This window comes from Capsicum annuum, chromosome 1 (genome assembly GCF_002878395.1).
Source record: "Capsicum annuum cultivar UCD-10X-F1 chromosome 1, UCD10Xv1.1, whole genome shotgun sequence".
NCBI lineage: Eukaryota > Viridiplantae > Streptophyta > Magnoliopsida > Solanales > Solanaceae > Capsicum > Capsicum annuum.
The window spans coordinates 203,352,533-203,424,621 of NC_061111.1; the positions used below are offsets into that span (position 1 = coordinate 203,352,533).

General features: G+C 32.6%; 3 protein-coding genes across 5 annotated transcripts in view; 1 reads left to right on the forward strand and 2 right to left on the reverse strand.

Annotated features, from left to right (window-relative positions):
- LOC107874265 overlaps window positions 1–7,232 on the forward strand; it is a 9,352-nt gene extending 2,120 nt beyond the window's left edge. For both annotated transcript variants that reach the window (XM_016721100.2, XM_047400405.1), the window contains one exon: window positions 6,466–7,232. In XM_016721100.2, coding sequence (XP_016576586.2) covers window positions 6,466–6,788 — 323 coding nt within the window. In that variant the 3' untranslated portion in view covers window positions 6,789–7,232. The remainder of the gene's footprint in view (window positions 1–6,465) is intronic.
- Window positions 7,233–14,870: 7,638 nt separating this feature from the next.
- Window positions 14,871–21,551, reverse strand: LOC107874254 (protein adenylyltransferase SelO). The gene is made up of 8 exons (XM_016721088.2): window positions 21,097–21,551; window positions 18,686–18,795; window positions 18,548–18,604; window positions 18,169–18,468; window positions 17,609–17,856; window positions 16,450–16,756; window positions 16,077–16,350; window positions 14,871–15,315 (listed from the first exon to the last, which is right to left on the reverse strand). Exons 1-8 carry the CDS (start codon window positions 21,436–21,438, stop codon window positions 15,061–15,063), a joined length of 1,893 nt encoding a protein of 630 aa, XP_016576574.2. The 5' UTR covers window positions 21,439–21,551; the 3' UTR covers window positions 14,871–15,060.
- An 8,828-nt stretch (window positions 21,552–30,379) lies between these two features.
- Window positions 30,380–36,028, reverse strand: LOC107874246 (pentatricopeptide repeat-containing protein At5g48730, chloroplastic). 2 transcript variants are annotated; one of them, XR_007047952.1, is made up of 4 exons: window positions 35,564–36,028; window positions 32,683–33,089; window positions 31,200–32,083; window positions 30,380–30,808 (listed from the first exon to the last, which is right to left on the reverse strand). XR_007047952.1 is itself a non-coding variant. In XM_047400410.1 (3 exons), exons 1-3 carry the CDS (start codon window positions 35,897–35,899, stop codon window positions 31,393–31,395), a joined length of 1,434 nt encoding a protein of 477 aa, XP_047256366.1. In that variant the 5' UTR covers window positions 35,900–35,964; the 3' UTR covers window positions 30,380–31,392. The 2 variants fall into 2 exon arrangements, 1 of the variants encoding a protein (XP_047256366.1); XM_047400410.1 differs by having other exon boundaries at window positions 30,380–32,083; window positions 35,564–35,964.
- Between the last annotated feature and the right edge of the window lie 36,061 nt (window positions 36,029–72,089).

The window sequence follows — 72,089 nt, forward strand, 5'->3', positions numbered from 1 at the left end:
AAATGGACTTGTGAATATCTTTCTGTCAACAAGATTACTTTGTGGGTTCTTCTGCAGGTTGTTTTTCTTTTCTTGCACTTTTTTGGGGGTTTCCTAAATTAAGCCTGTTTGATGTTGACGTAATGGCCCTGATATAGTACTCATCAATTTAGAGTGATTTTCTTGTTTTTCTGGTAATGAGGTGTGAGAGTTTGGCCGTCGAGGGGTGATTAGTTACGACATGGTGCAACTTCAGTTCACCGAGGATATGACCCTTGATAGGAGTGTGTGGAGATCGAGAATTAGGATAGTAGGTCAGTGGGTTTGCAAGAAAAGGGTATAAAGTTGTAAGCTTTGATATGAGAGTTATGGGGAGATCAAATTGGAAGCATTCGATTAATGGGTTTAAGGAAATTAAGGATGCAGTGGACGTTTGTATATGGGCTTGTGAAAATCTGTCTGTCAACAAGATTTTATTGGTGGGTTCTTCTGCCGTTAGTATTTCTTTTCTTTCACTTTTGTTGTTTGATATTTGTTTTTTGTCTTTTAAGTATTATGGGATTGTCTCCGAATTAGGCCTATTTGATGTTGATTCAATGGCCTATATATGTATATAAAGTTGTGGAGGACATGGATTGGGGACCCCAGTTTGGGGTAGAAGTGTGTTATCTTGTTGTCTTAGTAGGTAGCAGTGTGTTATCTTGTTGTCTGTCCATACTAATAGCTGTAGTATTATTCCCCTCGATCTGGTTCGTCGATTTCTATTAGTAGTTATTCTCATATTATGTTATTGTAATTACTATCCTGTTATTATTTGCTATTTTTGTCACTATCTGCTATTTCTTGTATGTCTATGACGTCTCCTTCTGGACTGCTTTGGACTACTTTTCCTTGAACTGAGGGTTTCTAGGAAACAACCTCTCTACGTTTGAGGTAGGTGTAAGGTGGTCTGAGACTTACATTCTACTTCCCCAGATCCAGCTTTGTGAGATTTACTGGGTATGTTGTTAAGTTTACAAGGATTCTCCAAATTTTCAGTGTTATTCCAATTAAGTACTGCATTGGGTCAGCTCATTTAATGGTTAAATTACACTTATAGTCTGACACTTTTTTGTATTTTTAGCGTCTATGGATGTTTTTCTGGTTATTTGGAATTATAGTGTTGTCTCTAAATTAAGCCTGTTTGATGAATATGTTTGATTCAATGGCCCTGATATATAGTCTTGTCACAGTTTAGAAGGATTCTCCAAATTTTCTGTGTCTTCTTTGTGTCTTTCCAAATAAAGAGTGCACTGTGTCAGTTCATTTAATTTTAAGAGAATTACTGTCTGTTTTCTTGTTTCTTTAATTGATAGCTAAAACTTCTAGTTTAGTGTAGTAGCATATAAACAGCTTGACGCGTTGAGTCTGTTGGATTACAATGATATATAAGTTGATTCCTATCATATAAGGTAGTTCTTGAGTTGCATTTGATAGGAAACTGCCGCATGGTTTCAGTAGGGAAGGTAAATTTTTATCCTTTTCCTAGTGGCTCTAAGATTAAAGATATTGTATCCTTTAGAGGCGGAACCAGGATTTGAAGATTATGTATTCCAAACTTTGCCACCGAACCCATATGTCGTTTTAGGAAAAGGAAGTGGAAGACGCAGTAGGAGAAGAAGGAAGCAAAGAGAACTCATGCATTTCTAAATTTTTTATTTTTCTCAATGAGTTTATGTTATGTACACTGATAACACTATTAGGTTAAGTTGACCTATAATAATATCTAACTCTGTGTATCAAGCCTGATATGGTATTCTTAAAATAGAGTTATAACCTGCTATTACTGGTTAAATTGCCTTGACAGCTATGTTGCTCACACACTCCCGAAATGTTGTCGTGCCCATGTCAGCCTCCAAAAATGCACTACTTTTGGAGGTTCGACCACACCGTAGCCATTTTGAAGAGTCCAAGAAACATTGACTAATGATGTAAATATTTTTGTATTGTCGGTGTATATAGATGGTCTTTGGTTCTTATGAATTATGGGGCTTGCTTCTAAATTAGACCTGTTTTATTAGATGTTTGATGTTGATTCAGATAGTGTATTCTGCAGTACAGAAGGAATTTCCAAATATTTCATTGTGATTTCTCTATTGTTCCAAATAAAGATTGCAAAAGGTTGGTTCACTTCTTTGTTAGTTGCATTTCCTAATGAGAATAATGATATTATTCTCGTAGCTTTAAATGTTAGTTAAATCCTCTTGTTTACTGTAGTTTCATATGAAGAACTAGATGCGTTGAATTTGTTGGTTTACAAGGATATGCAAGTAGTTTTTTATTTTTTTAAGAAAGTTCCCGGTTATATGCGAGTTGATTTTTGTAGGTTGGATGTATAGATATGCTGGTTCTTGAGCCATATTTGATAGGAAACTGCTTCATGGTTTCAGTAGTGGAGACAAATTTGCATCCTTTGCCCGAAGATTAAAGATATTGTAGCCTTTCATTTGTTCGTGTCTTTTTGTCTATGAAAGGAGTCCTATCTTCATTTTCAATATGTATGTCGCTTGTTGCTAATCCACCATTCAACTGAAGAGACCTGAAGGTAACATTTTGAAATTTAGAGATCGCACCTTCCTGATATAGTTTCATATGCGTGTGAAACAGTTTTTTGGTAGGAAAGTTCCGAAATAAAATACCTCTAATTAATGCAATGGTGGCGAAGCAGCCCATGACATCAATAAATAATGGAGCTAATCAAGATATTAAGGGTTTGAGTAGGTGTGGTTAGCTTGAGAATCTAAACAAATTTAATAGCGCTAAATTGGTAAGTACTCAAATATTAATGTCTTATATTTACATGGATAAATGGGAGTTGAAGAAAAGAATGCCACTGAAAGTCAGTAACCAGTTAACTGCCTAAATTTTATGACTCTGGTCCCCTCCACACCGTAGCTACAGTCAAGGGTCTGTATTTACACCGTATAGTGGCGCTGATGCGCCAGTGCGGAGGTGTGAGACACTGGCTATGGATGATTTTAGGCGGGGGAGAGGTAGGCCGAAGAAATATTGGAGGGAGGTGATTAGACATGATATGGAGCAGTTACAGCTTACGGAGGACATGACCCTTGATAGGAAGGTATGGAGGATGCGGATTAGGGTAGAGGGTTAGGGGGTGGGAGGGTGTCGGGTGTTTTGTGTGTGTCTGAAGTTTCTTGGTAGTAGGTTTTGAGTGTTGTTTATGGTTTCAGATGTGTAGTTTGAGTACTATCTTGTGGCTAGCGTTGTTAGTATATTTTGCATACTGTACAAGTCTATACTGCATTTATGTATTGTGTTTGTTATATGATGATTGATTCTAAGCCGGGGGTCTATCGGAAACAGCCTCTCTACTTCACCTGAGGTAGTGGTATGGACTGCGTACACTCTACCCTTCCCAGACCCCATTAGGTGGGAATACACTGGGTGTGTTGTTGTTGTCGTTGTTGTAGTGGCTGAAAACTTCGACTTGTTCAGCAAGATTCAGGTTTAGCTTAGGCAAACTCCAAGCACGCCCGTCCAGTGTGCTGCTTTCACGACATGCTACAGTCCTGGGTGTCTTCTAGCGGTCTTCTAGGGTTGCTGTTTCCATTCTTGTCATATATATATAATTTGAAGACCCCAATGGATCTATGATAGGATCGTTTATTTACAACGGAATGGTATACAAAGTCAACAGATCTCAATGAATACAATAGGATTTATGGCTACACAAACTGTTGAGAACAATTTCTAAATCTTGTCCAAGACGAACTGTAGTAGGAGATTTGTTAAAACCATTGAATTCGAAGTATGGTAAAGTAGCTCCTGGGTGGGGGACTACTCCTTTGATGGGTGTCGCAATGGCCTTATTTGCGGCATTTCTATCTATTATGTTGGAGATTTATAATTTTTCTGTTTTATTGGATGGAATTTCAATGAATTAGATCTATAAGAACCGCAATTAAAACCTCTTTCAAAGAACTTCAACCAATGTATTTAGACAAAATGGTTCAATGGATCCTTGTACTATGTCGGTTTTGTAAGTTGGACACTTCTACTTACATATTTGTCAGCTGGACCCCTAAACCCATTAAAAAGCAATATTTTGCATCCTTCGACCGTTGACCGAGCCTACGTGGCATTGCAATTGCTGAGTAGGATGAAGTGCGTGAAGGCACTCGCCTAAGGTGCGAGTGAGGATCAATTTTTAGTCAATTTTATATTAAAATAATTAAAAAAAAATTAAAAAGGCCACGCAACTGTTTTTCAATTTTTTTAATTTAAACATATTTTTAAAAATTAAAAAATAATAAATTTAGAAAAAAGAAAAAAACCCTTCCCCAACCCTCTCCCCCGTCCAGCCATCCCCCTCCCCCATCGACCCCCTCTCCCCCACCCCCTGTCCACCACCACCCTTAACGCCCCCCACCTCCACCAATTCTCATACACCGAAACACAATCACACAGCATATTCACTCAACACACCCACACAAAACCTCTTTTATTTATGGATTAGCAACTACACAACAACAATTCTCCACCCGTCATCATCAATATACGATACACTCGCCATCTTGCTTTGTTCCGCAACTTATACACACAAACGCACCCTTACTGAAAAAGACACACACACACGGAGAGAGAGATCAAGGGAGAAATTGAGAGTAAGAAAACGATGAAGGAAAGGGCAAGAACGGGAGAGATCGAGAGAAGCGGAGAGAGCGTGATCGAATTCCGACGAGGTGCGAAGATAACCCATTAAAATCGGTGACCAAGCTCTTCACAGGAATCGACCATATCCACCGAAAAACGACTCAGAACTTGCCATCGTAGGAAAACCCGTCACCAGCGATCGAAATCACCCGCGAAATACCATCACCGGTGAGCTACGAGTGAGCCGCCAACATAATCCATTTCATTTGAGTTGTCCAGTTGGTTTGAGAATTTGTCCCATTTGCATTTTTGTTATCAAATGACTGTTCGTTTGGTCGTTTCCTCAGCTCTCACGCCCCCTCTACTTCATTCTCTCTCTCGTTGTTCAGCTCTCTCTCTTGCTCAATCTTTCTCAGATTTGTGTGTGTGCATGATATCAGTGAAGAGTGTGTGGTGTGTGTGTTTTTCTCGGTAGCTGGGTGTGTTTGTATTGTTTACTCTATATCAGGAAGCCATAGATCTCTATGTGTGTATGCGTTTTTATTGTGTGGGTGTAAAATCTGTGGAAAATGATTGTTGGAAGCTCATTGTGAGTGTGTGTGATGGTGTGTATTGAGAGTGACCATGAAAAAAGTTCTTTTGTAAGAAAAAGAAAAGAAGAAATGAAGAAAGAAAAACAGCAAAAAGAAAGAAATGGGGAAAGGGAATGGAGAAAGATGAACAACAAATGGAAAGAAATGAGGTAAGAGAGAGGAAGGGGGGGGGGGGGGTTTCTTTCTGTTCTTTTTATTTATTTATTTATTTTAATATGTAATATTTTTTATATATAAAAATGATGTGGCACACGTGGCAGCTGACGTGGGAGAGTGTGTTACACTCACCCAAAAAGTGTTTAAAATGTTGTTTTTTAGTGAATTCAGGGGTCTAAATGACAAACATGTAAGTAGAAGTGTCTAACTTAAAAAACCGACACAGTACAGTGGTCCACAAGGTCATTTTGCCATGTATTTACCACATCTTCAAGACATTCCTAATTCCAAGGGAATTCATCCACGTTATTGCTCAAGAAGGTTGAGAGCTCCATGTTGTAGTTACTTGGTGTCTTTAACGTTCAGCTTTATACAAACATGAATTGCTGCTACTCAAGTTCCATAGTTACTATTTTCGTTTGCTGCTACTTTTGATGGCATAGGTGTTCGATGTTTCACTCTTTCTCTTGCTTTTCCAAGAAAATTGAGGAGGTGCTAAAGTAGTACACATTTAATCATGTTAGAAGGAAGTGACAACGTAAGAACACACTGTATGAGATTGAAGTTGTCTTTTTAACCAACGGAAAACAAGAATGCAGGAGTGAGTAAGATCATTTTTTCAGGTGAGCGTTTAAAATGATAATTCATTCAGCTCTATTTATGAGTTCTCTGAAATGTATATCCCTTTGTCGTTAATTTGTACACCTTCTCAATGGACTGTGTGACTCATCTGAGTACTCGCTGCATTGCTTTGGTAAGCAATAAAATCACATCCCTCTATCATATTCTCCAATATTTTGCCTAATTAGGGAAACGGTTTTGGTTTATTAGGAGTGTGTGACCATTTGTTTACTTTTGTCTCACAGTCTTTTGCTGTATTACCATTTGTTATAACGATGGACTCCATATGACTAACAACAACTACATATCCAATGTAATCCCACAAGTGGGGTCGGGAGGGTAATCCCACACGTTTGAATTTTGAGTTTTAACTCTTCTTATGCTATATTCACCTGATTACAGAGTACGTTGGTGTAACCATTTTCGATCAATGTTCTGATTATCGATATACATTTTTTAACAGGTGCACCAATAGCAGGCTCAGCAGTAGATCAGGTTGAACAGATTGTGGGATATGTAAGTATTGGTTACCCTTTTGGTTTATTGGCATCGGTCCTCTTTGGGCGACATCACAAAAACATATTGAAGTCGCCTAAACCAAAGCTCTTCATCATGGGGACACAAGACGGATTCACTACCGTTAAACAGCTGAATAACAAGCTTAGATCTGCAGCAGGACGTGTCGAGACTCATCTTATTGAAGGTATTGGCCACTTTGAGTTGGAAGGACCTGCCTATGATTCTCAGATGGTAATTTTCATTGCAGAATTCCTCAGCACTTTGTAGTCCTCAAGATGCTCGCCCTGCACGGGAAGAATTTGCGACATAATGTGGTTGTCTATGAGCGACACCCAAGCGTTCTACACACGGTGTTGCACCGTCAGTGTTAGGCAATATCGTAAAATGACGCTTTCTAGCTGGTCTCCAAATGACAAACTTCCTATGTATGTGTTGAGAAATTCACTAAATATGACAACTTTCCATCACCTGATTCTTGGAAGAGAAAAATGGAGTTGGGATTGATTTTGTGGGGTGGGGGTGGGGGTGGGAGTGGGGGTGGGGGTGTTGATGGAGATCATATGGTACGGGTTTGGTAAAACTCAATAGTTTTGGCTTAAATTTTGTGTTGAGAAATCCGCTAAATATGTATATATAATAAACTTTGAACCTAGTGACATGGAAAGGATCGTCAGAACCTATAAATTTCAAATCTTGATTGTGTATGAGCAATGATAGCGTATGTGCGACATGGTAAATACTTATTTGCATCGAGTGTCTTTTTTCGACACCGAGTATTTGGGTGTAAAATTTTACCTCTGGAATAAAAATCTTAGCTCCATTATCATGCTGACATACTAACGTTCATCCTTTATTGTTTGACATGTTATGATGCTCGGACTCAAGTGGAGGTATTTGATAGATAAATTTTAAGATTTTGGAGTACGAATACAACTGGTTAGATGCCATCAATAAATATATAATATGACACACAAAGCATATATTTCAATTAAAGTTATTAAATTTAAACAAATAAATTATACAGTAATTCTTCATAAATATCTAATATTTTACTAATTATAAGATATTTTGTGCAATGGCATACTTTTATGTTAGAAAGCAGTAATTGAGAATTTGAATGAGATGACATGTTCATCCTCAATGTTATTTTTGAATGTCTCATGCTCATGTGCATGCTCTTTTTATTCCTTTCTTGTTTTTTTCTTCTTTTGCTCTATTGGTTTTCATTTTTTAAATATAATCATTCACGAGAGCTTTGCTCTGTTGGTTTTCCTTTTTTATATAATCATTCACCAGAGCCTCGGAGTAACGGATAAAGTTGTTGTCATGTGATCAGGAGATCACGGGTTTAAGCCTTGAAAATAGCCTCTGGTAGAAATGCAAGTTAAGACTGCGTACAATACATCCTTATTGTGGGATCCTTCTTTGGACCCTGCACATAGCGAAAGCTTTAATGCATTGAGTTGTGTGGAACTCATTAATGGGGTGGAGAAATCTCATCAATTTAACTCCCACTCTTTGATGGTCTTATTGGAGTTAATTGCATCTCAGATAGATCTAGAGGATCGATTACGAGTTCACATGAAAAGTGCTTAAAAATTATTTTGAAACTTAAAAGCACTTAAAATAAGTCAATTCAAACGGGTCTTAAGTTATGATATACAATTCGCGCATTGCATGGATATTATACTAGTTGGAGTTAATTGCATCTCACATAGATATCTTGAGTGGATGTATCGTAGAGCTAATTATGTATCTCAATAGGCCCAAAATCGAAAAAATATATCGGGTAGCTAATTATGTATCTTTACAAGGAAAAAAATCTCTTCGTTGAATGTATCGGGAGCTAATTATGTATCTCAACAGACTCAAAATCGAAATTTTTCATAATTATGCAAAATATTGAGATTTTCTATAACTAAGCTCCAAACTATTGAAATTTATGTTGTTTGCGCTAAATTAAATAGGCAACATTTCATGTCGAGGACTTATTGACTTTATTGATTGAATTAATTTAGATTCGCTCCGCAAAGATTCAAAATGGAGAAATGCTCCTTATCAGGAGCTTCTCCATTAACAAAACTCGAATCTGAAATTTCTGATTAAACATAAGAATATATTACTTATATTATATGTTTTGTATAACAAAATTTTACTTTTTTCTCCAAATTGTACCATAGGACCTCCTCCTATAGGGTAAAAATACTAACAATATATCTTTTCACTTCATCACAATTTAGAAAAACAAGAAAATAATAGAAGGAACTCAATAACTCTAAAATATACACTTGCATATACATTAATGTTATACAATAATAAAAATAAAATCAATCTAGTCATTCCTAGTTTCCTACACTAATCAATTGATCCACAAATTTCAATTTTCTGAAAACTAATAAGAATAGATGAATAGAGCACTCATACAAGAATATCAACTTGTGATTATACGGAAGAAGTTACCGTTCAAGTCCATGATACGTATTGTCCGCTTCAGATCTTATGAAATTTGTTAATTGGATTACGTCATCATGGAGCTCATCCAAAAACAGACATACATGTTCCTCAGCTAGCTAAGTTAGACGTTTGTCAGTCCTTCTCTTAATGCACCCTCCATCATGGCCGTCACAATAGAAAAAAAAATATACATGAACACTATATAAAACAAAAGTAACTACAACAAAATATTTTTTTTGACAGAGAACAAAAATGTTAAATTCTCTTTCTTCATTGTATCCTGAATTGTTAAAAGAATGAAAATGAAAAAAATCAAGAACAATTTTTCTTTTTTTTTTGATATCAATGATGTACTTTATTTTGAATTGGATTTGGAGAACTTTTTGGCTTTTCCCTTAAAATATTTTCCAATTCTTTTTTCTCATGTTCTAAAATTGCTTCATTTACTTTGCCAATATTTGTAGAAATTGAATTGGAATAAACCATTAATCTTCTTGAATATTGGAATTTTATTCCTTGAGAAACTATGAATAAATGAGATAAAAATAAGAATAGAGTCAGAAGAACTAATGTTCTATGATAATTATTTTCCATAGAAAGAAAGTGATAAAGATGTTCATAAAAATAAAAATAAAACTTTGGTTTATAAGAATGGAAATAGGTTGATATATAAAGCTATGGAGCTTGTGACTAAATCTGACAAAACATGTGTAAATGAATTAAATATAAGAAAAATAATACTAGTAATATTTAAAGGCTAGTCCATAGTTTTTAAGTCAAAATTAAGTGGCTTCCATACTGTACACTCAACTATTGTAAATTCTGATACATAGCTATAGTTTTAAAAAATTACTAACCATAGTTATATTTTGAATTTTATAACAAATACAAAATACATACGCATATAATATAAGTTGATATAGTTCTTTTATTTCAGCTGATACAATATGTCTTGATACAATTATTATTCATTTGATATAAATATCTGCCTAATATAATCGATTTCTTTCACCTGAATATAATTTTTCTTGTTAATATGACAATTATAGCTACGTCATGTAAATATAATAAGCATGTTATTAGAGTTATCCAAAAGTGTGTTAAAATGTGTAGAAATAACGTATATTGGTCACTTTTGAGATAAGCATTCAGTACCTCTTGAATTACGGTCAAAGTTGTTACGACACACTCCAACTTCACAGGGATCCTATTACTTTCGAACTCAATTTTAGTGTATTTTTGTCACCCTTTTATGCTGACGTGATACCTTTATTACATAAAAATGAGGTCAACGTCAAAGTGCCACGTCAACTAAAAGGTTATAAAAATATGCTAAAATTTAGTTCAAGAAGAATAATAGAATTTTCGTAAAGTTGGAGTGATCGTAACAAATTTAGTCATAGTTCAGGAGGTATTAGATACTTTTACTTCTAAAGCTATATATAAATTTGGTAAATCCTTTTTCTATAGTATAAGTGAAAGTCCTTGGTGTTACTAATTTGTCTTATTCTCTTTCTTCAATTTTTTTTTTACTATTAGTATTACTACTATTGTTTCTATTTCTATTCTATTCTATTTATATAAATATTATTATATTATTTTTACTACTAATTCGTCTTATTCTTTTTTTTTTCATTTTTTTTTAATTATTATTACTACTATTATTTCTATTTCTATTTTATTTATTTATTTATTATTATTATTATATTTTTTTTACTGTTATATGTTAGTGAAGGTCGGAGTGACTACCAAGGGTATTTCGATAATTTTAGTCACCCCAACCTTCACTTATATATAGTAGTAAATAAAATGATTATACATGCATTTGTTTTTTCCTTATATTTATTAGTTTAGTCCTCATTTTTATAGTACAATAAAATGGTTGCACATGCATATTATTTTTTTCTTATATTTATTGGTTTTGTCCTCATGTATTATTTTAATAATATTTTTATTTAGACCTTTGTAATTGAATTATACATTGTAGTTTTTTTGATAAATATCTTTTAGTTCCTTTTTAGGGTGACTAGCAAGGGTACTTTCGTAATTTATGTACTATTTCAATAATATTTTTATTTAGACTCTTGTAATTGAATTATAAATGGTAGTATTTTTTTATAAATATCTTTTTGTTCCTTACTAAATGACTACCAAGGGTGTTTCGATAATTTTATGGTATAATAAGTGAAGGTTGGAGTAACTACCAAGGGTATTTGGGTAAATTTAGTCACCCCATCATTCACTTATATGTAGTAATAATATCTTTTTGTTCCTTATTAAATGACTATCAAGAGTATTTCGATAATTTAATGGTGCAATAAGTGAAGGTTGGGGTGACTACCATGGATATTTCGATAATTTTTGTCACCCCAACCTTCAATTATATAAAGTAGTAAATACAATCATATGATTTTTTCTTTAGATTTATTAATCTTGTCCTCATTTTTATGATGCTATAAAATGGTTACACATGCATATTATTTTTTCTTATATTTATTAGTTCTGTCCTTATGTATTATTTTAATAATATTTTTATTTAGACCTTTGTAATTGAATTATACATGGTCGTATTTTTTTTGTAAATATCTTTTTGTTCCTTATTAAATGACTACCAAGGGTCTTTTCTTATATTTATTAATTTTGTCCTTATGTATTATTTTAATAATATTTTATTTAGACCTTTGTAATTGAATTATACATGATAGTATTTTTTTATAAATATCTTTCTGTTCCTTATTAAATGACTATCAAGGATATTTTGATAATTTTATGGTGCAATAAAATGTTTACACATGCATATTACTTTTTTCTTATATTTATTATTTTTGTCCTCATTTTTGGTGCAATAAAATGGTTACACATGCATATTGCTTTTTTCTTATATTTATTAGTTTTGTCCTCATTTATTATTTTAATAATATTTTATTTAGACCTTTGTAATTGAATTATAATGGTAGTAATTTTTTATAAATGTCTTTTTGTTCCTTATTAAATTACTTATTTTTTATATCCCAAAAATATTTCGGTAATTTTATTGTGCAATAAAATGATTACACATGCATGTTGCCTTTTTCTTATATTTATTAGTTTTATCCTCATTTTTACGGTGTAGTAAAATGGTTACACATACATATTATTTTTTTCTTATATTTATTAGTTTTATCCCCATGTATTATTTTAATAATTTTTTTGGTTAGACCTTTGTAATTGAATTATACATGGTAGTAATTTTTTATAAACATCTTTATGTTCCTTATTAAATGACTACCAAGGATATTTCGGTAATTTTATGATTCAATAAATATATTGAAATTGATGTATGTGTCCTCAACTTATATATTTGAAACTTTCAAATGAGACGTGCATCATGTACTTTTTCAGGAATGTCCAAACAAAAGACGTGTCGTCAACTGTAGTTGCAACAATCTAGCTAGATTTTTATCCACTTATATAATCACTTTTGTATTGGTTGAACCAATCTAGCAAAGCTCAATTTTGTTTCACACTGAATGTATATATTATGTTAACATCGATTTATTGTTCTACATTTTTTTTTACTCCTATATAAAATAATTAAAATAAGTAGGAAATAATCTTCCCCAAAATTGAATCTCCTTTGCATATTACTGTTGCCAAAATACCGTGCCTTACACGGACACGGATATTTAGTTTGTTAATATTGAGAAAACTTTGGCTTAAAAGGAAAATCAAATTATCTTCTTAATTATTTTTCATGGTACTTTAATCTTGTTACTCCTTCTGTTTTAAAAGAAATGATATACTTTGATTTGACAGAAAATTTAAGAAAATAAAGAAGACTTTTAAATTTTGTGATCTTAAATTAAAATTGTATCAAATGTACTAAAATATCCTTTAATCGAAAGGAATCATTTTATTTAAACGAACTAAAAACAAAGTAATTCATGTTTTTTTAAAAACAAGGAGGTACTATTTAATAGGGACAGAGACTTGGAAACAGCAAAACATGTGAGACCTGATTTGACTAATAATAAGTAGATCTCATTGATTCAAATTTCAAAGAAATTAATTTTTCTAATTTATAAAACTATATAGAGTAATATATAAAGAACATGACCATGTGACTTTTTGACAATGAACCACATTAGTCCATTTTCTTTTGTGTACTTTTACTTGTATTATATTTTAAACATTTGAATCACAGGTGGATTTTTTTTTTTGGAAATGATAATGTTTCAATCAGAAGTTTTTCACTGATTAATATAATCTCTTATGATCATTTTTATATTTATGTTATCTGTTAAAAGTTTAATTTATTTATATCATTATCATCACAAAACATGTTCATTCATGTAGTTATATTTTAATGGTGATTTTGCAAAATAAGAGGATGATTTAAAAACTGATGACATGGCATTGCAAAACCACCGTAAAAACAATGGCACAAATGAACATGTTTCGTAACGACAATGACATAGATGAACCAAACTTTAAATGAATTATATAAAGTATAAATAACATAAATACCAACCTTCTAAAGTAATTACACTCTCTCCCACTTTTTTAATTACTTTATTCTCTCTTCCTATTAATATACATAATATAGCCGACATATACATAACATTCTATGTATATGTGGAATTTTTGTAATATGTTTAGGGAGTTGAGATTTTTTGTAATATTAAAAACATAAGTTGTGTATTTGTATAATTTTTTGAGTCATTTCTAATAGTTCTATCACATATTTGAACCTCATCTCTTTTCAAAAATCCATTTCACTTTTTAAACAACAAATACTTTTTAAAAATTTCTGCCTTCTTTTCAAAAATCCATTTCACTTTAAAAACAACAAATACTTTTTTAAAATTCCACAATTTTCATGATAGTATTCCTCCTCTTGTGGCAATTGGTTCATTCATACTACCAAAATCCTTTTTAACCTAGTAAATTAGATGGTAGAATTTTAAACTTGAACTCATAACGTTCAAATCATGAATTTACATTTGAGTTAAATGTAAACTTGAACTCATAACGTTCAAATCATGACTTTACATTTGAGTTAAATGCGCGTAGGGTGCCAAAGCTCAACTCCTGTTACATATCATTACGAAGAAACTCAAAACTAACAAAGGAGATCCGCAACTTGAATAAGACACGAGAATCGAGACCATCTCTGTTCCTTTCTACATTCGTAAAGTCACAATCGCAGTGGCCTATGTACTTTAGAAACTCAAAACTAATGAAGGAGAACATCTCTACTCCTTTCTACATTCGTTAAGTCATAATCGCGGCGGCCTATGTACTTTAGAAACTCAAAACTAGTGAAGGAGATCCGTAACTTGAATAAGACACGAGAATCGAGACCATCTTTGCTCCTTTCTACATTCGTAAAGTCACAATCGCGGCGGCCTATGTACTTTAGAAATTCAAATCTAATGAAGGAGATCCGCAACTTGAATAAGACACGATAACCGAGATCATCTCATCTCTACTTTCTACATTCGTAAAGTCACAATTCGCGGCAGCTCATGTACTTTAGAAACTCAAAACTAATGAAGGAGATCTGCAACTTGAATAAGACACGAAAATCGAGATTATTTCTACTCCCTACATTTGTAAAGTCACAATCGCGGTGGCCTATGTACTTTAGAAACTCAAAACTAATGAAGGAGATCCGCAACTTGAATAAGACACGAGAATCGAGACCATCTCTAAAGTCACAATCGCAGCGGCCTATGTACTTTCTCAACGAGTTCAAATCTACCTTCGTAGAAAAATAAACCAAGGACCTAAAAGTAGATCATCAAGTTTGTGGTTATATCGCCCTGCCTTTTAATCGATACACAGTTGAAGAGGCCGATCACATGGTTTGGTTTCTTACTCGACGCCTCTCAAGAGGAAATGGTTGATCAATGCTCAAAACAAACAAGGTATTCGTATCTTTATTGGTATGTAACTCGCAAAAAACTGCATTCTCTAACACAAAAAAATCCAAAAAACAAAAAAGGGAATAGCTACACCTTTTACACACTACAATAACAAAAGTAAGCTAAAATTTCTATTGCATATACAAGTTAACATCTTGTATCACATAAGTAGAGAGGGTTTATGAGGAACAAGAAAGCATGCCTACACCGGGACGATAAGCCCAAGCTGGAGGCAGGCGCGCGTATTTCTCCATGCCAGGTTGTTCGTCAAATGGACGTTGCATAACTTCCAGTAGTCGTCGGACCTCACCAAAATCACCTTGTTCAGCTGCATCTATTGCACTTTGGCATAGATAGTTTCTAAGGATGTACTTTGGATTTACAGAATTCATCGATGCCTTTCTCTCATCGTCAGATACACCACTAGTAGAGAGCTGTAGAGTTGAATAGTGATCAGTTTATAGAGGAGAAATGTATGAACAAATTGAAAAAATAACAAATTCAACCGAGATGGTGTCACGCTAGTATCATACATAAACACGCACTCAAACTTGGCCCCAACTGACAAGTAAGCACTCTGACTTTGAGAGTGCACATTTAGACACCTCAACTTAGTCTCCACTGGCAACTAAACAATCCAACTTGTCCCCACCGTGTCTCGTGGAAACACGACACTGATGTGGCACATAAATTTCGGAGGAGTCAAGATGATCATTTGTACGTTGGAGTGTTCAACTGTCACAATGGAGACAAGTTAAGGTGTCTAGATGTGCATACTCAAAGTTGGTGTACGTACTTACCAGTTGAAGCCAAGTTTGACCATTTGTTTATGTATTATGTCTTAAAAGTACAATCACAGTCTGCAGATGAAATAGGTTATCTTCCTGGAGAGTAATTATCCGGCCTTTCGACCAACAGCAGCCTGTATCTAAGGGGAACAGTGCAGGTGAGGCAAATAGCTGTTCCACACAAATGAGAGCAATACGAAAATAGTCTAAAAGCAAGGGCCTTAATAGTGCTACATCATGCTTATGTCGCTTGACCCTTAGTTATTACTATTAGTGAACAAGTTGAGCAATGGGATTTAACTTACAAAGATGACGTTGACTTTGTCTACATGATTTATAAAGCACTACGACTGAGCTCAGGAAGAAGAAAACACCTAAGTCAAAGAAAGGAAATTAATTATACATACCTCCTGTATGTAGGATTTTACCCAACTTGTCCAAGCTTCCTTGCGCTCCATACCAATATCCAACAGAGCAGCTTTCAGAGGAATCAGTAACTGGTTATCTGGAATTGTAGCATCAGCTTTGATATTCGATAGTAATCGGAAGAAGTTCGTGTAATCAACTTTATCAACAGCCATATGCTTAAGTAGGTCACCAATCATTTGTTTATTGTACTTGACCAAACCAAGCTTTTTGGTCATGATAGCTTGATAATCATCCATAAATCTGATGCCATACCTAAAAAGAGTCGATAGATGAAATGTCACTCAACAGTACAAAGATGAAGACCAGTAACGGAAAGACCACATTCAAGGAAATGGTAGTATTTTTCGTCACCTCTCCATGGCATAATTTGCCTCCTTCTCATTTAGCAACTTTGCAGTAGATAGAGTTGTAGCAAACTGAGCAACATTCCATAAACCTATATCTGGCTGATTCGCGAAGCAGTATCTCCTGCCAGGTAGATCAGTGGTATTTGGTGTGTAACTGGGATCAAACGCATCTAAAAATCCAAACGGGCCATAATCTATGGTGAGGCCTAATACACTCATGTTATCAGTATTCATCACTCCGTGTGTGAACCCAACACCTTGCCACCTTGCAATCATGGAAGCAGTCCGCTCGGCAACTTCCACTGCCCATGCTGAAAAAATATACCCATAAATTAATGTATGCGAGAACAGTAACTTGTTTCTTCTGTTCCATAATAAAAATGCACAATAACTAGCACAGAATATAACGAAATGAAGTTAGAACTATGTTCCAAGAACACATTGTGAACTCCAAGTCCATTTTTTTTGGTGTCGGATGAACTGAAAATACTTACAGAAACTAAACATATGGACTTTGGTCTTATAAGACCAAAGGAAGAATCTTTTTATGACAATAAGGCACTTCCTTTCCTCAATAAAAATATTTGGCGTCTCGAACTAGGAGTTTGCTTGGTACTATATTAATCTGGACAGTAAAGCTCTAGTAGATCATCAAAGAGATCATACAAATAACCAATAAAAGATTGTATTATCCTTCTTCACGTAGACGTGGGAGGATGAAGAAATCCACGGGAAGAAACAGGTAAAATTGAGACCCTATGTCCACTTCATATCACCACATTGTATGGAGACCAAAAAGTAGCATCTTTTAATGACAACAAAGTGCTTCGTTTTCTCGATAGTAAGTGCTTTAGGTTCTGAAAATAGAAGTTCACCTTAAACTAATCACCAGCTGGATGTTAGAAGCCTAACAGATCATTACCAAGCCCGTACAAATGGCTAGCAAAACTCAGTGCATTTCACCTTCCACTTAGACATCGGAGGACATTAAGGAACATTGGCAGGGGCATATAAATATAAACGTTAGAGAGTTTTGGTGGCAACCGGAAAGTTGAGACAAGAATACTCGTCAAGAGACAATTACCATTAAAAAGGAGAACAGATTTAGAACAGGGACAAACAAACAACCCCTATGTCCACTTAAAGAAAACCAATATATTTACCTGCATATTTGTTTGAAGTTAAATCCACAGTCGAATCATCTTCCTCGCCGGTGCTGAATGATATGCTTTCACTCTTGCTCATGTTCTCTAGATGGGGGAAGTGATGTCGAATTGTGTAATCTGCTAAAGTTCGCACAACCTCAAGGTCCTCGTTACCCCTAGAAGCATGTAGTTGGTAAGAACCAAAGCGCAAAAAGGATTGAGCAACTCTGCAGACAATGGCACCAGGTTCATCCTTCGGATTCCCACTGCATGAAAAAGAACAGAGTCATGCATAGCAAGAACAAAAGACTGACTTGAATGGATCAAAAAACGACTGCGAGCATAATTGCTATAACATGGCTCCGTATTCATACTCCAAGTCTACAGTGAAAATACTATATTGGTGGTTACGTGGTTCTCACCAATTTTAGCGAATAAACTGCAAGCATATCATTCTCCCAAGGCATTTCAAAACAAAAATGATAAACATATCGTACAAATAACTACATAGAGAAGAGATTGAAGTCTCAACGTTTCCTTGCTGATTAAATGGCATAAAACTGTAAAGAGTAACATACTCATAAAACATGTCCCTGGTGACATCTTGTCCCGTCATTACAAGACAGAGTGCTCTTGTAGTTGGAATTCCAAGACTATGCATTGCTTCACTACAGAGGAACTCCCGGATACTACTCCGAAGCACTGCAAGACCATCAGCAAAACGGCTATATGGGGTCTTCCCAGCACCCTTTAGCTGCAGTTCCCATCTTTCAGACTTTGAATTCAAAACCTCTCCAAGAGTTATTGCTCGACCGTCACCTAGCTGACCAGCCCACATCCCAAACTGATGTCCTCCATAGTTCTGGGCATAAGGCACACTGCAGAAGCAAATTCCACCTAACATGCTGTCAGAATATTAAAAATTAAGAAGATTCAAACTAGAGAAGTGACACTTACGCTCCGACTAAAGGTGATGCCCCCGAGAACAGAAGTGGAAAATCAGGCCTCTCAAATCTGAAAGGTTAAAAGAACTCAGCGTCACTTCCATCACAATACATTAGAAAGGACAATCTTCAGCAAACATTAAAACCTCACTCTTTAGGATTCAACTCAAGTAACTCAGCAACTGACTCTGACCACACAACGAGCTGAGGATTCTCCACCTCAACAGAAGGCAACACTTTCGTATAGCACGCATGCAATACCTACATAAGCACAATATTTGGCTTCAATAAATAACTTGAAACATAATTCTCACCTCAATGCAACAACATCAATGTCATCTCATCATCATCAAAGTCAAAGGGGACTGCAGCACTTACTACATATGGAAACCAGGATTTCAACTTTCTCGATATGCAGACACTACTAGCAGAAGATTAACCTTCCTCACTTAGCTCGGAGCCATGAAACAAGTCTTTTTTTTTTTCAGAAAGGTTATGAAATTGAATTCACAGAACTTACCTAGTACCTGAACTATGGGAGTTGAAGAAAGGGAACCATTGAAACTAATTTCAATGCCAGCTCTATAAGGACAGCTGGTGGAAACACAATTTCTACAAACATGAATAACTAGCAACGAAAGTTACCCATCTCCCAAATCAAAAAAAAAAATTTCTTCACATTAAAATTTAAAGGGACTGCAGCACTTATTACTTTTACAACATCAAGATGTCAACTTTTTTGACCTTTCTACGGTAAGAGCATTAGAAGTCCCAACTTGAAGTCTGACTCAACAACATCGGTGAAGATTTCATGAAATTTCAACTATTCAATTCGAATAAAGATCACAAATTCAATTAAAACTCAATGTTAGCACAACACCAAAAAACACAAATATTAACAAGGTAAAAAAAAACTAATCCTCGACCTCCATATTTTCTATCTAGGATTATGTCCTCAATAAGCTGTAGGGGTATATCCCTCGTCTTGTCCACCATGGAGGTCACACCTTGTCCCAACTAGAAATCACACTCTCCTATATCACTGAAGAACTCATGAAATTCAAACTACTTAATTAAAAACTACCAATTAGATAAAGATCACAACTTCAATTAAAACCCAACGTCGATACAACACAAAAAAAAAGATATTAACAAGAAAAAACGAAAAAAACTAATCTTCGACCTCCATATCTTCCTCGGTGACCTACAGTAGTGTCATGTCCTGCCTAATCATGTATCTCTAAGACTTTTGACAGCCAACCTCTACCTCCCCTTATACTAGCTCCCACTACAGCCAAACTTTCACGCCTCCCTCATTTTATACATCACAGAGACCACTTCCACCTTATCCCAATTTGAAATCACACACCACAATATGAGTAAAGAGTTCATGATATTCCAACTATTCAATTCAAACCAAGAAAATTCAATAAAGATGACAAATTCAATCAAACCTCAGTCTTAAAACAACACAAAAACACAAATATCAACCAAAAAAATATTTTTTTGAAAAAAAAGGCCTCTCTTGGAAGTGTATCTTGTTCTAACTATCCAGGGTCATCTTCTCCATAAGATGCAGGAGTGTCATGTTTGGTGAAGAATTCATGAAATTCCAACTATTCAACTCAAAACAACAATTCCAATAAAGATCACAAATTCAATCAAAACCTAATCTTAACAACACAAACATTAACAAGCCATATCTTCTTATCTAGGGTCAAGGGCCATGTCCTCGGTTAGCTCAGGAGTATCATTCTTAAGTGACGAATTCATGAAATTCCAACTATTCAATTCAAATAAATATCACAAATTCAATCAAAACCCAATCTTAAAACAACACAAAAAAACACAAATATCAACAAGAAAAAAACTAATCCTCAACATCTATATCTTCCTATTCTAGGGGCATGTCCTCGATAAGTTGCCCTTGATAACACTTCTTCGGCCTACCTCTACCTCCCCTTATACTCAATATGGACAACCTCTCACGCCTCCTATCTTCTATGCATCTTCACTCTCACATGCCGGAATCATCTCAACCTCCCCTCCCATCACCTTGTCCCAACTTGAAATCACACTCAACAACATCAGTGCAGAATTCATGAAATTCCAAACTATTCAATTCTATAAAGATCACAAATTCAATCAAACCCAATCTTTAAACAACACAAAAGAACACAAATATCAACAAGAAAAAAACTAATCCTCAATATCTATATCTTCCTATCTAGGGGCATGTCCTCGATAAGCAGCCCTTGCATGAAATTCCAACTATTCAATTCCATAATGATCACACATTCAATCAAAACCAAATATTTAAACAACACAAAAAACACAAATATCAACAAGAAAAAAACTAATCCTCAACATCTATATCTTCCTATCTAGGAGCATGTCCTCTATAAGCTACCCTTGCATGAAATACCAACTATTCAATTCTATAAAGATCACAAATTCAATCAAAATCCAATCTTTAAACAACAATAAAAACACAAACATCAACAAAAAAAATTAATATAAAAATATATATGTATAAAAATTAAAAAAAATAAAATAAAAAACCTCTCTTGGAAGTGTATCAGTTCTTGGATCAGCAGGCAGTTCACGAACAAAAGAATGATCCCAATTAAGTTCATCAAGTTTCAACAAACGTTTATTACTATTACTGTTACTATTACTTCCATCATTTTCAAGACTCTGATTCTTGAATTTGTCAGCAACTGAATCAACCGAGTCCATCGAAGAAAACAAAGCACCAAAACGATTATGGTGAATTGGGTATGACGAAAAGGGGTTCTTTAGGTGAAAAGGGAAATTGGGTCGAAAAGATTTGGAGAAGAGAAGAGCGGTGGATGATGAAGAAGTATGAAGGAGTGAAGGTGAAATCTTGGAAAGTATTTGCATAGTTGTTTGTACGTTTTGATTTTAATGGGACTAAAATGAAATATATGAAATATATTTTTGAAATATATTAGTAGTAAATAGAGTTTTGGTAAGTCGTTATATTTATCAGGTGGATGATATTTTATGGTCAAACGTGTTTAGAAATGTTTATATATAAATATTTGGTTTAGTTAAGTTTCAACAAACATTTACTGTTATTTTCATCGATTTTCAAACTCTGATTCTTGAATTTGTCAGCAACTGTACCAATTGACTCCATAAAAAAAACCAAAGCATTAAAGCGATTGTGGTGAATTGAGTAATGATGAAAAGGGGTTCTTCAGGTGAAAAGGGAAATTGAATCGAAAAGATTTGGAGAGGAGAATGGAAGAAGGGAGGTGGAGAAGAGCGGTGGATGATGATGAAATTTTGTGAAGTATTTGCATACTTGTTTGTATGTTTTGATTTTATTTTTGGACTGAAATGAAATATAGTAATAAGTAGAATTTTGAGAAGTCGTTATATTTATCAGGTGAACGATATTTTATGGTTAAATGCATCTAGAAGCGTTTGTATATAAATCTTTTGTCTAATCAAGTATCAACAAACATTTACTGTTACTTTCATTATTTTTCAAAACTTTGATTCTTGAATTTGTCAGCAATTGAATCAGCTGAGTCCATAAAAAAAAAATAAAGCATGAAAACGATTGTGGTTAATTGTGTATGATGAAAAAGGATTCTTTAGGTGAAAAGGAAAATTAGGTCGAAGAGATTTGGAGAAGAGAAACTGGTGGATGATGAAGAAGTGTGGAGGAGTGAAGGTGAAATCTTGAAAAGTATTTGCATACTTATTTGTATGTTTTGATTTGAAAGGGGACTCAAATGAAATTTACGAGTTAATAGAGTTTTGAAAAGTCGTTATATTTATTAGGTGGATGATATTTTATGACTTAACACACCTAGAAACGTTCGCATATAAATATTTACTCTAGTCAAATTTCAACAAACGTTTACTGTTACTTTCATCATTTTCAAGACTCCGATTCTTAAATTTGTCAGCAACTGAATCCATCCCATCAAAAAAAAATAAGGCATCAAAACTATTATGGTGAATTGGGTATGATGAAAAGAGGTTCTTCAGGTGAAAAGGAAAATTGGGTCGAAGAGATTTGGAGAAGAGAAGAGCGGTGAATGATGAAGAAGTATGAAGGAGTGAAGGTGAAATCTTGAAAAGTATTTGCATATTTGTGTGTATGTTTTTTATTTTAATGGGGACTGGAATGAAATATAGTAATAAATAGAATTTTAGAAAGTCGTTATATTTATCAGGTGGACAATATTTTATGGCCAAACACAGTTAAAAATGTTTGTACATAAACATTTGATCTAGTCAAGTTTCAACAAACTTTACTGTTATTTTCATTATTTCTCAAACTCTGATTTTTGAACTGAATCAACTGAGTCCTCAATGAAAACAAAACACTAAAGCGATTGTGGTGAATTGAGTAATGATGAAAAGGGGTTCTTTAGGTGAAAAGGGAAATTGGATCGAAGAGATTTGGAGAGGAGAAGGGAAGAAGGGAGGTGTAGAAGAGCAGTGGATGGTGATGAAATTTTAGAAAGTACTTTCATACTTGTTTGTATATTTCGATTTTATTTTGGACTGAAATGAAATATAATACAATAATAAGTAAAATTTTGAATAGTCGTTATATTTGTCAGGTGGACGATATTTTATGGTTAAATGCATTTTGAAGCATTTGTATATAAATATTTTGTCTAGTCAAGTATCAAAAAACGTTTTCTATTACTTTCATTATTTTTCAAAACTTCAATTCTTGAATTTGTCAGCAACTGAATCAACTGAGTCCATAAAAAAAAAATAAAGCATCAAAACGATTGTGGTGAATTGTGTATGATGAAAAAGGGTTCTTTAGGTGAAAAGGAAAATTAGGTCGAAGAAATTTAGAGAAGAGAAGACTGGTGGATGATGAAGAAGTGTGAAGGAATAGAGGTGAAATGTTGAAAAGTATTTGCATACTTGTTTGTATGTTTTGATTTGAATGGGGACTCAAATGAAATATTGTTGGGTTAAATATGAAAAGTGTGAATGAAAAATGGAGGGAACTAAGTGGAGAGAAAAATTGAGAAAACTCTAATATGGAAAGTGTACTCTAAAATTGGAACGTCTACTAATTCTCCCACATTGGTGGGAGAATGTGACTTTTAATTGCTTATATTAAGAAATACTTACTCCACATGATAAGTGAGGCAAGAACCAAGAGGTGCCTCGCACCGTCACCGTCGTTGCTCGCTCGGATTCGGACTCGGACTCGGACTCTGATCAATCGATGAGATCTATCTTTTTAGACAAAATTTATTTGACAGAAATTTAATCCAAAAAACCAAAGGGAAAAATGAGACAGAAACTTTTGTGTGTTTTAATCTCCATTAACGTGCATGCATGCAGTAACACTGTGCAGAATGCGAAATGCTGTTTCGGAAGGGATGCAACCCTTCGACGAAAAGACACTAGTTCGTGAAATGGTGTGCCCGTTTGGATAGTTGTGACTGTTCGAAAAAGACACACTCTTTGGAATGAACAAACATGATTTTTCAGAAGGATACACTTTTTCAGTAAACCATTGCCACCTTTCGGAAGGGGCACCTGATGGCTATATAGACCTATTTTTACCCACAGATTTACATACTAAATTTTCTGAATATACAAACACTTCTTGTCTTCAAAAATATTTCGTGTGATCATCTAATCGTTGAATGAGTTCGAAGATATTTCAATTGTTTGAGGTACCGCTACAGTTGTTTGTTTGGCCATTTTATCCTGGGAGAAAAATTAAAGACACTCCGTGAATTCGAAGGACTTGGACAATTCTGTTTCATCTTATTTTTCTGAAAAAAAATATACTTCTTAGAAAGATCACTTTGATCTTGTATTGAGGGTGTTGTTGTACTTCATAGTGTTCTTGTTTTATACTTGAAACTAGTGTTGAAATTATCTTGTCGAATTACAGATTCTGTGTACCCAAAAATATTGAATAAATAACAAATATAAGGGTAAGTAGAGTTTTGAAAAGTCGTTATATTTATTAGGTGAATGATATTTTATGGATTAACGCGCCTAGAAACGTTTGTATAAATATTTAGTCTTGTCAAATTTCAACAAACGTTTTTATCATTTTCAAGACTCTGATTCTTGAATTTGTCAGCAACTGAATCAACTGAGTTTTTCGAAGAAAACAAAGCAACAAAGTGATGTGGTGAATTGGGTATGATGAGAAGGGCCCCTTTAGATGAGAAGGGGTTCTTTAGATGAAAAGGTAGTTGGGTCGAAGAGATTTGGAAAAAAGAAGGGAAGAATGGGAGGCAGAGAAGAGCGATGGATGATGAGGAAATTTTGAAAAGTATTTGCATACTTTTTTTATCTATTTTGATTTTTACAGGGATCGAAATGAAATATAACAATAAGGTGTAGAATTTTTTAAAGTCGTTCAATTTATCAGGTGGAAGATTATTTTATGGCAAAACACATCTAGAAGCATTTGTATATAATATTTGGTCTAGTTAATGTTAGGTGTATTTTGTTAACCGCTACAAAAGTAACATCTACTATTACTTTCATCATTTTCTAAATTCTAATTCTTAAATTTGTCAACAATAGAATTAATTGAGTCCATCAAAAAAATAAAGCATCAAAATGATTATGGTGAATTAGGTATGATAAAAAGGGATTTCTAGGTGAAAAGATAAAATGGGTCGAAGAGATTTGGAGTGAAGAAGAGCGGTAGATGATGAAGAAGTATAGGTGAAATCTTGAAAAGTATTTGCATACTTGTTTGTATGTTTAGATTTTAATGGGGACTCAAATGAAATATAGTAGTAAGTAGAGTTTTGAAAAGTCGGTATATTTGTTAAGTGAACGATATTTTATGGCCAAACGCGTCTAAAAACGTTTGTATATAAACATTTGGTTTAGTCAAGTTTTAACAAACTTTTGGTGTTACTTTCATCATTTCCCAAATTCTGATTCTTGAATTTGTCAGCAATTGAGTCAATTGAGTCCATCGAGAAAATGAAGCACCAAAACTATTTTGGTGAATTGAGTATGATGAAAAGGGGTTCTTTGGGTGAAAAGAGAAATTGGGTCGAAGAGATTTGGAGAGGGGAAGGGAAGAAGCGAGGTGGAGAAGAGCGATGGATGAAGATAAAATTTTGAAAAGTATTTACATACTTATTTGTATTTTTGATTATAATGGGGACATAAATGAAATATAATAATAAGTAAAATTTTGAACAGTTGTTATATTTGTTAGGTGGACGATATTTTATAGCCAAAACGTGCCTAGATGCATTTGTATACAAATATTTGATCTAGTAGTCAAGTTTTAACAAACATTTACTATTACTTCCATTATTTCCCAAACTCTAATTCTTGAATTTCTCATCAACTGAATTAATCGAAGAAATAAAGCACCAGAACGATTATGGTGAATTGGATATGATGAAAAGGAATTCTTTAGGTGGAAAGAGAAAATGGATCGAAGAGATTTGAAGAGGAGAAGAGAAGAAAGGAGGTGAAGAAGAGCGGTAGATGAAGATAAAATTTTGAAAAGTATTTGCATACTTGTTTGTGGGTTTTGATCTTAATGGGGGTTGAAATGAAACAAAGTAGTAAGTATAGAATTTTGGAAAGCAATGATTATATATGTCAGGTCGACGAATATTTTATGACTAAATACATTTAGATTCATTTGTTAGATGCACATTTGATCTACTCAGCATCTAGGTTTGTTGTGCTAATTATTGAATGATAGATTCAACATGTGTCTACTATTACTTTCCTCATTTTAAAGACTCTGGTTTTTGAATTTGTTAAAATAAAGCATCAAAACAATTGTGGTGAACTAGATATGAACAAAAGGAATTCTTTTGGTGGAAATGGAACATGGGTCGAAGAGATTCGGAGAGAAGAAGGGAAGAAGGGGGTGGAGAAGACTGCGGTGGATGATGATGAAATTTTGAAAAGTATTTGCATACTTGTTTGTATGTTTTGATTTTAATGGGGGCTGAAATGAAATATAGTATTAAGTATAGAATTTTGGAAAGCAGGTGACGTATATGTCAGGTGGAAGAATATTTTATGACTAAATGTGTCTAGATTCATTTGTTAGATACGCATTTGATCTAGTCAACATCTAGATTTGTTTCGCTAATTATTGAGTGATAGTTTCAACATGTGTCTACTATTACTCCCTCATTTCCAAAATTCTGATTCTTAAATTTGGCAGTAACTGAATCAACTGAATTCATCGAAAAAATAAACCACCAAAGCGATTGTAATGAATGAGAATGATGAAAAGGGGTTCTTTACATGGAAAGAAAAATTAAGTCGAAGAGATTTGGAAAGGATAAGGAAAGGAGGGATATGGATAAGAGCAGTGGATGGAGATGAAATTTTAAAAAGTAAATGCATACTTTTTGTATGTTTTTTATTTTAATGGGTCTGAAATGAAATATACTACTAATTAGAGTTTTAAAAAGTCGTTATATTTGTGGATAATATTTTATTACCAAATGCGCCTAGAAACATTTGTATACAAATATTTGATCTAGTCAAGTTTCAACAAACATATATTATTTTTCTATAATTTTCTAAACTCTGATTCTTGAATTTATTAGTAACTGAATCAACTGAGTCCAACCAAAAAATAAAGTACGATGAAAATTGTGGTGAATTGGGGACGATGAAAATGAGTTTTTTGGGGGTGAAAAGGGAAAATGGGTTGACGAGATTTGGAGAAGAGAAGGAAAGAAGGGATGTAGAAAAGAGCGGTGGATGATGATGAAATTTTAGAAAGTATTTGCAAACTTGTTTTTATGTATTGATTTTAATTTTGGGGGAGGGTGAAATGAAATATAATAATAAGTACAGAATTTTGAGAAATATTTGCATACTTGTTTATACAATTGTTATGCGTATTTGAGTTAGTTATATAATATAATTGCAAATATTTATTTATAAAAGAAAATCATAATATATAAATGTGTCTTTTAACTCGGTCTCAATTGATATTTGTATCCTTCAATTTTAAGTATATACAAGTAGACACTTACACTATTATAAAGTTGAACCAGTAGAATGATGCATCTTACTTGGCAAATCCGTGTGATTTGACACGTAGGATATATACATTTCACATGATCAAGTGTTAAAAGAAGGCATAGTACATAAACATAATTTATGATAGTTTTAATGGACGCATTTATGAAGATATGCAAGTTATTAATGTGACGCATTAGAATATTTTGTTACTTTATTTATAAATTATACTTTGCTCATATGGTAAGATTGTATAAGAGTTCGATTCTTGAATTTGTTAGTAATTTAATTAACTGAGTCTATCGAAAAATATAAAAAATAAAATAATTGGTAAATTGTATATATGATGAGAAGGGGTTCTTTATGTGAAAAAGGAAGATGGATCAAAGAGATTTGGAGAAGAGAAGAGCGGTAGATGAAGAAAATTTTTTGAAATGTATTTGTATACTTGTTTGTGTGTTTTGATTTTAATGGGAACTGAAATGAAATAAATTTTAGTTGAATTTAGGAAAGTCGTCATTGAAATAGGTCTAGCTTTGTTTGTAGATAAATATTTGGTCTAGTCAATATCTAGGATTATTTGCTAATTATTGAGTGATATTTAGATAGGAACTCAATAGTTCCGGCATGGAAATCAAAAGATTTGGACAATTTAGGCGTGTTTTGGCCCGTAACTCCTTGTTTGTGTGTTTCAATTGTACCAACAAATCTTGTAAAATTATGTGCATCTAAAAATTTGTTATATCATGTAATTACAAATGTTTATTTATAAAAAAACTGTGCAGATGTGCAAATTATTAATCTTACATTTTAGAATATTTCGTGACCTTATTTATGAATCATGATTTGCTCATTTGGTAAGATTATACAAGAGTTGAAATTTTTTGAATAGTTTTCACAAATTATGAAATTTTCATGTAGAAAAGATACAACTTAAAAAATTCAATTGGCATGTTCAAACAAAATTTCAATTTCGAATCATGTCCAAATAGGCCCCTAATCACCTAAGAATATGGTGATCTGCCTTCTTCTCTTCACATGTTCAAACCATCTCAGTCTTATTTTTCTCTTCTTATCCACCACAGAAACCAGTCCATTCTTGTCCCATATAATCTACTTTCTACTTTTATCTCTCCAAATATGCCATAATCCATAATAATAATAATCTTATCTCTGTTACCTTCATCTTCTGAACACAAGCATTCTTAACTAGCCCCATGTGTAACAAAATAATTTTAACCATCATATTATAGAACTTACCTCGAAGCATTGATGACATTTTTATCACAAATATCCTGGATGCAAGCATTCATTCATCCACGTGCTCCAATACCATGTGTGATGTCATCATTAATCTCCTATTTTCTTGGATTAGACTCAAGATACTTGAAACTTTCTTTCTTGAACATAAGTTGTGTATCAATCTTTACTTTCGCCTCCGCTTCATGCGTTATGTCGCTGAACTTGCACTCCAAATACTTTATTTTTGTCTCGCCTGACCAGAAACTTTTAGATTCTAAGATTTGTCTCCAAACTTTAGTCAATCATTAGTTTCACTTGTCACGTCATTGATATTATGTCATCTACAATTGACATAAACTATAACACTCCCCTTTTAATATGTAACATCAATTTATTCATCATTATTAAGACAAATAGAAACATGCTAAGGCTTGATTCCTGATGTAATCTCATCCTAAAAGTTAATTTAATAGAAAAGTTAATCAATCAGAATTTGTATAGTCAATCCTAACTTATTTGGTATTGAAGCTTAAACTAGAAAACAAATACTACGTGAAGTAAAGGTGCCAAAATTATAAAATGAGGACTAAAATTAGAAATTTATCTATGTGTGAGGAGCCAAAATTGCAATTTACTCTTATGTTTCTTTGAAATTTAGTTTTGTTAGGACTTGGGTCATAGTAAGTGTTTTAATGATTTTCTTTTGTGTTTGAAACTTTGACTTTTCGTTTTTTGTCTTTGTCCTACCTCTTTTCTTGGCAATACTAATTTTGGAATTTGAAAATATGATTTTGAGATTGTGTTCATATTTTTTTTCTTCAAATAGTACAAAGAGTATAAGGGTAAACAAATGAATATATTATTTTTTTCATCTTTTTTTTTTTGTCTTTTTTTTACTTTGGTAGCTTAGTGGGAGTTTAGATATAAAAATTTGTAAAATTTGGAAAAGAAAATAGTATTATATATTTATATATATGGTTTTCCTTTTGTATTTGAGACTTTTTGACTTTTGGTTGTTTGGCTTTGTGCTACCCTACCTATTTTCTTGGCAATTCTAATCTTTTACTTTGAAAAAATGATTTTGGGATTGTGTTCATATTTATTGCTTCTTTCTTTTTCTTATTTCATTGTCTTGTTTGTGTTCTTGATAAAGATATTAACGATGCAGAGAAAATTAACATGATACATACAAGATCAATTTATTGTCAATCTCCTAGCCTCATCTACCGAGTCAATGAATGCATTTGAAAATACTCTACATTAGCCACGAGTATTTAACATTTATTTATATTAGATCACTTAATCATGATTACATAAATTAGTAGTATTAATTTGGTGTAAATATTGCCTATATCATATTTGGGTAAAGGAAGAGGATCGCGATAGATTGACGAGAAGAAATTACCTAATATTTTCACTCAATTTTGGATTCTATGCAGTATAATCCAATAAAGTGGGATCTAAGAAGAGTAGAGTATATGCAAACCTTATCCCTACCTTAGAGATAAAGACTGTTTCCGATAGATCCTTGGCTCAAGGAAAAAATTCTCCAAACTCAATTCAGAAAAAGAAGCAATAGAAGTACAAGAAATATCACATAGTAACAGAAACCACAAATAATAACAGAACAGAAACTACAACAAAATAATATGATAGTCGAGTAGAAGAAAAAATAAATAATAATAGAAATCTCCGAACAAGTAACTACATAAGCAAATACTAACTGTATTTCACTAAATTAAGAATGGAAATCTCAGTACTGCTGCAGTGTTTTATTTGTCCATCAGGGCTGAACTTAATTGTCTGAATATATTGATCCATATGATGTTGACATTGTTCGCTAAGTCTGTTCCTCGGACTCTCCAAAAATGTCACCGTCTGTGTGTCGGATCCTTTCAAAGTAGTGCATTTTTAGAGGATCTGAGAAAGATAATCCTTTGATTGCTGTCCAAGAGATGCCTCAAGAGACCGGGAAAGCCAAAGTTTGCGAAATCATTGATTGCTAGTCTTCACCTCGGTCCAGTTCCGACTGACAGGAGAAATTAATCCCGTTTTAGGGATATCAAGACAGTCAAATGTTGAGTTCTATCTCGTAGAGGAAAAAAACGAGTAGGTTTTCATGAAAACAACTACAACAACATACCCAGTGTATTCCCACAAAGGTGGGGTCTGGGGAGGGTCAAGTGTATGCAGTCCAGACCACTACCTCAGACGAAGTAGAGAGGTTGTTTCCGATAGACCAAGGTTATTTTACAAATATGTGATTAAGAAGAGCTTGTGGAAATTCAAACATACTAGTAGGAAAGGGTATTTTGTCAGTCACTCTCCTAATTCATTGTTATGCATTTCGAGATGAGAAAATAAGGAAAATTCCCGTTAAGAGGATGTACATTAATGGAACTGGTTACATAACAAGTTACCTGATCATTTTTGATGATTTCAGCTTTATTCCTGACAGCATTCAGTTCAATGATAAGGCCACTGAGAACAACTTCTTTCGACTATTTCTGAAGTAACGTAAAACAGTGTCTCAGAAGTTATCTGACCAAGAACACTTGATAAACAAAATCACTTTTTGGATCATTGCCGTTGCTAGCGCTTTGAACTGTGAAGCTATTGCCTCTTCTCCAATGAGGTAAGTAGGTTTCGGAGCTCTGTTGCTCTGTTAGTCATTCCATTTACTGAATATGCTTTAATCATACTTCTGTATGTTATCTTATCTGGCTTACATCCACTTCGTTCCATCATCTCGAGCACCTCTTTCAACTCTGTGAAGCGTCCCATCATCCCATACGCATCCACTAGGCAGTTAAAAAACACGGTATCAAGTGCCACGTCAGAATTCTCAATAAACCGCAAAACACCTCCAAGTTTTTCAGCTTTACCAGCTTTCCCGTACGCTCTTACAAGCGAACAAAGAGTAACACAGTTTGGTTTTATCCGTTCAGACTGCATCAGCCTAAAAAGAAATTCCATCTGCTTTAAATCTCCAGCCCTTCCAAATGCATCTATTACGATATTGTAAGTAACTATTGTCCATGAAAAATGGTATTTCTGCATAAACTCCATTACAGCGCCCATTTTCTCGTAGTTTTCTGTTTTCCCATATGAATCTAAGAGTATGTTGAATGTCTTGATACTAGGTTCAATTCCAGCACTCTGAAACTTCTCGTAGCATTTTTCCATCATTTCTATTTGCCCACTGCCACCAAACGCTCTCAATGTTGAGTTCATCGTCCACACATCTGGCTTGCAGTCTCTTTGCCGCAGCATTTCGACAAGTGTGGATTCCATCTCTTTGAACCTTTGGTTAAAAAAGAAAAGAATCAATTTCCCTATCATTAAAAACTAACAGGCACCTACCTCGAGAAAATGATAATCAGTGGGTACAATAACATTTTCTCAGCAAAGACGTCACAAAAAACAAGTTAGCTATGAGCGTGCAGCTTAAGGTTTTCCGTCTGATAATCCACTCTAATGTGTTTCATCTCTCATTTTGGATGTCGTAAGTTGATAGACAAACACTCAAACTTAACCTCAGCTGGCACGTAAGCACTCCAACTTTGAGATTGCACATCTAGACACCTTAACTTGGTTTCAACTGGCAACTGAACACTCCAACTCGTGTGGACACCTGACGCTGATGTGGCACATAAATTTTGGACGTGTCTAGATGATCATTATGTAAGTTGGAATGTGCAAATGACACAGTGTAGACAAGTTGAGGTGTCTAGATGTGTACTCTCAAAGTTGGAGTGCTGACTTGCCATCTGGGGCCAAGTTTGAGGGTTTGTTTATGTATTATGCGAAACTCATTTCTAGTTTGGTACAATTAGAACTTTCTTGTCAGCTATGTTGGGAAATCGGAAATAGAACCATAGCAATCTTGTAGAGAAATCAAACCTTTTCGCTTTGCCATAGGAATCAATGAGAGTATTATATGTTACTGTATTGGGCTTGATCCCCATACATTCCATGTCGGAAAGCACGATTTGCACTTTGTCGAAGTCATAAACCTGCAAGCAAGACTTTATCAGGATGGTATATGTGAAGACATCAGGTTGGCAGTTCGGAGTGTTCTTCATCTCTTCCAGGATAGAAAATGCTTCATGGAAACGACCACTGCGGCTATAGGCAGACAAAAGAGCAGTGTAAGCTTCTTGATTCACGACACAGCCCTCCTCCGCCATCATCTCGAATAAAGATTGAGCTTTCTCAGGTTCCTTACATTTCCCAAGCATGACGATTAATTTGATATAGATACCCGCATTGGGCCTGTACCATAACTGCTCCTGGAGGAGTTCAAAGACCTGAAGGGCAATGAAAAACAATGATGATAATTGATAACGGTTGTTTTATTTGGAATCTAGAAAATGTTTCCTCGTAACACATGAACATACAACATCAATAAACAGAAATCATCTCTCACGTGCACAGCAATTTGATAGTACAATGCACTAGCGTGAATCAACTGGAACAAGGGAAATCCAAGAGGTTTTTCAAATTTCAACAACATACCCAGTGTATTCCCACATAGTGGGGTCTGAGGAGGGTAGAGTGTACGCAGACCATACCACTACCTCAGGTGAAGTAGAGAGGCAGTTTCCAATAGACCCCTGGCTCAGGACCGATAATGATAGCACATTTTTCAGTCCAGAGGAAAAGTTGCATTGCACCATGAATATCGATTCCCAGAACAACTCCAACATGATACGAAAAACAGTTCAAGCATAATCTATTCCCAAAAAAACTTGAAATAGCAATATGTGCTTCTATATGCAATTATGATTGCACCTTTCTCAGTCGAGATAAAAAAACCGCACCATCATTACCAATTCCAGGAAAATACAATATGTGTTTTAAATTTGTTGTACAATATGCAGTTATAATTATAATTCATACCTAACAACTATCATTTCCTTTTAAAATTCCAACTTGGGTTCCAAATTAAGAAACAAAGAGCACAAAAACTCAACAAGTACTTCAAATGTGCCGTACAATATGCAGTTATGATAGTAACTTCTAGTACAAACAAGAAAATGCACCATAATTATCAATTCCCACAACAATTCCAATTTGAGCTCCACAACTAAGAACCAAAAAGGGAGTAACAACACCAACAGCACACCCCGTGTAGTCCCACAACGTGTGCTCTGGGGAGGGCAGAGTGTACGCAGATCATACCTCTACTATGTGAGACTGCAAGGTTGTTTCCGATAGACTCTCAACAAAAGACAAAAACAATCTTAAGAAAGGACTTAATGGAAGTAACAAAAACAGCAACAAAAGATAATAGCATAACAATACTACAACAAAATAATACTCCCCCTATCTTATTTTACGTGACACTCTTTCCCTTTTAGTCTGTTCCAAGAAAAACAATCACCTCACCTTAATTATAAACAATTTAACTTCAAAATTACCCTTTTATCCTAATGTACAACTGTAACACCCCAACTTAAACATAGGTGAGATGCTGGATATATAAGTAAGTAAACTGGTCTTTCACTCTAGTGACGCGTTTTAAAATCGTGCGGATCTAGGCCCAGAGAGGACAATATCACTAAAGTAACTTCAAAAATTACCCTTTATCCTAATGTACAACTGTAACACCCCAACTTAAAATCAAGAGAGACGCTGAGTATATAAGTAAACAATCATTTCACTCTAGTGACGCGTTTTAAAGCTGTGCGGGTCTAGAACCAGAGAAGATAATATCACTAGTTTAACTTTTAAAAAAAAACCCTTTTGTCCTAATGTACAACTGTAACACCCCAACTTAAACACAAGAGAGATGTTGGATATATAAGTAAACAAGTGTTTCACTCTATTGACGCATTTTAAAGTTGTGTGGGTGCGCCAGAGCGGACAATATCACTAGTGGGTTGGGCCGTTACAAATAACCTGGCTTTGTTACCATTTGTAACGGCCAGTCCACTAGTGATATTGTTCACTGTGGGCCTAGACCTACACGGCTTTAAAACGCATTATATACCCATCACCAATGTGGGACTCCTGAAGGATTATTATAGGGAAAAACAACATAAATCTCCATAGTTTGGAGCGTAATTACAGAAAATTCCGACACTTTGCATAATTATTGAAAATTCCGATTTTGGGTCTGTCGAGATACATTCTTGATACATCCAACGAAGATATATTTTTTCTGACTTTGGAGCTGCCGAGATACATAATACATCCAACGAAGCTACATTTTTTCCTTTGTAAAGATACAAAATTAGCTCTCGATACATTTTTTTCAATTTTGGGTCTATCGAGATACATAATTAGCTCTCGATGCATCTAACGAAGATACATAATTAGTTGTGACTTTTGTAATTACTTTATAAGGGTGGAGATTTTGTGTAAATATGGTAAATTAAAGTGTGTGTTTACGTTATTTTTCCAAAAGAAAAAACAACATAAATCCCGATAGTTTGGAACTTAATTCCAGAAAATCCCAATATTTTGCATAATTACTAAATCCCAATTTTGGATCGATCGAGATACATAATTAGCTCTTGATACATACAACAAAGATACAATATTTCCTTTGTAAAGATACATAATTAGCTTCTGATATATTGTTTTCGATTTTGAGAGTGTGGAGATACATAATTAGGTCCCGATACATAACTACAGTACTTCATAAGAGTGGGTATTTGTATAAATACGACAAGTTAAGTCGTATGTTCAGATATTAGCAAAACAATATTAGACGAAACAATAGATAGTAACAGAAATCGAAATGCGAGCCAAAAATCAAGAACCAAAAAACACAAACCTTAAGAGCAGATTGCCAACGCAAGGCAGTAATACGTTCATGAAGAGCTTCAAGAACAGTACGTGGCAGTAATTTCTTGGAATTCCCTTTCTTCTTATTCTTATTCTTCTTATACTCAATTACTTCTTTTGTAGCTTCTCTTCTTAATATTATTGATACTGCTTTCTCTGATGCTATCTTCTTATTCTTTTCTTCTTTCTTTTCCTTTGCTAGTTCTTTCGAAAAATTCGGGTTGATGGGTTTGGAGGACCCGGGTATGGTGACAGTTTTCCGGGTTAACCGGTCGGGTCTTGGTGGTTTGAAAAGTGGTGGAGGAATTGGATTGGAGAAAGCCATTGGAGTTGTTGAAGCGTGTTTTAGATGATGTCTGATAATACGAGGCCAATTTTTTTCTTTTTTTTTAAAATTACACAAATATACAACTTATATTTTCAATATTACAAAAAATCTCAACTCTCTAAATATATTACAAAAATCTCAACATATACACACAATACTATGTATATATCAGTTATATTATATATATTAATAGGGGAGATAGTAAAATAATTAAAAAAATGTAAGAGATTGTAATTACTTCCAAAATATTTGATATTTATATTATTTATACTTTTTTTTTTGTTACAATTACACTTTCTTTGGATGGTGATTGAATCTATCCTTCAGTTTTATTATTTGATTTGACAGTATGCCCTTAATTATTAAAAATGTTAAATTTATTAATAATTATTAATAAAATATTTTTTAATTATTTTATCATAATTATATCATTTAGATATATTAAATTCATGTAAATTCTAACAAAGTCAATAAAATAGTAGATCAAATAAATATAATAAGATTTATTTTTTATAGTAATAAATTTATTTCTTTTGGTGTTTTGAGACGAGACACCCGACGACAAATACAAAGTTTGAATGTGGCTTTTGTGTATGCTATGGATGTGTTTGGTAATGGAATTCAAAAAAAAAAAAAAATTCCAAGAAAATATTATTTCTTACTTATTTTCTTATATTCGTAATACAAAGAAAAGAAATTTCTAAAAGTCTTTGTATATATTTAACACAAATAATGAAAACGAATATGATAAAGGGTGGCAGGATTAAAAAATTATGTTTCTTAAAGAAATATTTGGGGGTGGAGATAGTGGAGTAGGGGGTGGGGGTAAGAAAAAGTTTTAATTTTTTTAAAAAAAATAATGAAAAAAATTATTTCTTTTTTGTGTGTGTGTGATGTGGGGGGGGGGGGGGTAAGAAGTGTTTTTTGAAAGTTTTAAAAAATAAATTTTAAAAATAAAATAAAATTGATGGGGGAGGGACTAGTAGGTGGTGGGGTGGGTTGGGGATGAGGGTTGGGTAAGTTTTTGAAATATTTTTTTTAAGAAAATTGGGTGGGGGTTTGGTGGGGGTAGGGGTGGGCGAGGTTGGTGGGGTATGGGTCGGAGTAGGCGGTGGAGTTAAATAATATAAGATGAATAAAAAAATAAGATTATATAATATTAAGTAAGGGTATAATTAGAAAAAAAAATAAGTAAACTATAGGATACCACCAAACCAGTGGTTACATGAAATGGGGGTTTTCATAGTTACCAAACCATGAGATTAAATCGTACCATACCATACATTTTAAAAAATAATTAAAACAAATATGGTTCTCTTAAATAACTATACCATACCATACCATGGGAAACCACCATCCAAACAAAGGGTTAGGTAACATGGTGGTTCGATCGTTCATTTTTATTTATCACATTTTACTTATCGTGAGAAGAGGAACCTTGAAATAAATGATAAAATTATTGTCATATAATTATGAGGTCATAAATTCAGGTCTTGAAAGACTGCATACAGATGCACTTTTATGGGGAGCCCTCTCGAAACCCTAAATATAGCCCGAGCTTTAGTGCAAAGGCTATCTTTTTTTATTTTATTTTTACATTTTGCTTATGTGTATTAAACTTAAATTAGGTGACATCGTAATGGAATGTTTACTTTTACTTGTCATATTTTGTTTAGAAAAATTAATTCTCATTATGTGGATTTCATTTATCGAGAATATAATTAAATTATACTCTCGTTATTTGCTTTTACTTGTCAATTATTTTTTTATCAAAATTATTTCTTTAATAAATATATCAAACTAAAATATAATAAATAATCCCTCCATTTCAAAATAGTGACGGACTTTGGGGGACCAAAGATCAAGGAAGAGTCACAAGGGATCAACTAACTAAATGTTGGGCTTTAACAAAGCTCAAAGTGCAAGAGAAGAATGGATGATCAAAATAGGCCACCTACTTAAAATAAGTATCAAAATATATTATATATTTAAGGGTAAAATTCAGATATAGCATACTTAAGAGCCTAATTATTAGTTTTATAGCAACAGTTTGATAATTACATTTTATAGCAACTTATATTTTGTATTTTTAAAAAATATTGCTGGAAAAATATATGTACAATAAAATTACTGCACTTAAGTAACTGAAATTAGTTGAGCTATATATGGTATAATTACCAATCAAGTAATTATGTAGATTCCTTTTCCATTTAAAACTCTTAAAAAACATGACTTCCGTTATAACTTGAGAATTCAAATTTCAGTTTTTCCCCATTAACAGCTGCATCTTTTCTTAGCAATTTGTTCGAAACTTACCCTGTTTTGCTGAATCAAAATGGACTGATTCTTCTTCGAAATCAACAACAATTGCAAAACGATACAGTAATTTGATTGAATCAAATTTAATTGTTGATTCATCTGTTTCATTTGTTTGAATTCAATTGTCAGTTGAAAATACAACCATTACTACTGTTTAAGGTACATAATCATTTTTGTTATTCAGTTCGTTTTTTTTTTACCATTACTGATGTGCCTATTAAGTTTTGGTTGTCGAACATAATTTGTATATGAAAAAATTGAAAAACAAGTTCGAGTTAGATTCAAGGCAGCAGTAAAATTGGAATTCAAGTATCTGTTGCAAATTTCAGCTTTAAAGTTGTTTTAATGGGAAAAAAAAATCAATATTCGAATATTGTTTTGAGGATCGTTTGTTGTTATTTTGATTGTTTTAACAGTAGAACAAATCGTAAACAACTTTCAAATTGAAGTTGATTCAATTTTTTTCTAAAATACTATATAAATGAATGATCGAATGTATCTGTTGATTTTGATGATATTCTATGAACTCATACAAAAGTATAAAATATTTGTTGCATATGTATTTTTTATTTACTTAATGTTAACACTGCATATGTATTTTTTCTTTGTTGTCAGAATTCTATAATATAAATGTATATTTGAAAAGATATTTTACTTTAAGAAAATGTAGTGTAAATGTATTTTTTAAATTCAGTTGCTGGCTGTGTAACTTTGTTTGCACTTAAATCTGGAAAGTGCGTGTTATAATAAGTGACATTTGACAAATATGTATAAAACATATCAAATTACAAATTATGTATGTTCCAGATGTATTTTTTTGACATGCTTAATGTTAACACTGCATATGTATTGTTGATATGATTTATGTTAACATTGCATATGTATTTTTGTTTTGCTTTTTTGGAATTTTAGAATATAAGTGTATATGTGAAAATATATTTCGTACCTGTTTTACTTCCGTTTGATGCAGTATTTTATGTATTTGGTTGAAAACTTTTGCTTTGTTTGTATGTAACTTTAAACAAATATTGTATAAAATGTATTTTATAAATTGAGATGTTGACTGGGTAACTTTGTCTGCACTTAAAGCTGTAAATAATGTGTTAAATAACTGATATCTGACAAATATGTATATTTGTTTATTTATTGATTAAATCAAGTAGAAATGGGAAGCATACCAGTCCTTGTGAAGCACTCTAGCCGATGGGCGTACGAAAAAAACTTCGAAGAATATGTCACTGATGCTATACTGTTGAGCACATCAGCAACATTCGTTGACCTGCACGATATTTTGGCATCGCACTTAAGTGTGGATTTAACAAGAAAACGTATTTTAGTGGAATATCAAATCACTGCTAATGCAGGGCAGATAGAAATACATAACGATATGGGTTTGAATGTGTTTATATTGCCGAAAAAGCTGATACAAGACATGAATTGTCTTCCTTTATATGTAAGCATTTTGGATAAAGTTGTAGGGAACAACTTCGTAAGTTCATCTATATGTGTTGCTGAAAGAGATATCAATTGTAACAACTTCCAAACAGTGATAAATACAACAAATGAAGAAGCTTTGGTGGTTTGTGAAGATACACAGGCATTAGATTTTTTTGAGATGGATACTGTTGAGGTTATTATCTCTGACTTGCATTACAAGCATGTTGAGGACGATCAGGTTCACTTGACAATTTTTTTTTTAAAGTCAGTCATGAAGGACTATGCAATTAGGGAAAAGTTTCAAACGTGCAATAAAAGGTCTAGTAAGAAAACGTACGTACATTCTATATCACTATGATTTTGTTAAATATTACTTTGGATATGCATTTTGAATATATTTAATCATGTTTGATGCAGTTATACATTATTTTGCAAATCAAGAAACTGCGAGTTCTTAATGTGTGCATCAGGCATGGGAGACACTGGAATATTTAGAATTAGAAGATTCATACCTGGATATACTTGTCCAGTGAAGGACAAGATCTATCCAAATGTTCATGCAACTAGTATGTTGATAGCTGGTATGGTTAAATAGAAATTCAAAAATCACAAACGAAAATACAATGCTACGGAAATAAAAAATGACATAAAGGAAGATTTTGGTATGAATTTGACATACACTTTATGTTGGAGGGCCACGGAAAGAGCGTTAGAAGAGTTGCGGGGTAAGCCATCAGCATCTTATGGGAAACTGCCATCATACTTATATGTGCTTAATACTACTTATTCGGAGTCACATATAAGAATGAAGAAGACAGATGATAATGCGTTCTTGTATGTATTTATCGCTCTACATGCATTCATTACAGAATTCGATCATTGTAGACCAGTCATAGTTATTGATGCTAGTTATCTGAGAGGAATGTATACTGGGGCATTTGTAACAACATATACAACAGACGGAGCAGGTTAGTATCATTTAATAATAATTACATTGTATAACTGGTTGTATTTTTTTGTATTTCTGTTGTTGACTTGAAAATACATATATTCAATTTATATATACATATTTGTATGTAATTACTTATATTTTCAAAGTTTTCTAAATGAAACATGTAAAATTGATTATGTTTGATAGTTAGGTGCAAGTATATTTTATTATATGTAACTGATACCATTTCTGGTAGATAAAATATACATTTTAATTGACCTATATTTGTAATAAATACATATGCAGTTCCTAACTGTATTTAAATCGGCCTGCATAGATTTTTTTTATATGTGCAGTTTATATTTTTTCTTTGGCATATGGTGTGCTTGATTCGAAAAATGATGAATTATGTATATAGGTCATATATTTCCTTTGGCATATGGTGTGCTTGATTCTGAAAATAATGCATCTTGGACGTGGTTCTTCGAGAATCTAAAGAAAGCGTACGGGGTTAGACAAAACATGTGTGTTGTGTCTGATAGGAATCCAAGAATCATAAAGGCTATTGGTGATGTGTACGAAGATGTTCCACATTATGAATGTATGTGGCATCTATGGGGTAATGTGAAAAAACTTTACAGAAAGTCACACGATGCATTGTCGGAGATCTTTTATACAATGGCCAAATCATATTCAAAGTCAGAATTTCACATGTTAATGGAAAAAGTTGAGGCAGCTGATATAAGGGTGAAGAAATATTTGGAAAAAGTGGGCTAGGTCGTATGCAACAGTTCACCGAGGATGGACTTTAACTTCAAACATTGTGAAGTCAATAAATGGAGTGCTTGTATCAGCTAGAGAACTGCCAATTTATGACTTTCTTGAGGAAGTTCGAATACTGTTTGCAAAATAGAATTGTGCAAATAGGCAGGAGGCTTCATATATATTCACAACACTCATTGAAAAGTTTAATGACATAATCAGTGAGAACGAGGCTTTGTGTACCCGTATAACGGTATGACCTTATTTGGCTGCTCTGTACAAAAGTGCTTTGCATATGTATTTTTATTGCATAAGTATTTTTTTTTCAAAAATGCTGGTGTGCTTACAACATATCATGAAATATAGAATTCATCTTTTTGTATCAGTGCATTTGATTCTTTATCTTTATTTCAGGTTGTACCAGCCACAGAATATATGTATACGTACACGACAAAGAAAAACACTTCAGTGTTTGCGTCAAGGTAAAACAGTGCTCATGTAATGTTTTTCAAATAGATGAGATACCATGTGCACATGCTTGTGCGGTGTTGGAGAAAAAGAATTTTGAAAAGGGGCCATACTCATCTGATTTGTTTAAACCAAAAACTGTTTTGAAGACATATGATGTTCCAATCTACCTGTTGCTACACAGCGATGACTGGATAATTCCAAAGAACATATGCGATGAAATAGTACTGCCTCCAAAATTCAAAAGACCTCCAGGAAGACCTGCAAAGAAGGATCGTGGCAAATCAGGTCGGGATATGTTTGGAAAGAAGAATATCAACTCATGCGGTTGTTGTGGGGCTAAGGATCACAATAGGCGTTCTTGTAGAAAATATCACAGATGATACATTTCTTGTTCTGTGTTATTTCTTGAAACATTTTTTTTTCTTTATAATGATGAACTAATTCAGTTTAGTTAATGCATTTATTAATCATTTTACAATTGAAGACAATAATATTTGAATAATGGAGCTATATATGTTTCAAAAGCTGTACATTACACATGTATTTTCTAGCAACAGTTCATATGTATTTTTGACATAGTAAATATATTTTAGGTTAAAAGTGTTAACTTTGATTAACCAAACAAGTATATGATTCCTAATTGTTCAAGTGTTTAAATATATGTGACATATTCTGCAAATATATATTTGAATTGCATAATGTTATTACTACATATATATTTAAATTGTAAAAATACATTTGATGTATAATCCATATGTATTCTTAATAAAAATATCATCAGTGCATATGTATTTTGTAAGTAAAATCAAATCTGTAACTGCATATGTATTTTCTTGGCAAATATTTTTAATGTATAATCTATATGTATTTTGTAGCCAAATATCAACATTGTATATTTATTTTGTAAATAATTGCTATAATTTTTTAAATTTCACTTTAATTTAAATCCTAATTTATAATTATAGTTAAGGAATACATCCTCAAAATGCATATAAGGTATGTTGAAGTTGTATTTTTGTAATGTTTGATTCTAACATTTCATATGTATTTTTATGCAGAAAAATAATTAATTTATACAACATATGTATTTTTCTGCATAATATGAAAACTACATATGTATTTTTTAACTAAATCTCAAAGTAAAAGGTAGAACTCCATAAATCTCACACTACATGTTATATTTAACAATATAGGAAGGTGGTGAAAAACTTTAAAGACCAACAACAACATACTAAAATACATATTATGAATATTCCATATGTATTTTTGCAATATTTAATTTTAACACTGCATATGTATTTTTAGGTTAAATAAAATTGATTTATACGACATATATATTTTTAAACATAATATAAAAATTGCGTAAATTTTTTTTTAACAATATCTTACAGTAAATGGTAGAACTCCATGAAATAGAACCAATTTAAAACATAAAAAGTAGTCTGTACAATCAAAACCTACATCCAAAAATTAGTTTCTAAAATACAAAAAGTCAAAAATTCATTAACCATCAAACATCAACAACTTCAGTAACACTAGTTATTCTACTTTGCCTTGCAGGCCTCAATGGTGCTTCGACATCACTAATGGCATTTGCTTCTTGTTTTCGGATCCCATAGTCCCACAAAAGTGCAGCATATCTTGTACTGAGTGCGTTGGGGTCGAACTCAGTCGCAATAACTTTGTGACCATAAGAAAGACACTCTGCATACATAATCATAAAGACACCACAATCCCTACAAAAAAGAAAAACCAAATCTGATTTAATAGTGAAATATATTTTGTACCAACATACAATTTTGGTATATGTAAATGCAAAACTTATAAGCTTCCACTCGGTTATTGAGGCAAATCATCTTCAAATAAAACATCAAACATATCTGTGGATTCTTTGTCTTTGTATCTTAGATGATTTTGAAGATCAATTCCTTTCTTAACATAGAAATCACAATCTTGGAGACATAATGGAATAATCGTTGCTATTTTCTCGATCTCAGCAAGAACAGCCGCATAATGACCACTGAATTCATATGAATCATACAAGAATATACACCTTTCTAAAAATGATAAAACCGCGAGAACCAAGTGATGTTTTTCCTTTATATTGACCGGAATAAAAATGTCTTCCACTATATGCCATGGAATTGTAGCATGCATATGAAATCCATTGATGTATTCAATAATATGGTGCTCCTGTCCTCCAGCATTAAGGTTTTGATGATCCAGAGAATATACATCATTCAAAGATCTAATTACGTTCATAAACTTACAGTCAACTGTACTGTATTTGTATAATTTGTTTGGCTCATTTTTGTACGAACTGTGCGGTCCATACTTTGACTTCTTCCTCAAGTAGTATAAGCAGACATCAATATGTTGCATTAGTGAATACCGCAAAATTTAGAGCATTCAAAATTTTTTTATTGTAAATATTAAAGTGTATGCAAGTAAAAAATACATATGCATTTTTTTTATATTAATGTAAAAGACTTGTGTATCAAAAAGTGCATTCTTAAAGTTCAGTTATATGCAGACAATGTTATGTAATAGTATATGCAACAATATGTGATGTAGTATACTATATCATACTTTGAATACTTAAAAATACATATATGTTAAACCATATGTATTTTCAATGTGACCTAATAAGTATTTTTAAGTATTGTTACAGACAAAATGAATTTTTTTTTACAATAATATACTAACCGAGACTGTCCATGTCTGATCTGCAAACCCCATCGTATAGAATCAATTTTTGTCTTCAACAGTCTCAACACCAAAATGCATCTTTGGAATTTCTGATTTTCCCCTCTTGTAATGATCCACTTTTCCTTTCCTAGGTATTTTAAGGAGATGGTAAACCATGAAAACATGTATTGATATAAAAAAATAATTTGAAGCAATTCAAAAGAGCTACCTCTTGGCAGTAGCTTTTAATAGGTCGGCAGAAATTCAGTCGTTGAAGTTCTTGACAATCTTCGTATCTATTATCCCATCAATCGGGTGATATAAAAATGAATGTTTCTGGGGGAATATGTGTATTAGCCCTGCTGAGCTCCCTATATAATTAGAGAATAGAAAAACTTAATAAATACAAACATATTTGCAAGACATATTACATAAAAAATTATATATATCTTATTGTACTTACCAGCTGCTGAACCAAATTTTTTGGTGTATAGGGATTCCTTGAATTTTGATGGTCGCCAACTTTGGTGTGGGAGTGTTAACTTCACGATTAGAAGATGGATGAATCATGATGCTTTTTTGATCGTAGACATTCAAGCTAGGTAGAAACTCATTCGGGATTGTGTTTTGTGAATCAGGCCACAATTGTTCACCCCTCTGTTCATCGTTGGTTACTTCTTGTGTATTAGGAGGTGTCCTAACTTGCTACAGTAGCAAGTTTGACCTCTAAATTCACCAGTGAATTTGAACTCAAATCAGTGATCCCTCTGTTCATCTAATAAAAAAATTGAAAAAATAATATTACTTTTTTTCTATCAAATTGAACCTAAATAAACTCTAAATATATTATAATAAGATACATACTTGAGCATGATCTTCAATAACAGTCTCAGAGGTTTCTGCATCCAAAATTTCATGTTCTTCTTGACAGTTTGCCGATGGATGTATGATGATGCTTTGTATTTGATAAGCATTTAGGCTCGGTAACATCTCATTAGGGATTGTGAATTACGAATCAGACAAAATTGTTTCATCAATTTTCTCATTGCTGGTCTGGAAAAAAATAAAAGAAAAAATTTAATTGTCCTCTGGATTATTACATGACATGAAGACAAAGTTAACATCACTATACGTACTCGACAATCATGTTGAACAACCTTCTCAGAATGTAAGTAATCCAAATTTATACTTCGGAGAAGCTCATCAGGGATTAATTGTTGAGAATCAATTTCAACATTTATTTTTTCGGAATGCAAATCAGTGCACCCCTTAAAAACAAGTAAAAAAATCAAAACATCAAACAAACATGTACTTGTATCTGTTTATATATGTGAATTCAAATGAATATATATATGAAGCATAATTATTTACCTTTTTACCAAGCAAATTTGCCTCCAATTCCTGATCAACCTCAGAACTTAATCGTTGTGGTGATCTTTCGGTACCAACATAATTCATATTCTGGAGGACAAAATCTTTATCTACATGTTGTTGCTATAAATACATATACAAATTGAAATAATCTATTAATACTTGAGTCAAACAAAATATGTATTTTTTTTTAATGAAAATGAATATATGTATATACAAATACAATAAAATACATATTGATATATAATATCAAACTCATAAATACATGTTAAAGAGCATAACAAGAAAAGAACAGTCTTTGTTAAAATACATATGGAGTGTTAAAAAATACATATGAGTATAATAAAAATACATATGCAATGTATACAACACATTAAAAATACATATTGATATATAACATAAAACTCAAAAATACATATTTCTGAACATAAAAAAAAAACACTCAGTGTTAAAATACATATATATATGTAGTGTTAAAAAAATACATATGAATAAAACTAAAAAATACATTTGCAGTGTGTAGAACACATAAAAAATACATTTTGATATGTAACATCAAACTAAAAAAATACATATATTTGAACAAAACTAAAAATCCACTGTGTTTGAAAGTTCTATTAACCTCAAATGTATTTTGAATATAAACTTTAAAAGTACAACTAAATCTGTATTTGAACTTTAATATTTACCTTTGTACCGTCAGAAATATTATCCGAAGATTGAATTACATCAGGACTGAAATGTTGCCCAGATTGCTCTAACCCTCCCTGATCAACATTTGGTTTATCAGCTTCTATATGTACAACCTGATCCTAAAAAAATTAAGTTTAATAACGTAATGAGTTATTATGCTGTATTTGTATAAGGCAGTCCAAGAAGTATACATATTCAAATCAACTAAGATTTTCAAAGAAAAAATTAACCTTGCTTTGAGCAAATGCTTTCTTCATCTTTTTGATTTTTTTTTATCATTAGTCCACGAATTTATTTAAACTCGCGACGAACCTGTTTTGATACAAAATCAATAAACAAAGTTTTTTCCATGTAAAAAAAATATTTTCCAAAAAACAATTACCTCATCGCGGAATGCATCAAAATCTTACTTAGAAATAAAAGCTTCTTTATCAACATGACTCTCAGGCTTTGAAACGGCTACTTCCTCTACATGAATATCTGGCTTTGACTGTACCTGAGGAAAAATAACCCAAGATATTTGCTTTTCTTCCTTCGTTTTTGAAGAAGATGCCTATCGTGTTAGAATTGGCTTAAAAACTGGTGTCTTCATTCCATCAGCCTTTGCAGCACGAGGAGCTGGTGTCCTCGTATGGGTATGCTCGTTTACTTGCTTTTTCCTTAAAGGTTTCTTCGCTACTGGTGTTGATGAATCAACCTTCTATTTCTTCTTTGAATGTTCATTGATCTTTCTTGGTGGTGGATCCTGAAAGTCATCATCAGAATCAACAAAACGTTCATGTTGTATTGCATCCTTCTTTGGTATTTGCAATTTTGACAACTCCTTTTTCGTTGGCTCTATGTTCTTAAAGACAACCTAGGTTAATAGGTAAATAATATATGTTAAAGAATCATTTAAACAATTGTAAATGAAAATGTATATATGTATACTGTAAATTACATATGAATACATATGTATTTAGTAACAATAATCCTTGCCATTGTCATTGAACATAGCATTCATCAAAAACTCAAAGCGTGGACGAGGTGCAATCGTCTTTCAATTTAATAATCGGGGAATCCGATTATCAACCTTCGATGCAATCTTTGGTGGGACATTAGAACAACACTCGTAAAGCCACACTTGAATAGACAATGGCATTCCCTAAATCAAATAAAATTGACCACTAGCTTTCAACCGGTTGTTCAAACTTCTGACCAGATCTTCAAAAGATAAAGAACCTCATGGAAAATCCTTATATCTTCCACTATCGACCAAATCAAAATGAAGACGAGGTATAATCACAATTTCAACATTAGATAACACAAATGAATGCAGGAAATACAAGATTGCAAATTTCTCAGCATCCTCATCATTGTTCTCCCCCCATATTTTCTCCGTGAATGTTAGAAATAGTTGTCTTTTCTGTATAATTTCTGCCCCATTGAAATACTTCTCAACCATCCTATTTGGTACACCCTCGTAAAAAATAAAATCATATCTATTTGACACACAATTCAATCCAGTTATGATAGCAAATTCCCTGGGAGTAAAATTAAGAAAGGTGCCATTAGCACAAATCAGAATACCAGAAAAAGAACTACCCTTTACCTCAAGCGTCATAACGCATCTGCACATCTGTGCTTGCACTACACATTGCTGCTTCTTCATAAAATAACCTAAAATATTATTGTCGCAAAAGTTTTTAAACTGTTCCTTGTTTAAAACTGCGCGTATGCTTCTATAAATATCTTTGTCACTGTATGAGCACATGTGTGGTGCAAATCTTGAAAGTTTTCTGACTATGAATATTTCGTCCCGCATAACCTATACAAAGTAAAACTACCACTTCTTAATCTGTAAACAAAATTCAAGCATACAAAAAAAAAAAATAACATGGAACCAACACTGAAAAAAACATATCACATATAATCAAAATTACAAGCAACACTAAAAAATACAAATCAAGTATGCTAAAAATACAATCAACACTGAAAAATATAAATCAATTATGATAAAAATACAACCAAGACTGAAAAAAACATATCAAGTAAGTCAAAAATACATATAGGCAATGACATACCCTATAGCGAACATACTGATGTGGTAGTTAAACTAAAAGTAACATGCATATGTATTTTATCAGTCCAAAATATAACAAATTCTTAAAAAAATACATATTAAATATATAAAAATACATATAGCAAAAAAAATTTGTTCATGAGTATTAACCTATTTATTAACAGTATATTTTCACAATTATCCTATCATCTTCACAAATATATTTTCTAATAAATTTGCCCTCCACATATCATCAAAAACATAAAATACATATTCAGTATTTCAAAAAATACATATAACTTACAACTTTAGTAACATCTAAACTTATAACAAAATACATTTACTTAAAAAATACATTTACATGAAATTTTGCCCAAAAAAATACCTCTTCATCACTATCTTCTTGAGAATCGCCAGCAAAAGAATTCTGCACTTCCTCATCAACCTTACTACTCAAAACTTCAATTTCTTGAGCTTTTCTTTTCTTCTCTGTCCCTTTTTTAATTTTTGTTTTCTTTGGAGAATGCTTTTTCTGCAACCTTTTTTTTTCATAATTTCTGTCATCTTAACCGAATCGTTGCGAAATTTTGACCTAATCTCCTTCGATCTGTGAGATTTCTGTAAAGAAGATGAAACAACTTTAACAACTTCTTCTTGAGTTAAGCTGATACTAAAAGATGATCCACAATCTGAACTCAAATTTAAATTTCGTATGCCAGTAGTTTTATTTTGTGATTCTAGTGTTTGTTCATCCATTTAAACAAAAGAAAATTAAAATCTGATTTTGAGATGTGTTAGAGTCGAGAAATACCCAAAAAAACAAAAAAAACATGCAATAGCTATATTAGGTGTTACCTGAAGTAGTTGAAGATTTGATATAGCTAAAATCGTGCAAAAGAAAGTAAAACTAAAGCTGAAAGATTTTGTTAATGGCAGAAAAAACGGGAAACTATCTTTCAAAATTGGAGAGAGAAGGAATGGTGACGTGAAAAGAGGGGTAACTGAGGTTACTTTTCCAATGCGGTAAAAATAAGAGAAATACAATAAAAATATGTCATAAATGCTATGAAATGTAAATTCATAAAACTAGTGTTATTTTTTATTCTTTAATACATAGATATGTTACTTTATGTATTTTCCCCTATATTTAAAGTAGTATTAAAATAGGCTTAACTAAAAAAAAAAATGAGTTATACCTTTTTCTGTTAACGAAAAGTTAAATAATGGAATTAAGTTTTATAAAAAGTTTATAATTTACTTTTTTTGTGAGTTATCCTTCTTATTTATATACTTGTCTTATTTGACATGTGCTGAGCCCGAGCCCAAACTACATTAATATTGATATTTATAAAGATTTTTTTATTACTCTACTTTATTTTTTTTGTATAATATTATATCAGTTAAAAGTAGTTCAATAATTTCTCAATATTGTTAGAATACTAAATTACATATTCATTTCAATTTTTTGTCCTATTTTCTTTAGTTCATTTCGTTTCAGAAAGAATGTCTTTTTTCTTTCTTAGGAACTGTTTAAGACTGCAAGATTAAAAGATATTTTGATTTTTTCTATATATCTTTAGTTTAAAATCACAAAATTTAAAAATATATGTTTCATTTTAAAATTTTGTGCTAAGTCAAAATCAGACAAATAAATTGAAACAGAAGGAGTAAAAATTTTCGTAAGTTAAAAGAAAAACTTTTTTCAAACAAATGCATGTATTAAAACTCTTTTCCTTTTTGTTTTACTAAAATTTTTTGAATGGAAGTCTTTAACAATCTAAATTGAGTTTTGCCTTATATTGAATTAACTTCACTATTTTTTTCTCAATTAAATTTATATTGGCTAGCACATTTTTTTAATAAAAAAATATTATATTTAAATAATATAAAAATATCTGATGTTATAAATTATTATATGATCACGTTAACAAAATTAATTATAAATAAATAAATTATTTAAATTAAATTATTTATAAATCTAATTCAACAAAATATTTTATAAATGTTTGGTGAAAGCTTATAAGGTTATTAAAGCTTCAATCAGGGGTAAGAAGACAAAATAGAGTTCCTTGTGGGGATTAAAAATTAGGTATTCTCTCTTATTATTATTATTATTATTATTATTATTATTATTATTTTCACATAAAGACACATGCATGAACTATTGCATGTCATGTTTGTGACCTAAATGAAAGGCCATGGAACATAGGAATGCAAAAACGAAAATAGGGTAGAGGCAAATATTTCACTGGCTTCTGCAACGGCACTGCTAGTTCTAAGTTACGAGCAGACGGTGAAAAGGAATTTGATAAAATATATACACAGGTGTGATATTGAGATGGTACCTTGGTTGTTCATATGTTCATGCTTCACTTTGAGAAGGGGCAGATGTTTCTCCATTGTTGGATCAAAGAGATGAAGGAATGAAGTCTTCGAGAAATGTTGAGAAGAAGCTGGGAAAATATCTCCATTGTCCTTTGAGTTAAATGACGAATTTGCCCTTGAACTAAATGACGGATTTGTCCTTGGTCGTCCCGTGGTTCATGCTTCTATATAGTAGAATTTTCACATAAAAGAACACTACAAAATTTTAAATTAAATTTTTAATTTGATTGGATAAATAGATATTTTGTAGTTTCACTATCACTTTTTCTTATGACTCATCACTTGTATAACATTTAAAAAGTCCATATAATTAATCAAATTTACCAAAATAATTGAGAATTTACAAAGTCATCAAAATTTCATTTAAGGATAAAATGAATAAAAAAAAAATGTGAGAACTATCAAAGTTGAAGATCCTCCCTTATATATAGTAGTAAAAATAAATAACATAATATGATTTGAATTTTGAAGTCTGTAAAATATTTACAACTCGGTGAAAATCAAATAATATACTTTCGTCATCCTATCACCTTTTTTTTTTTTAAAAAAAAAAAGATATTTGTCTAATATTTGAAGCTCAATTGAGTTAGATTAATTAATATTTTAAACTAAAATTTAGATATTCAAAAAATGTATTAAAAACACTATAAATATCAATTCTCCAATTAATATAGTGAAAATAATTTTAAAATATTGATTAAAATTTATATGATTTGATCCTCAAAAAGTGTTCTCAGGTAGTGTGTAAGAGGGATAGTTTCAAGTACCTAGGGGCCATGATTCAGGGGAATGGTGAGATTGATGAGGATGTCTCTCACCGGATCGGGGCGGGATGGATGAAGTGGAAGCTCGCCTCGGGGGTGTTGTGTGATAAGAAGGTGCCGCCCAAGCTTAAAGGCAAATTTTATAGGGTGGCAGTCCGTCCAGCCATGTTGTATGGAGCGGAGTGTTGGCCTGTCAAGAACTCTCACATTTAAAAACTGATGGAGGCGAAAATACGGATGTTGTGCTGGATGTGTGGGCTTACTAGGGGGGATAGAGTTCGGAATGAGACTACTCGGGATAAGGTTAGTGTGGCTTCGGTGGAGGACAAGATGCGGGAGGTCCGTTTGAGATGGTTCGGATATGTGATGAGGAGGGGCACGAATGCTCCGGTTCGTAGGTGTGAGAGGCTTGCTTTGGATGGTTTCAGGCGGGGCAGGGGTAGGCCGAAGAAATACTGGAGAGAGGTGATTAGGCGGGACATGGAACAGTTACAGCTTACTGAGGACATGACCCTAGATAGGAAGATCTGGAGGACGCGTATTAGGATAGAAGGCTAGAGACTTTTTCGGTAGGTAGGATAGGGCTTTACTTGGCCGGTACAGTATTCTTGTTATGCTGCATTACGATTGCTTACTATTCTTTGTTTACTACTCCTTATAGGTGGCGTGTTTATATCATGCCATGCTTTATGTACATTTTTGATGACTTATCTTATCTTGAGCCGGGGGTCTATCGGAAACAGCCTTGCTACTTCTCCGGAGGTAGTAGTATGGACTGCGTACATCTTACCCTCCCCAGACCTCACTATGTGGGAATACACTAGGTTTGTTGTTGTTGTCGTTGATTCTCAAAAAGTGAAACATAACAGTAAATATTTTAAAATTAAGAAGCAAAAAAAAATTACTTAAATAAGGTACAAAAAGATTCATAAAAAGTTATTAAATAAATCAATCACAAAAGCACATATAAATTTTTTTTTTTAAAAAAAAAGAAAAAGAGAGAAAACTTTCTGAAATGATATGCATATAGGCGTAAATAGGCATGTATAACTCAGTTTCATAAATTACAATTCATAACTCGTGTAGTTATTGTATTTAAATCATGTCAAAGAATGTCTGTCAAATTAAGAAAATAAAGAAACCCTTCAAAATGACAAGATAAAAGAACTTTTGAAAAATAAATTACAAAAAATAAATTTAACTTTAAAAGATAAAATCATGACATAAAAGTAATTAATGAAATGATTAAAATTGAGTTGAAAACATGACATAGAAGTAATTAATTGAAAAGATTAAAATTAAGTTGAAAATTTTTGTGAGGACTACCAAAATTCTTGGATTGTCTCTTATATATTATAGCAAATAACTCACACACACAAAAAAAATTGAGTTATATTAATAAAAAGGATAAAGACTTACAAAAATAGTGAGTTATATATTGAATATAAAAACTTTTTCTTTTTTGAATCCTTTATCTTTATCCATCCTATTCACCTCCAAAACCCTACAAAATCCACATCGCTTCACCACTGATCCCTCACCCCCAACACAAATTTTGTTGATTCCTAATCGTTGGTCCTACATTATTGTTGTTCCGTACTTAAAAATCAAAAAATTCGGTTCAATTGAGATATTTTTTGAATTTTTCATCTTTTTTAAAGAATTATTGATTTATGGCTCATAATACTCAAATTTCATGACTTATTTGGCCAATTCTTCGTAACTGTGTGGCTTGATTCCTTGATTCTTAGTGATCTACCTTATAAGAAATCCCCATTATTAGTGTGTACATCTAATGTGCGTAGTAGCCCCTATCTTATATGTATCAAAAATTATTTACAAAATTTATTTATATTTTGACTTGCATTAAAAAATTATTTTATATATACAAGAAAGAAATATATAAAATTCATTTATATATAATGGCACTAATTCTTATATATTCTAATATATACAAGAAATATATAAAATTCTTATATATATAAAATTCCTATATATATATAATGGCTCAACGGGAGGAAGTAATGGAGACGCAAGACTATAAATTTTCGATTTATAATCATTACATTATCAGATCAGATCACCTAATGAATATCAACTAATAAGCGTTCTAAAAATGTTTGATTTATAATCTTAAAAATAAGATAGATTATCAGCTATAACAAATAAAAATAATTAAATATATAGAAAAAAAATCACACTAACAATATATTTAGAGCAAATGATCAAATGCCCTCGAACCTATTACCAGATTTTCAACTACACGTCTATACTTCACGGGGATCCTACTACCCTTGAACTATTTTAAAGTGGAATATGTACCCCCTTAAAAAGTCATACCCAGATTTGTATTAGGTGGTGAATTGCATGCGCCTTGCCACGTAATACTAATTTTTTTTTAAAAAAATTATTTTTCTTTATTTTGTTATTTTCTTTTCTATTTTCCTTTCCTCCGTTTTTCTTTTCTTTTTGAAGTAAAATACATTGAAATGAAGGTCAATTTTAAGAGAATGGTAATGAAACTCAAAGATTTGTTGTGGGAGTTAGATGAACTAGAAAAACGAATGAGAGAAAGAGAAAATAGGGGCAGCTCAACGTGTTGTTGGAGTTGGATGAACCGGAGTGGTGCTTCTCCGCTAAGGATGAAGAAAAAGATTAGATTCAAAGTAATAATTGAGGAAAAAACTGACATTGGGGATGATTAAATTAAAGGAATAAGAAGAATTTATGAGAGTTTAGTTAGGGTTTATAAGGGGTAGGTATGACATTTGGGGCAAAGTCATGAAAACTAGAGATATAAAAATGGGTTATTGAAAATTATAAATTGAACACCAACGAAGAAGAGAGAAGTCTCAAAACATTAAGAACAATTCTTGATGATTGTTTGGTGATTTAGATGTTGCTTTATGTAGTGTTAATAATTACGGGTAATGGTGAACCAAATCGTGAAGAAATATTAGACGATAGGAGAGTAGATGGGGCTGTTATGGTGGCGGTGCTATGGTGGTGGTTCAGATATAGTGATGGAGAATGTATACGTGGGTGGATTGTTGAGTGATGAAAAAAAGTAGAGAGAAGAAACTTAAAGATAAATGTTAAAAATAATATATCTTTAACAAAAAGTCAAAAATTTTATATAAAAATTTTTTTAATAGTATTTTTGACTTTCACACGCCTTGAAGAGAGCGAACTCACTCTCTAGGGGCTTTGAGATGTAGGTGACAAAAAGAGTTTGAAAATGAGGTGTAGGTAATTCAAGTCTTAATAATTGAGTGGAGGTGATAATTACTTTATTATGGATTAAGAAAGTTAGAGAAATTTCAAAATAACCCACAAGTTTTTAAATTTACACTTTGATCCAAATGTTAGTTGATATAATGAGAAACGGAGGAAAAAAAGGCACGTTTCTCTCTCTTCTCATCTGTTGTTATTTTCTTTCTCTTCGTGATTTTTGTTATTTATTGTTGCTGCTGCTTTATTCATTATCTTCTGCTTTATTATCATCATCTTATACTTCATTATCCTTTTCATAATCTTCTTGTTGACCATTGTTGTTGTTATTGTTACCGCAACTGCTACATTCATGTTGCAACTGCTGCTCTTTGACCAATTTCTTAGGTCAAATTTTGTTTTGTACATCACTTTGAACTTTGGCATTTACTTGATAGGAGACTTTGGTAAGTCAAATTATGCTTTTTAGTTGAATTTGTCATCTTGGTAACTGCTAGTGTACTATTTTTTCAATAATAGCTAGCACGCGAACATGAATGCAACATAAGAGCCATCTGTTTAAACAGATCCATCATCTATTGCACCAAATAGATATTCTGTTGCAAAAGAAGACTCATATGTTGGATTCATGTTTATGGTTCTATAGTGCCCGTAACATAAATCGAACAGATAGGTATTCTGTTGCGACAGATTAGTAATCTGTTCTAATAGACATTTAATCTATTGCACCAGATTAGTAATCTGTTCCAACATATAAGTAATCTGTTGCAACAGATTATAATTCTATTGCAGCAGATGAATAATCTGTTTTGAACAACACAATACAACTCCTGTCACAAACCCAACAGATACCCGTATATGGATCTCTTGCTATTGATATTGGATTCAATTATTCCTTAATCGTAGACATGTTTGTTGAGAAAAAGAAATAGATAGAATGAAAACTAAATGAGAATTAAAATGTCAAAGTGGATCAAACATAAAATTTTTATTAAACAAAAAAATAAAAATACATAGGTAACAGAAAAAAATAATCTAATTATTATTATTATTATTATTATTATTATTATTATTATTATTATTATTATTATTATTATTATTATTATCATTATCATCATCATTATTATTATTGTCAGTCGACCAATCTTCAACTGGCAGTAGCAGAGCCCTCCTCATCCTGTGGATCTCCCGCAGCATCCTTACCCTAAAGGCGACCAACTCCCACTATAGGTCATGAATCGGCATCTGCAGTTCCCACACAGAATCTCATAAAATAGCGACATCCCACACTAGATCATCCATATCTAGAACACGCATAAATTGACAAAAACGCAAAAACAAAAGTAAAAAAAAAGAATTTAAAAGTAATACAACGTATATCTATACAAAAAGCAAGAAAATTTTTACCAGAGACAGGGAAAAGCTATCAAGTCCTTGAAGAGAAAGTAGTTGAAGGTGTAATATGAAAGACAAGAGCAAGAAATAAATAGAGTGTAGTAGAATGAATGAGTAAGAAAGGAGGGACCTATTTATAGAAAATTGGATTTGAAAGAGTTAGGCAAAAAGGTGCGACTGTTCACCTCCATTTATTAAGTACATTCAAATTGGTAACTTTTTGATTATTGTAGAAATTTATAACTTGATAAGTTATGACATAATTAGTTCTTTTCAGTAACCATTTTTATTGAGTTGTGACAACATATTATATATCTGTTGCAACATATATCTTTTTAATAATCATCATATCTTTATCTTTAATCAAAATTTGGTGACTTTTTTATTATATAAATAAAAAAAAACAGATTCAAAAACAAAAATATCGAAAAGTCACTACTTGTCGCCTATTTAAACATCAATTATTCAAATTTATGTTTAGTTTAGTTATGACTTAATTAGTTCTTTTCAGTAACAGTTTTTATTGAGTTGTGGCAATAGATTATATGTCTGTTGCACCAGATAACCCATCTGTGACAACAGATAATCTATTTATTGCAGTAAATTGATAATCTGTTGCATCAGATAATCTATTTGTTGCACATATAAGCTATCTTTTTTAATAATCATCATATCTTTAATCCAAATTTGGTGATTTTTTTATTATATAAATTAAAAAAATAAATTTAAAAATAAATATGTCGAAAAGTCACGATCAGTTATTAAAATTAAATAACCGTTCTTTTACGGTTATAAATTGTGTTTATCATTTATTTCCTTATTTTACGAACCGTTTTTAATATGAAATAATAGAAAAGTCATGACTAAAGACTTTTCACCCTCTCAATAATAATAACCCTTTTTTTTACTACTAGTATTATTAGTATTATTATTATTATTATTATTATTAGTATTATTAGTATTATTAGTATTATTAGTATTATTATTATTATTATTATTATTATTATTATTATTATTATTATTATTATTATAAGTATTATTATTACTACTTTCATTATTTGAAGGACAATTTTCGTCCGGTAGCAGCAGGACCCTCCTCCGCCTTGCTCTGAAGTCGGCCAAATTCCTCTGGAGTTCATTATACTGCCTTCGATGTTTTCGAAAGGACTCGATATAAATCTTCTTGTATGAATTTGGATCAGTCATATCTGGAAGTGTAGTAGTAGAATAAACAAGTAAGGAGAGACCTATTTATAAAGGAAGGGGTTAGTCAAAAAGCCACGACTGTTAATCCATTCCTTAATTAAATAAAATTGGTGACTTTTTGAATATGTAAATTAAAAAAATGGATCTAAAAAATATTTTATCTTTATTGTATTTCGAAAAAAGAAAATTGCTTTAAAATAAATCTAACAGATGGGTAATCTGTTGCAGAATACATTTTATCTGTTAGATAATTTACAAAATATTAAAACTGTTGCAACAGATGCATATATTGGTTGATTTTTCGAACAAATAAGTCATAAATTGCAACATATTGATCATTTATCATGACAGGTATTTATAACCGTTTGATCATTTTAACAGCTTAGTGATCGAGAACTAAGCCATAGATGGGCTAGGAAGAATAAGGTGCGTGCACATGGATGGATTCACTTTCATGTGTGGGAGTTATGTATTACTGATAAGGTCACCTGGATAACACACACAAAGTACAATATTTTTGTGAATGCAATTTTTAACCGATTAGACACTGATCATTCAAACAAGATCCTGCATTGTACAGTTAAGTTTGATGGATTCGAATTGATAAGGCCGAGGGCCCCATGATGATGGTGTCTATACCCTGTTACAAATTATTGACGGTTGTTGCTCATGTTTATGCGTGTCAAGTTTTGAGAAAGGATCAATATTTGGTGTCATTGCAGAGATTCAATAGCAATTGGACTTAACTTTAAGTGTGCATTGGACTCTGAGAAGACATTCGAAGCCTCGCACTGCATCAAACAAGAATGTAAAACCAATAGAAATTCCCTTGGCCTAAATTTATATGGAAGGGTTGTTCGAAAAGATGATTATACGGCAGAAGGAGCCGAAGGAGATTGCCCGCAAGGGAAAATGGGAGTTGATGAAAGACTATATCATTTGAAAGCTAATTGAAGAGGAGACATAAGATAGCAAGGAACTTTTAGCAAATCTGGCTGATGAAATTGACTTAAAATATGAGAAATTTGGATCAAGTGCAAATATAAAAGTGTATTCGGTACTGTAAATCCGTTTGTTGTTTCTCTCAAAGAAAAATAATGCAGATGGATACTTCACTAGGGAGCTGCGACTAGGAAGTATGGTCAGGATGATCACCTAGATAAAAAATAGCAGAAGACCAAGAAAGCATCCTCGCGGGCATCGAGGGTTGAAATGAAGTATAGTAAGTCTAGAAAACTTGCGTCAATAACACCTGCAGTTAAAATAAGGAATCTAAGAGAGGGCTACAATTTTTGAATTTTAAATTGCATCCCATGCCTTCTTGTTTGTGGTTCCAATCAGGTCCACTGTTGTTGACTTGATCGTAACCACAAACAAGATTGAAAGACAGATTGAGTATCATTACTTCCTTAGCAATATATATTGATTGATTGTGCTTTCTTGCCTTAGCATGTCTTTATCATATCTTGGAGAAGATCAAAGTTTGCTGTAGTATGTGAATCTCGATAATTTTCAAGCTTACCTCCAGCTTGCCAATTTGGTATTCAAGCTTGTCGTTGCTGTCTTTGAAGTTGGTATAGAGTTGCTGGTCTTTTGTAAGATCGATCAGGAATACTTTCTCCTTCGAAGTTGTGGCATTATAGAAGGCCTTCAGAATAATTTATTCGGAATCCTTAAATGATATAGAAGGGTCGCTATGTTTGTATTAGGTCAAAATATGTTGATGCACCGTCAAGTAGTGGTCCCAACAGTTAAATAGCTCACTTTTATCGAGCATTGCTCAATGCAGCTTGCTCAACCAACCTTCAAGGTATTTGATAAATTAATTAGCAAGGAGTTATGTAACGTTTGATCTAAACTTACTCTACCAAGCCTATCAAACGTTACGTAACTCCTGGCTCATTACCCTATCAAAACCTTTTCTTGAGTTAGTACACAAATCAAACGAGCTCAATCTCTCAGCTTTTCTACTGATCAATCTTCTTCCATATAGAGGACAAGATATCCTCCATGCAAAAGTCTACACCATCGCCAAAAATTTTTGCCACAACGAAAGTCTTGAGAAGACATGACTAGTAGTCTCTCAATATCACTTTTATGGTTATCTTGACTTCTCTTGCCAATATATTGGAATGGACATAGCGAGAAATTGTGCTTAGTTTGATTTGTCCATTCTAATATAATTGCAAGAGACGTTAAGAAAGTCATAAAAGTGATATTGAGATATTACTAATCATGCCTTTTAAAGACTTTCGTTGTGGCAAGAATTTTTGGAGATGGTGTAAACTTTTGTATGGCGGATATCTTGTCCTTTATATGGGAGAAGAGCGGTCAATAGAAAGGCTGAGAGATTGAGCTTGTTTAATTTGTGCACTAACTCGGATAAAGGTTTTTGATAGGGTAATGAGCCTGGAGGTACGTAATGTTTGATAGGTTTGGTAGAGTCAATTTAGATCAAACGTTACATAATACCCTTTCTAATTAATTTATCAAATCCCTTGAAGGTTAGTTGAGCAAGCTGCATTGATCAACGCTCGATAAAAGTGAGCTATTCAACTGTTGGGACCACTTCTTGACTGTGCATCAACATATTTTGACCTAAAACAAACATAGTGACCCTAAGGCTTCTGAATAAAGTGTGTTCTGAAGGCCTTCTACAATGCCATAACTTTGAAGAAAGTGTTCCTAATCGAGCTCACAAAAGACCAGCAACCCTATACCAACTTCAAAGACAACAACGACAATCTTGAATGCCAAATCAAAAATCTGGAGGCAAGCTTGAAAATTATCGGGATTCATATACTACAGCAAGCCTCTAATCTTTTCTAAGATATGTTGAAAGCATGCTAAAACTAGAAAACACAATCAATTATATCCAAATTGCTAAGGAAGTAATGATACTCAATTTGCCTTTCAATTTTATTTGTGGTTCCGATCAGGTCAACAACAGTAGACCTAATAGAAAACATAAACAAGAAAGCATGAGATGCAATTTAAAATTCAGAAATTGCAGCCTTATCTTAGATTTCTTATTTTAACTTTAGCTATTATTAGCGCAGTTTTTCTAGATTTACTGTACATCATTTCAACCCTCGATGCTCGCGAGGCTGCTTTCTTGGTCTTATGCTATTTTCTATCTAGGTGATAATCCCGAACACGCTATCTAGATGCAACTCCTTTGCAAAGAAACCATCTGCACTATTTTTCTTTCAAAAAAATAACAAACGGATTTTTCATTACTGGATACACTTTCATATTTGAACTTGATTCAGGTTTCTCATGTTCTAAGTTAGTTTCATCGGTCGGATTCACTAGAAGTTCCTTTCTACCCTATGTTTCCTCTTTAATTAGCTCTCAGATGATATAGTCTTTTAGTAACCCCCCATTTTCCTTCGCAGGCATTGTCCTATTGCACCTTCTGGCATATAATCATCACCCCGAGCAACCCAACCATATAAATTTGGACTAGGGCAATAACTATATTGATTTCCGTTCTTGGTTGAAGCAGTGAAAGGCTTCGAAGGACCTCTGAGAGTCTAATGCACCCTAAAAGTTAGTCCAATCGCCATTGAATCTCTTTACAATGACATCAAAACTAGATTCTTTCACAATGCTTGACACATAAACATGAGCAATAACCGACATTAAATCTTAATAGGATATCAGAACCATATTCATGGTCCCTCAATCTTATCAATTTGGACCTATTAAACTTAACTGTAAAATTATAGATATCTTGTTTGAATGATCAATGACCAAATGATAAAAACAACATTCAAAAAATTAGTGTACTCTATGTGTGTTTTCATGATAATATTATCAGTAATACATACCTCTCACATATGAAGTAGTTTCATCTGCAAGCAGCTTATTTCTTTGAACCCATCTTTACTGTAGCCTCTTATGATGGTAAGGCAAAAGTTGATCAACTTTCAGTTCCTTATATCTACAAAAAAGAGAAAAAAATTGATGTCAAATAAGAGAAGAACATAAAGAACATTATCCATCTATTGCAACAGATGTGGAGTCTGTTGCAACAGATATGTAGTCTGTTGTAACTGATGTAGAGTCTGTTAGAATACATCAAACTAGCCTTGCTAGTGGTTTGATTTGTTCCAACAGTTGCTTTATCTGTTGCAACATCAACAACAACATAAACTACAAAGAAATAATAAATAAAAAACATCAACAACAAAGAAGCAACATCCTTTGTTCCAACACCATTAACACCACCACACAATAAATTCTAATAGCACCAACCCCACCAACAACCTTAGTAATAGTATCAACAACAAAGAAAAAAAAATACATACTAAAAAAATGATATTGTCAACAAGGCTTTTAAACTTATCCTAACATATAACTTTTTTCGCATATTATAATAAAAATTCCTGGTTCATTTATTCAACACTTAAAAGTTTCTTCAAATTTTTTAAAATAAATATGATATGGGTAAATGGTAATTAAATAAAAAAACAGATGTAAATAACTTGCAAAGAAGAAGACGATAATGAAAGAGCAATAGTGAATATACCTTACCTGCAATGTCAAAAAGGGGATTAAAATAATAATTTCAGTTAAGGAAAGATATAGATCGGTTTAGATGCGAAAGGATCTTTCTGAGAAAGAGGAGAGAAAAGAGAGAAAAAAGATTATGATAACCCTAAAGAGGAGAGAAAGAAAAAGATGAGAGATAAATAAAATAAATTTAGGGTTGAAGGAGAGATGAGATAATTTAGGGTTTAAATATTCATTAATTAATATTCATTAATAACTTGAGGGGAACGAGAAAGATGAGTGACATTGAAAAGACAAGACAAGACTACTCAATGAGATTTTTAAGTTATCCAAGAAATATTTTTTACTGCCTTTAGTAGTACTATTTTACCTCTCTTTCTTCTTTCGTTAGTAGTACTATTTAATCTCTCTTTCTTCTTCCAGACAGAAGCTTGCTTTAAAATTAAAAGAAAAAAAAGATTTTCAAACATATATGTCATTTCTTGCAACAGATAACAATTTGTGTTTGAAAAAATTCAACAACTCATTCATCTGTAACAACAAAGCAAATGTCCATTTGATAGGGTCATCAAATATGTCATCTGTTACAACAGCTATCAATATCTGTTTGAAAATTTCTAATAGCTTAGTCATCTGTCACAGCAGATGCAAATATCTATTTTGATAATTAAATCAAATATGTCATCTGTTGCAACAGATATGAATATTTGTTTGAAAAATTCCAAAAGCTCAGTCATTTCTTGCAACAAATTTTATTATAATTGATTTAGGTAGAAGTAGGGATGAGTTCATAGGGTTAACTACAATATCAATTGAGTCTTTGCAATTACATGGTGTTGGTATTGCGTTCATCCTGATCTGAGTCGTCGATCGAACAGTCTGAGTTGAAAAGATTCTCATTAACTTAATGTTAAGCTAGTACCTAGATTGATTTTGGTAGAACTAGGGATGAATGAGTTCATAGGGTCAATTACAACTTCAATTGAGTCTTTGCAATTGCTTGGTATTGGTATTGCGTTCATTCCGACCCGAGTCGTTGACCGATCGCTCTGAGTTGAAAAGATTCTCATTAACTTAATGTTAAGCTAGTACCTAAATTGATTTTGGTAGAACCAGGGATGAATGAGTGTAGACACGTGATTTTTGACCCTCCCCAAGTGTAATATATATATTTTTCGATATTAAATATTTATATATAATCTGATATTATTTTAATTATTATTTTATTTTTGATAAATTTTTAGTTAATAAATAACTAAATGAAGTTAATTTTAGTATATGATTTTTTTTTCCAATTTAAAAAAAATAATACAAAAATTTAAAAAAAATATATGTTTCTTTTTAAATAAATAAGTTAGTAGTTTTAGTGCTCTCTTAATTATATTTATTTTTGGCTATTTTTAAACTTTTATTGTATTTTCTTAAATATAAAAATTAATTAGTTATTATTATATTATATTATATTATTTTTATTGTTGTTATTATTATTTTATTTATTTATTTATTATTTTTATTTGTTATTATTATTATTATCTTTTTTTATTAAAAAAATAAAAAAAATTTCCTATCCTATCCTAATCTACTGCAACCACCCCCAATTTTTCCTCCAACTCCCTCAGCCTCCCACATCACACCCCTATATATACATACACGGACAACATATATACACACACGGATAACAAAAAAAAAAAAAGGAAGACACACCCAAAACTTAGACAAAAAAGTCAAAGAGAAACAAAGGGAAAACAAGAAAAACAGTGAATGGAGAAAACGGAAAAAAGAAAAACAAAAGCCAAAACAAAATTGAAAGAAGAATAAGAATAATGAGAAGGAGAGTTCTTTAAATTTGGTGAATCGAGTTTCGGGTCTCCGTTTGAGTTTTTCGGTGAAGGCGTTCTTGTTTCTAGTTCAGTTATTCTACCACATAGGTTTCTATTTGATTCCTTTATTCATATTTTCTTTGGAAATCAAAGAATGAATGAAGTTATTCCAACGGATTGTTATATTATTTAGAATGTGTAGTTTATTATTTCTATGTACTTTGCTCTATGTCTTCATTTATAATTTGTTTGTCATTTTGAAATGAAGTTAATTAGATTAGTTTCAAACTTTTGAATGAGATAATTATTAAAGTGAATATCATTAAAAGATGTAATTATACACTCGGTTGCCATGCATGCTTAATGATGCATACATGCGTGCATGCAAAGGAAAAACAAAAAAAAAATGAGAGAGATTACATGCACGAAATATAGGTGCAGAACAAGAAGGAAAAGAAAAGAGAAAACAAGAGAAACAGTTAATATGACTTATATTTGTTTGGTTCCATTTGTTAAATGAGAAATCCTAATCACATGGTTTTTTTTTTTTAAAAATGCTCCTATGCTTGAATCATTGTTAAAATTCTCTGTTACTTAGATTTAGGTATTTGTAAGTATAAATTTTATCCGATTAATAAAAATGTTAAGTTTTCAAAGTCAGAATGAGTTAATAAAGTACGGTTTTGTGAATTTTTTCTTTGTGTTTTAAAATAAGGTTTTATGAATATACTAGAGCCTTTTGTTACTTTTTCATGTTTTGGCTTAGATAGGAAATTGTATAAATTGGTTATAATGTTTTGATAGCTAATGAATACGTTGGTATTTCCAGTGTTCGAGTGATGATTAGTTTGTTTCATGTCCGTTATTATACGTTTTTTTTAATCTAAAAAGGGATTATAGATCAATATATTGTTTGGTCATTTTCCTTCCTGGTTCATGATTTTTACTAATTTAATACAAGAGTTATAGACAAATTTTAGATACTAAAAATTAGCGAATCTAGGCCCAAACATAATCTATCAAAATAGTTTAAGTCAAGATAAGTTAATAAAAGCGACCGTGATAGAACCCCGGGACTCGAGGAGTGCCTAACACCTTCCCCTCGGTCAACAGAATTTCTTACCCAGTCTTCTATTTTCGCAGACCAGGAAACAATCATTTCCTTTTGATTAGGGATTCAATAAGGTGACTTGGAACACCATAACTCAATTCCAAGTGGCAACTCTGTAAATAAAACAATTCCTATTCAATATCGTAACTTTAATTGGAAAAACCCTTCGACCTCGATCTCTTCGAGCCAAAAAAAGGGGTGTGACATCTCTGGCGACTCCGCTAGGAAATAACAAGAATTCGAGCTTTTGATATTGACTTTACCTGCTTCAATTATTTTTGATATTGTGTTTATTGGCCTTATGTTCTACTTGTTGCTCATTTACTGCTTTGATATTATTTGAACTATATTATATATTGTCTTCTTTCGCGTACCCCCTCTGAGTCTCTGAAATAGGATAGAGGGAATGCAGCATATGCATCCTACCTTCTTTTTGAGATAGTCGGAGTGTTAAGGCATCTGGTGAAGGATATAGTTACACATGTTAGGCGGGGTTCGAATCGGCAACGAAGGTGGTGTTGCCCTGCTACCGACCAAGTAGTCCCTCCCTGGCTCGAGTGTCCGCTCGGGTAAGCTAGTCTAGATACCTATCCCTATCAGGCTTAAACTTAGAAGAACTGAAAACTCAAAATCTGGTTATCCCTATTAGGTACCGCTTTATCTGCATCATATTCATTTGACTTAGCGGGACTCGGCATAGAGGCCAGGTTTGTCTAGGATAGGTGACCTACTTTATAAAGACCAACATGTGCATCCTACGTGCGCGCTCTTTGACATTTGTTTGGAAGACTGTTTGTTTGTTGACCGAATTCAGGCAACTTTAAAATGCAAGAGATTAAATTGTCCTCGCACTTAGTGAATCATTTTGCTTAAAAGAAAAAAAATATATATTTAAAAAAAAGGAAATTTTTTAAAAATATAGTAACATAGTTTTACAGTCTTCATGAACTACGAGGGTTTGATTCTCACATCTTAGTGGGATACGTAGGAAGTCCTTCCCAGGATACGACCCTATCTTTTGAAAAATTATTCATAGATTTATTGGGAAATATTTTGAAAATATGATTACTTTCATAATTATTTTTCAAATTCTCAAGTCCAATTTTTATATATATCGTAATAGCCCTGAATCTTTAGGGATCATGAGGCTAAGGTTTTTTTTAAAATATATATATATATATATATATATATATATTTCAATAGCCCGGAATCTTTAGGGATCATGAGGCTAAGTTTATGCAAAATAAATAAAAGTATATAAATCTTAACAGTCCTGAATCTTTAGGGATCATGAGGCTAAGTTTTTACAAAAAAATAAAATATATTTATATAAATCTTAACAGTCTTGAACCTTTAGGGGTCTTGATGCTAAGTTTTGTACGACATACATTTTGAGAACTACGCACACCTGATTCTCATATTAATGAGATACATAGGCAGTCCTCAATGGATTTGGTGATCTAAAAAAATTAAACTCTGACACATTAATTTTCTCTAAAATCAAAATAGTATTAAGGTGGTTGGTTTTTGGCTAAGTTGTCTTCTCATCCATGTAGCAGAGGTTCAAATAAAAGAGAAAAATGACCCGTAAAGAGGGTGTAGGATTTGACAGTGAAGAGGAGAAAAATCAGGTGATTTCGCAAAAACTAGTATCAATGGAAGAGATTAAGTTGTTGAAACAACAGATGGCGGAGATTTATCGAGCTTAGTTGAATGGACAAGCCCTGCCATCATCAATCCCTGGACTTTCGACTATGAATGATCCAAATCTTGCTCAATCTCAAACTAGTGATCCATTATACCCTCCTAGATTCGGCCCATTTGCTAATATGTCTGGTGTTACCGGTACTTCTACCATGCGTACACCAAATTCGTCTGTCATAAATAACCCTCTTTTCACTTTTGTAGCACCAACTATCGTGAGCTATCAATCGACAGAACTAAAGAATATGGGGGAACTAAGTCCTGATCTGTTGTATTCTCCTAAAATGACTTTCAAATCCCAAAATCCACAGTATTATGCTCATCAACATGATTCTCCAATCGTGATTGAGAAGATTGTTAAAAATGAGAAACAAGAGGAGATGGCTAGGAAAGTAAGAAGCTTGGAGCAGAGTATGTGAAATATGCAAGGATTAGGAGGACCAAAAAGTGTTTCATACAAAGATTTATGTATGTTTCCTAACGTCTATTTGCCGGTAGGGTTCAAAATGCCAAAGTTTGACAAATACGAAGGTCATGGCGACCCTGTGGCTCATTTGAAGAAGTTCTGTAATCAATTAAGGGGTGCAGGAGCAAAAGAAGAATTATTGATGGCTTACTTTGGAGAAATCCTGACAGGAATAACTTCTGAATAATTTATTGACCAAGACATTTCCTGTTGGCACGAGTGGGATGACATGGCTCGAGATTTCGTTCAACAATTTCAATATAAAATTGAGATAATGCCAGATCGCACTATGCTTGCCAACATTAGAAAAAAGACAACTAAACATTTTCGAGAATATGTTGTCAGATGGAGAGAGTAGGCTTTAAGAGTCAGACCATCGATAAAGGAATCTGAAATGATCGATATCTTTCTACAAGTGCAACAACCTGATTATTTTCATCATTTACTTTCTACCATTGGAAGCACATTTGCTGAAGTTATTAAAGTTTGAGAGATGATATTGAATAGAATTAAGTCAGGAAAGATTATCAGCCAAGCCGCTTTGAAAGCAATAACACAAGCAATTCAAAGTGGTTTAGGAAACTTTGGTGAAAACAAAAGAAAAGAAGATGTAGCAACTGTTGTGCCAGGTCAACGACAAAATTGGAGATGTGTGCGCCAACCATTTGCACAAAATCCATTATATTTCATTTTATCCCCTCAGTATCCTAGTTATAATGCACAACCATATGCCCGAACCCCTTCTTACTCGCAATGGCGTGCATCAACCTCTCAGAATCATCTTCCAACTCCACTAACATACCTAAGCCCCTCTATATTTGATTTTCGCTCCAAGCCAAACAATGAAAAGAAACAGAAGCTAAGGGATAATTTCACACCAATTGGAGAATTATATACTAGCTTATTCAGAAATTGAGACAAAAGGACATGATCACTCCTCTTCTTGGGTACACCCCTGACCCACATTCAAGGAACTTTGATCCTAATGTACAATGTGTATATCATTCTGATGTTCAGGGTCATAGTACAGAAGATTGTCATGCTTTGAAAAGAGAAATAGAAAGAATGATTCAAGATAAATTGATTATGGTGCAGGACGTTGACAGTGGTGAAGGATCTAGTCATGCTGATGTACGAACTGGAGAAGATATCAAGCTCAACAATTGAGAAGTCAGTCCTTCCCTTCCTAGAAAGGATTTGTGAAAGTTTATTTTGTTTTTCTTTCTGTTATCTGAATTATTTCAAGATTATAGTTCAGAGTCTATCTTTTCTTCTCTATGTCATTTATGTCGAAACTCGGTCTTCTTTTGTTTTAACAAAATATAGTGTCCCTTTTATTTATTTATTTCTTGTATTTTATTTTACTTTATTTTAATATATATATTATTTGTTCATCTTTCCTTTCTTTAAACAATTCTTTTATGGTGATTCTAATGATACGATATGCATGATGAATTTTCACCAGATCTTAAAACCTAATCTAATCCTGAAACACTTGACCAGAAAAATAAAGTTGAAAGGAAAAATCATGTAAGAAAATAAATAAAATGTTGAGATGTTTGTTGATTGAGTTAAAGCCTCACTTGAATGGATTGAAACAATCACTTTGTGAAAAAAATGACTTGTTCATCAATGAGAAGGTCAATCTCAAACATTTTAAATGAGAGCGAATAGAAGATATAGTCTCCATTGTCAGGAGAAGCAAAAGGAAGTTAGCTTAAGAACGCATGAGTCCTTTAATAGGAGGAATGTAAATATAATTGGACCTTTCTATTTGACAAGTGCATGAGAAGTAGTGACATACATATTCAGTTAAGGTCAATATTGAAACAAAAATATACATGATCTTTATGTTCACTCACAGATTGCATGTTAAATGCTTGCATTTTTAAGAATTGATATGACGAAGGCATTTCATTCTGCTATCCAAATGTTGTGTCATCCTTTGTTACCCCTTTTTGAGATTTAATTTTATTTTATTTCATACCCCTCTTTTGAAATCAAAATAGAGTTTGAAAAAAAAATAAAAAAGAAGGTCTCAAGAAAAATAGAGTCAGAAAAATGTCAAGAAAAAATCAAGTAAAAGAAAATGTGTGTCAAGAAGAAAATGGAGTCAGAGAAAAAAATGTCAAGAAAAAAAATGGAACTGAAAAAAAAAAAGAGAAGAATCAAAGAAAAGAAAAAATGAGAGTTAGGTTCATTTAAAAAAAAAAGAAAGAATGACTTGTCTGAACTACGTTTGACCTGATTCTTGCTATGACAAGATACGTAGGTAACCCTATTCTGGGGTTCGGTCCAACCAAGTAAAAATTCAATTTACCCAGTATGAAATAAAACTGGGGCAAAAATTTATTTTCTTATGAGTCGATTTCAAAATTTATATGCTTCACCTAATGTCATGTATATTTTTAAGCCTCGTGCCATCCTTTCTTTCTTACCCTATCCAAAAGTCAAGTTACAACCAAAGAAAGACCTTCAGATCAATCTTTGAGAATGTCAAGGCTAAAGATGTATGAGTATATGAGGCTTCATATTGTGGACACCATAAGGCGACAGTGAGTTATGAGAACAATAAAAAATGAGAGAGTCTTATTGGTGAAAATCCTCACGGACACTATAAGGCAACAGTAAGCTGAGAAATAAATGAAAATGAGATCGGCTTATTGGCAAAAACCCATTGAGGTGTCACTAGTCAAAGAAGGATTGTAATCTAGAGAGAGCATGTTCAAGAATGACCCCATTTCAAATTCAATGAGTGGGCAAAAGTTGACAGTGATTAGTTTGGGTAGATCAAGTTATGTAATTCAAAATGCATGTCATAATCACTGGAATCACCTGCCACATCCAGATAAGTTTTAATTTTTGTCGTTTTTGAAAAGAGATGTCTATTGTCTTTTTCTTTTCTTTGAATTATTATTTTTCTTTTTGATTTTGTGTCTTTGTCATCGAATGAAAAATCAATATCGTCATCTTTCATGTATTTTGAGGCAAATTTATGTCAAGACAAGGGAGAAATAACTTCAAAACTTGCTACCAACTCCCTCAATTGCACAAAGCATGACAAAGGGTTATTGCACCAAGTTAACATACTTCAAAATAAAGTAAGATATTCAAGAATGCTTATCACCCGATAATTTTTGGACTCACAAAAGTATAAGAGGTGAATTTGAAGTTGAACCTAGAGGCATCATGCAAAATAAATATGATTTGAGTCAAAAGGTTTTAGTAGTCAGAATTTAGGGTCAATACTACAGCAAGTCAACAATACCTATCAATGTTTTGCAATGGAGCTAAGTATGACAAGTACAAGAGATTGCCTTAATGGCCAAATGCCACAAATCAACCATCGTGTTTTTAAATTAAAAAGTTTTCTTATATGAAACAAAAATATGTTACCTTCAAATCAAGGGCTTTAAAGCCTAAATATCAAAAGATGCAATTCCTCATTTTGCAAATGCAAGAGGCAATATTGCTACACATATTTAGTAATCACAATCATAGTGAAAACTCACCATCCTATACCCCTAGGAGATGCATTTCCTTGTTTGGGTAAGTCATTTTTCATGTGTTAGGTGATGTACTTCCTAACTTGAACCATCATTCCTAGAAGACACACTTTCTACGAGTCATTTCATTTAATCCCTAGGAGATACACTTCCTAGTCTGAATAAGCCAGTTTTCATTTGTTAGGTAACACACTTCCTAACTTGAACATTCACTCCTAGAAGACGCACTTTCCTAACTTGAACATTCACTCCTAGAAGACGCACTTTCTGGTCGAGTCATTTCATTTAACCCCTAGGACACGCACTTCCTAGTCTGAATAAGTTAGTTTTCATTTGTTAGGTGACGCACTTCCTAACTTGAATATTCACTCCTAGAAGACGCACTTTCTAGTCGAGTCATTTTATTTGACCCCTAGGAGACGCACTTCTTAGTCAGGGTATGTTAGTTTTCATTTGTTAGGTAACGCACTTCTTAACTTGAACATTCACTACTAGAAGACGCACTTTCTAGTCGAGTCATTTCATTTAAACCCTAGGAGACACACTTCCTAGTCTGAATAAGTCAGTTTTCATTTGTTACATGAAACACTTCCTAACTTGAATCATTACTCCTAGAAGACGCACTTTCTAGTCGAGTCATTTCATTCAACCCCTAGGAGATGCACTTCCTAGGCTAAATAAGTTCGTTTTTATTTATTAGGTAACACACTTCCTAACTTGAACATTCACTCCTAGAAGATGCACTTTCTAGTCGAGTCATTTCATTTGACTCCTAGGAAACACACTTCTTAGTCAGGGTATGTCAGTTTTCATGTGTTAGGTAACACACTTCCTAACTTGAACCATTTCTCCAAGAAGACGCACTGTCTAGTCGAGTTCTTCCATTGAACCCTAGGAGACGCATTTCCTAGTCTGGATAATTCAAGTTTCATGTGTTAGGTAACACACTTACTAACTTGAACATTCGCTCCTAGAAGACACATTTTCTAGTTGAGTCATTTCATTTAACCCCTTGGAGACACACTTTCTTGTCTGGATAATTTAAGTTTCATGTGTTAGGAGACACATTTCCTAATTTTGGTCATCAGTTTTACTTTGAAAAAATGCATTTCTTTAGCAGGGCCTTGATTCACCCTTTTTACTGTACTTTTTAAAAGTTGTGATCTGATGACACTCACAAAAATTTTTAGTACAAACTGGGATAAAAATTTTGTTCGTGTTTATTGAATTTTACTTTTTACTCAGGACCCTCCTGAAGAATGGGAATCTAATTTTGCTCAGGACCCTCCTGAAGAATGGGAATTTATTTTATGTACAGGACCCTCCTGAAGAATGGGAATTTAATTTTTGCCCAGGACACTCCTGAAG

Bases quoted from the DNA above. Each gene is read 5' to 3' on its own strand.
- LOC107874246 (XM_047400410.1), bottom strand. From the start codon at position 35,899: ATGGCTTTCTCCAATCCAATTCCTCCACCACTTTTCAAACCACCAAGA. The intron at 33,090-35,563 runs GTTTGTGTTTTT...ATTGCCCTTCAG, and splicing joins GTTGGCAATCTGCTCTTAAG to GTCTTTGAACTCCTCCAGGA. The intron at 32,084-32,682 runs GTTTGATTTCTC...TTTTAACCAAAG, and splicing joins TCCTATGGCAAAGCGAAAAG to GTTCAAAGAGATGGAATCCA.
- LOC107874254 (XM_016721088.2), bottom strand. From the start codon at position 21,438: ATGCAAATACTTTCCAAGATTTCACCTTCACTCCTTCATACTTCTTCA. The intron at 18,605-18,685 runs GTGAGGTTTTAA...TTAACCTTTCAG, and splicing joins CTTGAGTTGAATCCTAAAGA to ATTTGAGAGGCCTGATTTTC. The intron at 18,469-18,547 runs GTAAGTGTCACT...TTGCTTCTGCAG, and splicing joins GCATCACCTTTAGTCGGAGC to TGTGCCTTATGCCCAGAACT.